The sequence below is a fragment of the Calonectris borealis genome, chromosome 1, assembly GCF_964195595.1.
Source record: "Calonectris borealis chromosome 1, bCalBor7.hap1.2, whole genome shotgun sequence".
NCBI classification, from domain to species: domain Eukaryota; kingdom Metazoa; phylum Chordata; class Aves; order Procellariiformes; family Procellariidae; genus Calonectris; species Calonectris borealis.
Genome location: NC_134312.1, coordinates 48,739,197 through 48,811,285, shown reverse-complemented (window position 1 = coordinate 48,811,285; position 72,089 = coordinate 48,739,197). Strand labels below are relative to the sequence as shown.

The 72,089-nt window shown below is 39.0% G+C and overlaps 1 protein-coding gene across 1 annotated transcript; it reads left to right on the top strand.

The window, feature by feature from the left end:
* The first annotated feature begins 17,797 nt into the window (after positions 1 to 17,797).
* On the top strand, positions 17,798 to 69,394 carry KITLG (KIT ligand). The gene is made up of 11 exons (XM_075140590.1): positions 17,798 to 17,885; positions 24,804 to 24,931; positions 39,036 to 39,149; positions 47,577 to 47,639; positions 52,259 to 52,438; positions 54,363 to 54,525; positions 55,416 to 55,511; positions 61,793 to 61,902; positions 62,407 to 62,483; positions 63,989 to 64,072; positions 65,290 to 69,394. The coding sequence occupies exons 1-10, from the start codon at positions 17,798 to 17,800 to the stop codon at positions 64,026 to 64,028; spliced, it is 1,059 nt and encodes a 352-aa protein (XP_074996691.1). The 3' UTR covers positions 64,029 to 64,072; positions 65,290 to 69,394.
* Positions 69,395 to 72,089: the final 2,695 nt, after the last annotated feature.

The window sequence follows — 72,089 nt, the reverse complement described above, 5'->3', positions numbered from 1 at the left end:
GCTTTAGGGCATTTGCAGTGCTACATGTGCCTCTACAGAGCAGAACAGATTCACTCTCAGGTTGTTCATGTCCAGCTAGTATTTTAGCATACTGCTGAAATTTTCCTGGGAAATACAAGTCCCAGAAAAGAAACTGCATTTTTTGCAGTTTCTAATTTAGGCAAACTCAAAGAGAGTTTCATGAGACAAAGGAAAACACGTTTTTCTAGGCTAAATTGTTGATTTGTAGCAGCCTTAGAGGAGGTATTAGAATATTTAACACAGATACAAGAAAAATGTATAATGAAAATGGAGCATATTAGGCAACCAGGCTGTTTTCAGCTCCCTGTATAATTATGATAAACCTGTTTCCACTCATCCTGTAGATGTTCTGTATGTCTGGAGACAGAGCGGAGCCTCCTTCCAGTTCGCAAGTTCCCCTTGTATATAATTCCTTTTCTGCCAAGTAAGAAACCTAAAGACCTAAAGTGGTTACTGGACGCTTATGTGGGCCCAGAATTCCAGAAGTGAATGCTGCCATTTGTCTCTTCCTAATTACCATGAATTCTTCCTTTGTGCATTCAATGGAGATTGGATTAACGGAGCTATTCTGTTTAAAAATCAAACCTCGGCATCGTCACTTGCAGTGCTCTAGTAGCTAAATTTATAGTATCTTATCTTGCTGAGGAATCTTTGCTGTGTTCCAGGACCATTTGTTAATGTCAGCGCAGCCATTGAAATGGCACAAGTTCATTATATTGTTATTGTACATACAGCATAACAAAAAACTAAACAGAAGGTCAAATTCTGATCATGTGACTATGTATATAAATCAAGAATATTTCCACTGAGTAAAATGAAATGGTTGGAATAGCTAGCCAAAGACCTAATTTATTATTGTGGCACCCACAGGAATAGCTATTAGAAATAAATACACGGACACACATACAGTGAATAGAATAGATAATATTATATAAATATAATATGTATATGTATACATAATATAATATGATATGTATAATATATACATTTATATTTCTCTTAAGCAAATGGGAAAAGATAAAGAATATGAAGGGATTTTCCATTAGTTTACTATACAAGAAAATCTAATATGGAGCCTAAACTGCTTGAAAAAGAACTTCAGTTGGCTAAAGGAATTTTTCAAAAGGATGAAAATATTTTGCTTTAACTTATTTAGTTTTGCAGCCTTTTTTCACTACTCCACTTACCCCAGGAAAACTGGCAATTATGAGAACAGATTTCTTAAAATTGAGTGCAATCCTTTTTAATCCCATGCTTTGGCCAAGAGTTAGTGCAGGTTTTGTAAAATGAACAGAGGTGAGACCCGTCCCATAACGTTTCCCCCCTGGGTCAGAGATAGGATCAGTTTCCAAGACCATTCTTCGTTCTTCTGTTTGTAGTACCCCTCCACCCTCTCAGGGCATTGAAATAGGCAGGCCTACTTGAAGATATCTGAACATGTTTGAAACATCCAAAGTCTGACACATGTCATATCTCCCCTAGACAAAAGGAAAGCACAGAGAGAAGGGTTTTAGACTGCTGAGGATCTAGCTTACTGTCACATCTCCAGCAAAGGATCAGTCTCTCTTATTACAAATGTATGGACACATTCACACACATTTTGAAAGATCACTTCTTGTTGGCATTATTGTCTTGTAAAAAGACAAATTTAAGATATTCCCAATCCTTCCAACATAATATATTCCATTTGTAGCTTACCTTTATGTAATTTTTACATAATTGTGTAATACTACCTTATGTAATGAGGCCTTTTTGCTGATTCACAGCATGGTAACATATGACTTATGAAGAACTTACAACACTTACTGATCCTTACAGTAATGAAGAGATGTGCCACTACTTTGTGCAGGCTAGGGAAAACTCTTTTCATCCTTATCTCCTTTGTATTGCCCACATACATAAAAATCACAGGCGGTTCTATTGCTGGAAGAACAAACAGGAGATTACAAAGGACATCGGTGATAATGTGTTGTGGTTTAATCCAGCAGGCAGCTAAACACCACATAGCCACTTGCTCACTCCCCGCCCCGCAGTGGGATGGGGGGGAGAATCGGGAGGAAAAAAAGTAAAAATCGTGGATTGAGATAAAGACAGTTTGATAGAACAGAAAAAGAAATAATAATAATAATAATAACAACAACAGAATACACAAAGTGAGTGATGCACAATGCAATTTTCACCACCCGCTGACCGATAACCAAGTAGAAATCGGTACTTCCTGGACCACGCCTCTTATTTATGTACTGAGCATGACGTCACGTGGTATGGAATACCCTGTTGGCCAGCTGGGCCGGCTGTCCTGGCTATGCTCCCTCCCAGCCTCTGAAGAGTCCTTCACTAGCAGCGTACTTAGCAACAACTGAAAACATCAGTGTGTTATCAACATTCTTCTCATACTAAATCCAAAACACAGCACTAGGATGAAATTTAAGTCTATTCCAGTCGAAACCAGAGCACAATGCTTGAGAGGGAAATGTTTCTCATTGTTGCAGAGAGGCATCACATACCTGCCTCTAGGGGCATACTTTGATATTCATTTGTTGGTAAAACAAGACATTAAAGAATTTCATGCACTAGCATTCACGAGACAGTTAGGATTACTATCCCCATCTCAAGGCAAGAGATGGCCTTGATCTCCAGCTCTTGTCATCTGCTATTCTCTCCTACAAGCACAACATGTCATCCCCTTCATACACTGACTAAACTCCATGTAGGTATGATTTCTTCCCCCTGCTCCTTTCGCAAGGCTGATCCAGAGTATCAGTCCTGTGCGGTTTGCTTGTTTCCAGGTTAAGCTGGCTATTGGCCAGTTTATATCTACACATCCTTGTGTGAATATTACTACGTTATTGTTCTTGCTTTACCTTTTTATTTCCTTGACCTCCACAGAAAAGTATGTCTTAGCCTTTGGCCTACCAGACCAAGCAAACCAAGATCTTTTTATCCTCTTCCACAAAACAGACTCTCCAGTCTCCAAAATAAGCCTTCTTTACTGGTGTTCAAAATGAATAACCTTTTCTCAAGCCAGAGATAACAGAACTCTTCATCCATTATTAAAGGCGAGAACTTAGGAGGGCCTCGTGCCTCGCCACTTCTCTATTGCTGCAGGGTGTATGGTGGACTAAGTACCATATCTTTTCCACAGCTACAAGTATCTCTGAAATACTAAAAAGCACAGTTGATCTTGCTTTATTTCATTTACAAGGCTTCTTTTCACTGAAAATGTGTTATTTCAAACACTAAAGAAAACCACTGTTTTCCACATTTGTGATTTCTGCCTTTTAGAACTGGATTTATTATTTCATTTTACAAAGAAAACGAATGTATTGAGAAAGTAAATGTGTTTGAGAAGATGAAGCAGGCAGCTCGAAGTTGCCTATTTGTCACTAGCTACAGTGTACAGCTGTAGAGCTCCAGGATCACGCGCTGCCAAGGGAACAGCAACCAATTTCAGGGTCTGGGCCAGGAGGCAAGAAGTTGGCAGGGATACGCTCCTCCTTCTCCTATACAGACCAACGGACGTACAGGGAATGGGGGATGGCTAGGGCTTAGTCTAAGAGAGGAGGAAGGGCCGTTTGAGCACAGAGAGCCAAAGCTCCTGGGGAAAGGCTGCCATTAGGGGCAGCAGAATTTGTTGATGGCAATTTTTAGCAGCTGGCTCCTGTCAGATTTAACCACATCATTTCCAGTACCGGCCTGAAGTGTGCTGGTCGCATCACTACCTAAGCTCGGCTCCGGTCCGTCAGAACAAACACGCCTTCTTTCAGCCTGTTTTTGACAGGGTAAGCTATGATAAAAGATAGAGAATGGAATTTATCTAAGTCATGGTATGATTTTCCTATAAAAAGGCACTAAAAAGGTTAAATTATTAATCTAGAGAAAAGATAAGCAGACATGTGTTAGATATGTAACAAATAATGAAGCACCAAAAACATACTAAATGCTCTTTTGTAAATTCTACAATAATTAAAGAACACAAGGTAACTAAATGATATTGAAAGGCAGTTTGTTTAAAATAAAAAAGTACTTATATTTTACAAGGTGCATAGTTAGCTTGTGAAATTGATAGCAATACAATAATTGAGGAATAACCAGAAAATTTCAATAAGACTAAAATTAAATGGATAACAAAAATATCTGCATTATATTTTCTTTCTCTTTCTCTCTCTCACTCGCTTTCCTAATGCTTTCTGAAATAACCACTCACTAAATCTAGGACTAAGAGAGAAAATATGGCAAATCATTTTTCTGAAACAGCTGAGGATGATGACTGTTAGACAGTATTGCATGATGCAGAGAAAAAGAAAGAAAATTAAAGTCATTAAGCACAGTCCTCCTCTGGGGAAAGAGTTGTCACATGAATCTGTCCTTCTAAAAACAAAACTTTGAATTCATATTACTTCATAAATGAAAGCAGACTGAACTACATTTCCTTTTTATAACTAATCTTTAAAATTAGTGAATGACTTAATAGATTGACTATATTAAGTGAAAATTGCTACTGTTTACAAAATCTTAAGAAAAAAGAACAGGAAAATACATCGTCCTTTCACCGTACACTATACCGTGGCACCTTTTTCATGTCTGGTAGAAGAGCAATGTAGTGGTTAACTCCACCTGAAACCGGTCTGAGGAATGACTCAGGCTTATGTATGTGTCACAGCTCTCCATTTTGGATTATGTCCAAAACTGGGAGGCAGGGGGGAATCTCATCTTCACATTTCTTGATTATCTATCCTGTCAGAGCTCAGGGCTTGTACATGGATTAGTACTGCTGTCTTAATGAAACTGAAAATCAAAGCAAAATAGTTTGATTCTGTATTTTCTTATGCAAGCAAACACATAGTAAAGTAAACTGAACAGTCAGTTTGGGGGATTTAAACTATCGCACAAAACTAATTTCAAAAATTTCTCAGCATTCTAACTGGGACTCCGGTTCTGAACAGGGCCTCTCTCTACAGTTGCACCGAAAACACCCTAGTCACAGCAAGTCCTTTTAAATGGGGAAAAATCATTAACTTTCTACCTTTCCTCTCTCTTTATCTTTAAAGGGATATTGAAAGCAAACCCATGGTCTCATGCAAAAGGTCTGGACTCACTGTCTGGTCTCCCCATCCTCCCTTCTTCAGCAATTTAAAAGCTTTAACTGAGTGTTTCCCTGCAGTAATACTTAGGGATAACAAAAGCAGACAGTTTCTCAGTGCACCATAACCTTTTGTTGGCACAGTGAGATCTCACTCCCTCGGTGAGCTCCAACGGCAGAGGACCTTCTAGTCAAGGAAAGAATACTTTAGCATGAGGTAATTTCTGCATTCTCACTTTTTTTTCATGTTAATAGAATGCTTTGATTGCATTTCCAAGCCTCAAAAGGGAGGAAATTCCAGAATTAAGGTTGACTTTTACTGCACAGGTGCTGCGGTTGGGCATTTCCTGAACACCTGTTTTACTAAACTTTTTTTTTCCCCAATGTAACTTGCAAATACTATTTTTAGTGCGTGCATTAAAAGAGGCAATCCAAACCACAGCTTTAGGCCTGGACCCATTCTCTGGCCCCGGGGTAAGTGGCAGAGGATGGCTTGCATCCACACAGCTCAACGCTCTTCCTTCCCCAGAACAGGGGAGAACTGCCTGCTGGAAATGGATCCTGGCTTGTACTCTTCCTCTGGCTGAGCTCAGATCTGGAGAACACCAGCTGGCTGGACCAAAACTGTGCCAAACCGAGTCCTAAAAATTAAACTCCAGAGACCACTGCATGCCAGTACTTGAGCCTATGCTTCGTCTCTGTTTTGTTTATTAGTGTACATATTGCCAGTAGGTTGGGCAGGAGGATCAAAAAGCAGTAGGGAAAGGAAAGAGCTATTTATGGTAAAGGGTAACTTTGGCCCAAGAACAAACATGTATAAATTAACAATAAACATATTAGGCTTCAAATTAAAAGAAGGTTTCCAACAGTGAGGTGAGTCAAATTCTAAAACAACATTCCCATAGAAGAGCAGGAGCAAGAAACCTAACTTATTTTATGCTGGAAATGGATAAACCTTCAAAGGGACTGAATGACACAGTTTCTCTTGATGGCAGGGGGCTCAGCCTCGGAAGTCCTTTTACTCCTGCCTACCTTTTAGTCCTTCCTACACTCCTAATGCAATCAGACTTCATCAAACAAAGAGAAAAATGATGACATAATATGGTTCTGAAGTCACTGTACCCAATACTGTACCTATTCCTTTCTTCAGACTAAATGCACTATACAAAAAAAAATTTCACCATTTTTCATTGAACAGGAATAGTCTCAGTTTCCCCTGTAAACAGTGAACTTTTATATCCAATCCCACTTACACAGCGTTTTGTTTTCAAATGAACCCATTTTATCATGAAACTCCCTAGGGTTGTAATTACTGTGAATAGGATGACAGAGACTAATGCAAATCGAGAGATGTAGGCAACAAATCTGGGAACAGAGATATTTATTTCTCATACATTTTTCACCTCTAAATTACTGGAATCAAAATATCAATATAACAAGGAGCTGCCTAAGTATGGTAAAAATGATAAACTATGTTATTTCCTTTGGAAATAGAATGGTACAAGCAAAATAACATGGGGTTTTGGAGCTTGTATAACTATAATTAATGCATTAGACTACACAGACTGATCTCATGACAGGCAAACAACTGAATTTTAGACATAATAAGCAGTGGTTGTCTTGTCCTGTAATAAACATCTACTTGCACTGTAGATGTCCAAGATGATGTATCAGCTTGAGTCTGCCTACTTCCAACACTGCCTGGCTTGGTGACTGTAGTGTATACTTGTCTTCTTTTTCTCCCAAAGTGGAAAACAGGGCAAAATGTGAGGGAAGTTAAAAATCATATCAACATTGGGGAAATAATGATTATTTAATACAGTTACTGTAATTCCTTGTAATGCTGTTAGGCAGTGTGTTTTACACTGTCCGTGAATATGCTCCTTGGAATCATGAGCTCCAGTACTTTTGAATAGTCATGCCAATGCCTCTGGTATTCCTGATTTGAGAAGTAATGACAAATCTCTCTGTTCCTTCGTGACTGGAAGCCTGTTGATACTGAAATATCCCCTAGTATAAATGTCGGGATAGAATTTCATCCCTAGAAGTCATATCAACTACAGCATATTGAAGAAATCAGTCTCTGTAGGACAAATGACTGCTCTTTTTTCATCCAGCATGTCAGGGGGCACTCCACAGTAGATGGCTGGTGGACTTCAGGAAAAGAGTATTCTTCAGAGTAAGGACGACTAACGGCATCTGCTGAACAGAGAGTTGAGCACTGCTCTCCAGTCCTCCAACCAAACCCAGTACAGAAACCTCTGCAAATAAAAGTAAATTGTCCTCGTGGGCTGGGTATTCCATCATTTCAGAATCAGGACAAAGGTGTTGTTTGGACTCTGGTAAATTGAGCCGTGCTGAACACTGTTGAACATAACCACTAGCAACTACCACAGCACGGTGTATTATGGTTACATGCAGACTCAAGGCTTGGAAAACAGCCGATTTGTCTGTCCCAATATATACTCTGGTCTCTTTCTGATCGAATGCCAAGACCAGAGTTGCATGGGCACCATTCATCCCTGCAACCTCCCTCACCATAGAAGGAAACGGAGGCATGCCATCAGAGTAATCACAGTGCACTCCAGCAGTTCTCCCTGATCTGGACAACTGAATCTCCCTGATCTGGACAACTGAATAACTTTCAAGATCACACATGTAAGTAATTCCTCAAAAGCAGACGTAGTGTTTTTGAGTGCAATCCCAGATGAATCAGACCCCTTTTAGCACACGTGAGTTAAGACCAAAAAAATCTTTGAACTGCTGCTGTCCTCTGATCTTCTTGGAATCTTAGTGGCTGCAAAACTTTACAAGAGTTTCAAGGAGCCTTACATTTCTATTAACGTCTGTTAACATCTGGAGGGTCATCAGAAGCCAAAGGCGGATTGCCAAGGATCACAGAACTCCAGCAGCATCAGTTTTTCCCAAGTTATGTTCTCCATGTACCAGTTTTTTCTAGCTGAGAATTCCCTCATGCCAGTGAGATCTTCAGATGCTCACTTTAGACAGCTTTAAAACTGTAGTATATTGAAAGAATAGTAGAAAGAAGCTTTCATGTAAGTCAAGAAACGGATATTTACTTTTTAGCAGCTACAGCTATATTTTTACAGGCTCTGATCAAGTTTTAACAGCATCAGTACAACTTCCTATTTTGGGCTTGCCTTCCTTGCTAAAAACTTTTTTTAGTAAAACAGAGTATCTTTTGCATGCTAACTATCCTGCTGTAAAATCCTAATGGAAATAAAACTGACATTTTACTGCAAAGTAAACCAGCAAAGACACTAATAGACAGAAGCAATTTTAGGCTTTCGGTAAAAACTTGTTATTTCTTCTCTCCATCAGTATTTCAGACCAGAATGGTAGTTCAGATGAACAAAGCCCATTTTCCTTCCAGTGAAAACAAAGACCGTGCTCTAGCTTTGTCCACCTGCTTGTCTCCGTACCTCCTTCTGGGCAAATGAATCTCACACACAACCATATAACTCCAGCCTCTTTCACTGGTACTTCTTGAACAGATTTCCAATAGTCTGAAGCCACCTGGCTCCACTCCTATGCTGCACTGCTTGCTTCTTCTTTTTCCTGTATCTAGATGGCTTTCGGAATGCACAGTTTTTAAAAAAAAAAAACATCATAATGAGGTACTGAGCTACTCATGCTGTCATTTCAATAAAGAATTGAATTTCAATTCAGTAAACATTTTTTTTAAATTTGGAGATATCTTTATTCATCCAGAATATTGCATTTACCCCCAGCTGGTCTGCCAATCAGTCTGCCAAATGAACTGGCCAGTTAGTTATTTTACCATATAATAACGTCATTAGCCCTAAAATCCCAGTCTGTACTAATATATTATGGAGAATCAAACAGTTACACGGAAACTGCTTTTCGCAAATTAATCTTTAGAGCCAGATCATGTGAATGAAAAAAATGCACCTGTATCCTGTGTTCTTATGGTGCTCAATGAAATAAAAGTGGCTCCATAGTGGAGTAGGTGTCCCCGTGGACCTAAGTCTTGAGTTGTTCGTTCGCTTACGTTGCTGATTAGTAATATTGAATAACCACAAAAGTTCTCCCTGTCATTTGTATAAAGCAGAGTTAAGCATAGAAGGCTCAATTAGAAAGTCAAAATATGTACTTTGATCCAATATTAAAGTATTAATACTCAGTTGTGGTTGTGCTCGGAGATTAGAATATATGAGTTCTCAATCACAGAATAACAACTAGTACATTTTGTGCTATCAAAGATAGGGAAGGTCTTTTAAGGATATAGTTATCTCAGTCTACTTCCTCAATATCCAAGTAATTAATATAATTTTCTGTAGATCTTGCAAGTTTGCAAGGTTTTTCTTTTCTGTAGAGAAATGATTCCTCTACGATCAAATACTTCTGTAAATAAAACCTAAAGAAGCTTACAGGCACCTTCTGAGTTTCTTGGCTCTCAATTTTCTCAATTTTAACTCTTATTTTTTATTTCTATATGCCTGAAGTAGGTTAAGAAAGCCTGTACCTATTACTCTATGTCCTTAAAAAAGACCAGGGGAAGAGGAGTTAACTGAGTTAACACTACAGACTGGGCTTCTGTGCCAGCAAAGGCCTCCACATGCTCAGAGTCTGTAACAGATTAGATGGGATTTGTGTGTTATCTTTCTGATACTTACACACTGGTGTTTGCCTTCACAGCTTAGATGGTTTCACAGGAGAAATTCTTCAATTTTCCAAGCTGGTGCAGAGCACTTTTTAACCTGGCAACCTCAGTGGCTCAGGCTGGATCTGATTCTGCATATTCCCAAATTCCGGCTGTTCCAGCCAGCAGCCAAGCTATCGACACACTGAGTGGGGTTGTTCTTCTCACGGCTAAAGCTATAGAAAGCACAGCAGATATTGCACAAAATTCGAGAATAAACAGCACTTAACAGCCATTTTTCACCTGCAGAAGATGGTGAGACTCTTCCATTCACACTAGACTGGAAAGGCATGTTTATGCTTCAATTGTTGCTATTTCCATATACACAGAACAGCATTCCTGGTGAAGGACAATCCTGTTGAGTGGGTGGAACCAAATCCTGTGAAGAGCTGGGATGACCAACACTATTTTCCATAGCTTCCCTGTGAAGAAACAGGTTTTCACAGAACTATGACAGGAGCCTGTGTTCACCCTCAAGCATTTAGAAATGCAAATGAAGCAGGCCATAAAAGACTGAATGCGGTTTGCAGTCATACTTTGGAAACCTGCCACTCAACGCGCTAACGGTCCATGGCTAACCAGTTCTCACCTGGTAAATCAAAAGTTGGTACTACTTTGGAAATGGGCAAGACTAATAAAAACATGCCTTCTTATGGGTTATGGACATGAGTTATTAATTAGTTTAAACTATTAAACTCTGAATTTCATAGAAAAGACTTCCCAAAACATGCTAAGGTCAACAACAGCAGCAATACACTTGCAAATTGCCAACGTAAAGGAAGAGATGAAAAGGGCATTATTCCACTATAGCTGGGCTTGGTTAAACACAAGGGCAGGTTCAAGAACTCAGAGCAGGGACGGAGAGAAAAGATGCATGATGCCAGGGTGGTAAAGAACCTTAATTAGACCCCAGAGTCTTACCCTCTCTGCACGACTATCAGTAAGGTAACTGGATGCAGGGCATCCAATAAAGCTTGCCTGTCATGACTAACGGTGGACTGTGACGGAGCTCAAGGCAGAGAAAGACCAGAAGTGTTTTCCATAAGGTAGGTAACTGCTATGACAGATTGCTCTTTCACACTTTCTAGGGCTTCTCCCCAGGAGACTAAACCTGTCATCTGTTCTAAGGAGGAAATATGCCGTAACATTTTAATTTCCTGGCCCTATTTGCTAAATGCGTAGACTGTGGAAGCAGTATTGGTTGATGCTAGGTGATATATAAAATATCCTTTCAGTGAGTGTGGTCCTTGATTTTTTTGTTGTCCCTTTCACTGCTTGTCTATTGCTTGAATCATAACGATATGATTATGATTCAATCTTAATATTGATATGCATATAAAGGTAGAAGTGCATATGATACTAGATATGCATATAAAGGTAGAAATGCGAAAAACTGTAATGAATTTATCAGCAGTGTCATGCTGTAAAAGAAAATTATCAGCCCATTTTTCTGGATTGGATGCAGAGGCACAAAGAGATTAGATGTTTATCTAGCCTGTACTGAAACCCAAATATATAGTGGAGTTGGGGATGTGTTCAAAATCTTTCTGTACCTGAACAGCTCATCTTTACTTCGGCAGAAACCTAGCCTTTTGAAAATTACCATTAATTCTAGGTGAAAACTAGACAAACTTTTCTAATGAAATATCTTACTGTGTACTCTGAGCATATCTAATCTCCCTTAGGAAATGGCCATTGACTTGGGCAGGCTATTCTTTCTTCATTCGGCATTAACGTGCTTTTTAATGATCACCAAGATTGCTGTCTCAGGAAGCGCTAGTTTCATAAATCGCTCTTCTTTCCATTTAATGCACGCTCAAGATTTAGTCTGTGTTAATCTGACAGCTGTCTTCTCTGAAGAGGACTCAAATTCCCTCGCTACTGCTGGGAAGGACTCCACGCAGTAAAAATCCAGTGTCATTTTTCCGTACCCAACACTAATACATTATTTACACAGTACGCAAATTGCAATAGCATGTTAAAAGACCTGCAAGATCACCTTTTCACAAGCATTAGGAGGCACTGCTCAACAACTTTTCTGTGGCTGGAGCAGGTAAAAGGAGTTTTCAAGCTCTAGTTGAAATGCTTATTCCAGTGCCTAACTTGTATTCGCCGATTATGGAACGGCAGCACTGAAATGGAAATCGCAAATCCGGAGCTAACTCCCGGGTGTGCACGCCGCTGCCGCAGCTAGGTGCTGCTCTGAAAACACCGGGCGCCCGCTGGGAGCTCTGCCCGCCCTCCGAGCCCGCTGCCTTCCCCGCCGCGGGCCGAGGCGGAGCCCCGGCGGCGGGCCGCGGCGGGAGGGAGCCCCCCTTCTCACCGGCGTGGGTGGGGGGACCCAACCCAAGAGCTCGGCTCAGCGCCGGCAGCCTAATCGACCTCGAGTGCCGCGGCGGCAGGAGGCTCCCCTGCAAGTTGCCGGAGCCCACCGCGGAGGAGGGCGGAGACCCCTGCCCCGCCCCGGTCGGCTGGGGTCTCCTCTTTCTCTCACGGCCGAGCCCCCGAGCATCGGGCGGGAGAAGCCCTCTGCCACCCTCCCAACCCCGGGGGCCGATACCAAGCACCCCCTGACCCGCAACCCCCCCGCACCCTCCCCCGCATCCCACCCATCCCCGCCTGCCGCTCTCCCGCGGCGGCTAGCCCGCGGCCCCGCCGGTCCCGCGGCGCTTCCCTCCTGCCCTGGGCAGGGGCAGGCTCGGCTTGTTCCTGCCTCCAACTTCCCCCAAGTTTACTCAGGTTTCCCCCTCCCCGCGGAGTCTGCCTGGGCTCCGGGTCCTCAAGGAGGGCGGGCGGGCGGCGCGGGGGGGGTGGGCGGGAGGGAGGGGAAAGGCGTGTCTTGCCTGGACCGCCGCTGCCGCCGCTGCCGGCGCCGCTGCTGGAGGCAGATCGGAGATATAAAAGACCTGGCTGGGCGCCGGCTGTGGCTCCAGTCAGTGCGGGCGCTCAGACCGTGGGGAGCGGGGCGCAGCGGGGCGCGCAGAGCGGCAGCGGCGGGCGCAGCGGGGCAGGCGGAGGCAGCGCGGGGCTCGCCGTGGGCAACCCCAATGCGTGGACTATCCGCTGCTGCATTATGCTGGAGCTACAGTTCCGCTGAAGGGAGTTTGCACACGGCCGGCTGGGCTGGACTGCAGCGCTGCCGTTCCTTATGAAGAAGGCACAAGTGAGTGAGGGCGAGGGGCGGCTGGGGCCGCCGGACCTACCTGCCGGGCAGGGATGGACCGCGGCTCCCCGGCGGAGAAGGTCCGCTGCGGACCGGGGGGCTGCTGGAGCGCAGTGGGGGTGTGCGGGTCGGGGCAGCCGCCGGGCGGGGAGTGCGCACCCGCGTCCGTGGGGGTGTCCGCGGGGGGCGGCGGCTCCCAGGAGACCCGAGAGATGAGGGGCACCGGGGATGGGAACTGCTGCCGTTGATGAGCGATTTGGGGGAGGGGGAGGAAAAAATTGCCGCCCGGTCTTGCCCTCGGCGCCCGCAGCCCGTGGAAAAGTTGCAGCAAGCGGCCGGCTTGGCGGCTGAGTCGTGGGAGATCTCAGAAGGCACTTGGAAAAAATGCCTTAATAAATCAGTTGCCTGTGTTACACTGACGAGCTGAGTGCGAAAACATGAAATAATCGGAGGCAGCCGTGCCGTGGCTGCTGTGCTCAGTGGCTCCATTCAAGCCGCTCCAGCGTGCGGCGCCGGGTCGGTGTTGCGGTAGGTCCCGGCATTCCGCCCCTCGCCCTCCCCCGCCCCGCCGTGAAGAGCGACTCTGTACCGTTGTGGGGGTCCCTCCTTTTATTTCTCCAAGTTTTGTAGAGATTGCAATCGCTGTGCTGTGCATTTTTTAAAAGTAAGGATGGGGACAGACACGAGTGGAAAAATCATCTCGTAACAAGAAGCAGCTCAGGGAAACTCTAAAGCGAAAAAGTTTAAGGCTTGACTTTGCAAGGTGCAGGTACCCTCCATCCTGGCTGACCAGTGAGAGCCAGGGCTACTGAGTGCCGAGACTGAGCTCTGAGAGAGAACAATGCATAGACACGCACACCACCGGTCCTGCGCTGGGGGCTTTTGCCTTCCCCTCCTCTTCTTGGTTAGAAGCAAGATACTTTTTGCCTTCCCCTATTTCTTGGTGATTGCTGGGTTGCCCATGCACTACTAGCCTGAAGACACTTCAGCATACAATCATTGGAAAAGACATAAAATATATTTTTTAAAAAAGGGAAGGACCTTACTGAACGCTTTTGGGCAGGTAAATAGTTTTTCAAGAGATGATGGGAATTAGAAATACATGCTTTCTGAAATATTTAAATCTCAGCTGGCCAAAGTACTGGAGAATGTACTCATGCTTAAGGAGTTATAACTTGGAGACTTAATTTTTGATGCTGAAGTATAGTGAGGTATTATCTTAAATGATCAGTTCTGAATTCTAACAGTGTATATCCATGGCTGTTATTCCCTTTAGACGACTAAAGATGCCTTGCACCTCAAAGCTGTTGTTTCAGACCTTACACACAAGCTTGCTCAAATATGCTGAATAGATGATTAGTTGGGAAGGGACCTTTAAAGTGTAAGAGCCATATTTATGTGTGCTTCATTATATGCATTCATTTAATATCGGAGTGGATAGCAATAAAGTCACAAGATGTTATCCTAGCCCATGGAAGCATACATGTAGGGCTGTTTCTTCAGAGAAGAAAAAGCTATTTAGCAAATAAATGAGTATTTATGAGGGCAAGCAGTCAAGCATTTTATTTCATACAAACTGTAAACTTCTAAAACCAGCCCAGTACTTTTGCAAATTCAGAGCAAAGCAGGAATAATCCCTCTCTCCCAATAAACTGGGAAAGACAGGCAGTCTTGGCATTCAGGACCATATGGCTTGACTCAGGGGCTCACGAGCTGTAGCCTGTGGAACAGCTTCTTGTCGTGGTGGTGAAGCATCTGTCAGCCTTCAAGCAGTTATGCTTCCTGCTTTTTGGAGACAGTGACAGACTCCTAGCTCTCCAAAGGATTGTTTCCTTCATTTTAAGGATTAGCAAACAAAGGTGATACCAAACCATTAATCATTCCAAGGGGATCAGAGCAGGAGATACTTCGAGAAAGACTTTCCACTGAAACTGTGAAGACCCTTGTGCAAAGAGAGAGCAAGTGAAGTGGATACAAGAAGGAGGACTTAAGCACATTAGGGCACTCGGCACATTAAAGTAAATTTTAATCGTTATGCTCTCCTGTGGCTACTTTTGCCATTGTCTAGGCTGGTAACTGACGTAGTGAAAAGAACAGGATTGGGAAGCCAGGAAAGAAGTTAACATTTCTTATAATAAAACATTCTGCAATAGACATAGTACAGAAAGTGAGAACCACTACATCACTGAGCCTTGAAAACACTTAGTAACACCTGGATAGTGCTTAAAATAAATCAGGGATTTTGATGTTTGAGGTAATGTTACACAGGGATAGTATATAACTAGTGCAGCTGAAGGAGTAGCTGAGTCATACGTCAGTGCAGTGAAAGTGCTGAAAGAGAAGAGTCGTGCTGAACGCTAGACTAGAAGTGAGCACATTGGTCAGTTTATTTAAATCAGTCTTAACCTGAGAAACCACAGGAACTGCAGAAGCATGTAGTGTCAGTCCTACAAGGATTGTTTCTGAAACTAGACAGTTTGATAAATATATAACCCCCTGTTTTAAATGTACCAATACCTCCCGGATATTTTTTTCTAAGTAGTAATGCCTTTAAAAATGTGATTAAACATTTAGGGTCCAGTCATACAAATCCATTTTCAGTGGGACTATTTCCATGAATTAATCTTATTGAAGGATTACTTCTATGAGAGGATTTGCAGGCTTATATACTTAGTAATTAAAACTGTTATCAGAAGTGAGTTTGTGTCATTTTGCATGCTAACATTACAACAAATAAAATATCACTGATGTCTGGACAGCCATTTATGTTTCGAATAAAACAGGATGAGTGGTGCCAGTGTGATACAATCTTGCAAAAACATGTAGCAGATTTCTGATTTGCTTGTTCTTTGTTTGATTTGAAGACTAAATAGGATTAAGTTACCAAGAAATATGCTGCAAGGAGGGGTCACCCACGGGGCTAGCTCAGAAGACTGCTGATGTTAAGGTACCACAGATAGTTGGTTCAGGCACTTTATCTTCAGCAGTGGGTTAGATGCACGACCTCTTAGAAACCTCAGTATTAGAAGGGTCTTAGATCTGAGCTCGGCTTTTTACCTCTGAATGTGTGTGCATTATTGCTGGTAGTTAAATGACCTTCTTAGGTTGTCCTATCCGTAGTACATTGTGTCACTGAAGTGGGAGCCTCTATAGAAATTATTATGGAATGGTACCTGGAAAAAAAATTAGTACACAAATTGCCCACTCCGGTATCATATCGGCAGGGTAAATCAGAAATGCGAAGCAGATACCTGATACCTTGATGTGAGCTTGCAGAGTCATTATTTTAGGGGAAATAGTGAGCTCTGATCTCCAATCTTTCTTGTTCATTCTGCAAAAAAATGAACATTAGGCACTGGAAGACATCTGGAGCTCACAGTAGGTATAGGTCTGCTGCTCATCAGATAGAAAAAGAGAACTTGCTGGAGCCAGAAAGATGTCGTGCTATTCACAGTGAGTAATGGACTAAGGTCTCTTTCCCTTTTCCCCTGGTTTTGACTCTGCTTAGGGGAGGCCAGTTTGCGAGTACTGCAGCTGGAAAGAACATCCTGGAATAAAGTGTCGTATGGATAATAAACAGCAGATGACCTGGAAGACTCTAGGGTGGGGGAGCATTTTGTAAGGCGTGTGTAGTGAACTTTTTTTTTTTTCTTTTTTTTTCCCCTCGCCTGCTTGTACCATGTGCCTGTAAGTTTTTATCTGCGTGAACTATGCGGAACTTGGCTTTGTAGTTTCAGCTGAGGCCACTAACCCAGTCTGCTTTTGACCCAGTTCTGCCGTCGCACTGAACTCTAGTTTCTCCTTCTGTGAACTGCATGTCAGGCGTTCAGGTACAGTTCTGCAAGCTGACAGTGCCATTCTCCAAGTTTTGTTATGCGACTTAATGGTATGCTGGCTCATGTAATCGCCATATTGTACGAAAGTTAAGAGTTGGCAAGATGCAGCCCTTGGCTTCGGGTGGGCAATGCTCAGTATGCAGTATGTAAACACAACACCCATTTATTTGAAGCAAGGCAGGAAAAATCTCCCTACGCAATTCCATTTGAGTGGTGTGGGAGCTGACAGATGAAAACGAAAGCGTTTGTTCTCGCCCTGGTGTTTGGTACGCCAAACCTGGGGTTAGCCTTCTAAACACACTGCAAATCCGCTTGGTTTTTGTTTTTTGTTTTTCCCCTGTGCACTTGTGGAAAAAGGAGATGGACGAATGTAAGGTGAGTGGAGAGGGGTAGCGCTCCTCTTTATTTTTGTTGATTGGCCTGTATTTGCATTGCGTACTGAGTCATACGTAAACCTGCAAAACCAATGTTTGTAAATATTACCGATGCTGAAATAACTGACTGCAGGGAGCACGTAAAATGTAGATTTCTTTGCTGGATGGTTTTAGTTATTGACAAATGTAAATAGTATCAGGCACTTATCAGTATGAGAATGAAAATTGGAAATACTTTACAGTTACAAAAAGAGAAAATAAAAATAGTGTTAAGTATTTTATTTGATTAAAGCTGTTAGCATGCATGATATCTGAGGTCAATGAAAGTAGATACACTAATGAAGACATTATTTCTACTGTATGTCTAAATAAAAGCCAGTTTAGGAGTTCAGATTAATGAACGCTTTGGATCACAATAACGTAGGAAATAAATTATCCTCTAATTTCCTATCATTATCTAATAACCACTGGGTGAATGATTGGTTGTTGTTTCTGTTTAAACAGTGTTTAAATTATACAAGGTAGATGGATGTGCTAACCATTTTAAATCTGATTAGGAATTTTCTGCTTTATAAGTATTTTTGCGTTATCGTTGCTGTGTGGAGCAAACTTAAGTTTAGGTGCATCAGGTCTAAGATGTCACTGCAGGTATTGCCTGAAGGAAGCCTTTGTGGTACTCACTGCTGTGAAGCCATGCTTTGGAGCACACGGTTTTGCAAAGTGGGTAAGTCCTGAGCCTCCAGCTATTCCATCACCGCTTGAACCAATGCTAGAAGTGAGACCAAGTGGTGTAGGCTGGGGGAGTCGAGTGCAGGCTCCCCCCTTGCACAGCCAACGGTGCTCATTGACGGTGATCAGGGCTCCTGGAAGGCTCTCTCAAGCAGGTCTGCTGTAGACCCACCTTTCAGATACCTGTAAGCCTCAAACCTTCACTGCTGTTAAAGAGCACTTGTAAACATGCAGGGACTGCAGCATTTGGTTATTTTTCTTTTTCTTCATTTTTGCTGCAAAACCTACTGGATGGAGAAGATCAGGCTCAGGAATGGCCCTCAAGGTCATGTTTAGCCCAAGCCTCAAGAGCTACGTCTTCTCCCATCTGTGATTTGGCGCCTGTTTATAACAGCCATTCGCATGGTATTTCTTAGTGTTCCAGTGAAGAGTTTCTGAGAATCAGGCTGGGTGTCTTGGTACCGCCTTCACTGGCTTCTCACTGATTTTGGGCAGCAGAGCTGGGAAGTCAGAGAGGGGTGTGTGCTGGTAGCCTTGGGGCTGGGGCAGTGGTGGGTTGCACACTTCAGCTCAGACTGCAGGTTTAGGCTGGGCTGTCACAAGAGGATGAGCGTATGGTCTACAGAGATTACCTCTGGGTTTGCAAACAACCTTGATTCAATCCAGACAGAAAAAGGCTAATCTAAAAGAATTTACCTGAGCATACTCACTGGAGTGAGAGAGACACAAGTTCACATCTTTTCATGAGTAGGAACTTAGGTCTCCAAGAAGGGTCTAACCATCCAGTCTGTCTTGTTGAAGCTGTTCTACTTTGTATAAGTAATTACGCATTGTGCCAGCGGGAAGAAAAGAAAAAAAAAATTAAGTCCAGACTCTTAATCTGAAGTGTCGCTTCGGTGTTTCTCCAAATCTGAACTGGGTCTACGCAGATTAACATTTTAACGCCCCTGAGTTAAGTCATACTTTAAGACCAAATCAACTGAGCTGCTAGGTTTATTTGTTCAGTCTTGAGGGTGGCTGACACATGAACTAGGAATGTAGGGGGGACTGTATTTCAGGCCACAAATCCAAATTCACAGATTGCGAATCATGCCAACCTCTGAACCTCCATTTAGAAAGATTTAGGCGTCTGAAAATGAAAACATCAGTCTGCCAGTCCTATCTGTTCATGTAGCTTAATATTTCCAAGCATGGCCATCCCATGTGACTGAACCTGACTTCAACGCAATTGTCTCAGTGACAATAAACCCTCATCCAGTATCTTATTCAGCTGGACTTCTGCCTTTCGTTTGTTCTGCTGCCATCAGCTCCAGGGACATCAGTTCCCTGACAGTTAAGGCCAAGGATAAGTGTAGTCCAGTTCGCTTTACCATCTCTTCTTTAGAAGTACCTTAAGAAGGTTTTAGAAGCACCCTAACTATAGCTTTAGGAATACATTATGTGTATGCAGTCTATGCAGTATGATAGCACCTACATTCTGCATTTGCTTTGGCTGGAATCTCTCTACTTGATGTAGGCAGGATCACTTGTACTGATAGCCTTCCAGTGTCTTTCCTCCTAAATGAACGACACTTTTTTTTTTTTTTCCTTGCAAGTAATGAAAGTTGGGAAGAAATCCAAATATCTCACCCCATTGAACCAGTGTCCACATACATACAGAGGAACATACACCATGCAAAACCAGTTGTTCATATCTAGTATTTTTTTTGGATGCCAACCTCTGTTTGTGCAGAAACTTGCGTGCAGTGAAGGTCCTAAGCGTGGTGAGCAAGCCTTCCGCCCGAGAGATTTGAAAATCTGTATGTAATGTGAGCACAGCTGAGCCCTGGGAATGTCCAGTTTCAGCCTAGAATAACACGTGTGCAGAAGTACCTGCCAACGGTGTGTATTTCCTTTACAGTAGAGACATAATCTGTGTGTGAATTCACACCATGCTTTATCATTAAAGGAGTAAGGCAGAGGATAGTACAATGGAACCTCCTCAGAATAAAGGTTTATCTGAGTCCTGTACAGGATAATCTTAAACCCTTCTTGTGAACTGGATCTGTAGCTTTTTCTTCGTGCGTATTTGTTCTTTATTGTGAAACTTGGAATTTGGTGACAGGTAAAGTTAATTCCTTGTTTTTTGAGGAAAAACTTAATAATGCTCAATTATTTTTTTGAAAGGAGTTTTATGATGATACGTGGTAGGTGTATACATTTTATTTTAATTTGAAAGTATAAGGAAAAAAAAAAATTTTCCTTGCTACCTTGTGCTTGCTAGATAGCAGCAGACCAATATATGTCTTCCGTTTATGTTTGCAGTATGATACATCACCACTGGATGGATTCTTTGGTCTGTTTAGTAACACATGACCTCTAATTACTTTTGGAAAAAAGTTATTCTGGCAATATAATTCGGACTGTAAAACTAAGTTGTGCATGTCCTGACAATCTATTTCCATTTAGAACAGAAAATGAACTCTGCAAATCATACAGCAACTCTTTTTGTAAGAGCTGCTCCTGGACAAAAGACTGAATTTAACGACATCTACAGCACATACTGAAAACTCGGAGTAATACACTGATGTACAGGGTTCATTATTTTAAAGTGTGATTTTGGACAGTGCCTGCAAATGTGGAGTTTTTAAAGTGTGTAGGGAAGTTTGTTCCTCCATTTCATGTTGATCCAAAAAATTCCTCTCTGTTTATGGAGATTTCATAATTGTATAAAATGGGAGTAGGATATCAAGGTGCTGACTTTTGTGGTCTAACTGCAGTAATAGACTGAAGTAAGGCAGTAAGGAGTCAGGCATGATACATTTAAATTAATAATATGCTGCATATATGCAAAATAATTCACTAAATGAAAAGAAGCGCTTAGAAATTTAGGGAGGCTGAAATTTAAGCATGCTAATGGTTTATTGTAAAGAAGTCCTAAGTTCCAGCCCTCTAATTTCCAGCCTCCATTTGCTCATTATTAAGTGAACTCAGCAAAATTTGTCTTTTGCATTGAATGGCAAGCAGACAATATTATGCATTATGTCTTTAAACTGATATGGATCTGAATGTCAGTTATTCTTGAGATTTGTTTTTCTTTTACTACTTTGAAGCATGCAGGAATAGGAACATTAGTCAGCCAAATGAATTTAGGAAGCTTGTATAACACTCTTTGGCACCCTCTTTCATTTGGATTAAAAAATATGTTCCTGAATAAACAGAGCTTTTTGGTGGTTATTTTAAAAAGGAGGGAAAAAAATATATCTCCAATATTCAAAATTGCTGTCTTTTTCAAATTACTGTGGTTCTGCAACGTGTGGATTGCATTTCTGTTCTAATAGCAAAAACTATCAGCGCTGTATTTGACACCAGTTTAAATGGTTCTGAGGGTATTGCGTTCTTTATTTTCAAGGAAATATGAACCTTATTTATAAAACCGTAAGTTTAAATACTGTCACTGAAGCTGCTTTGATCTTCTGTATTATAATCCCTGGCAAAGAATGTGCCCTAGATTTGCCATGCATTCTCTAAATCCATGTCCTTTAAAAATTCTGGCCATAATCATAGTCTGTTCCAAACTGTTTTGATAAATTTCTTCGGTATTTGTTCCTTTAATAGTGTAAAGCTGGGCAGTGAAAACCCTCTTTTCAGGCTACTAAATCCAGTGAAAATCTTGCTATTTTTCAAAATTAGACTCCATTCCCAAGCAGGGTGGTGTTCACAATCCCCCGTCAATTTTCTTCTGCCACGGATGCAGGAAGATTTTGTTTCCTCCCATGTCTGTGACCAACATTTCTGGATTTTTTGTTTTTTTCCCCTATCATCACATCTCAAGCCCGCATCTAAATGTGATTGTTCATCCTTCAAGTTTCTCTCTCCTCTCCCTATTCAGACAGAAAACTAATAGTGCTACCCTCATTTTTTTTGTGCACCTTTCCTGGCCTCTGCTGTGTTTAAGTCAGCATCCTCACCTCTGACAATAAAACTTCAGCACTTCTGGCATCCAAAATACCGAAGATGTCTCTGTCACCATCCTGTTTCCTTCCATGCAATCTAAGCTTCATTTCTGTTGAATGTTTTCTAGAATTTTTGTAGTAGTCTGTCCAGTGGCCATTTTTAATTCCCACAATCTTTCCGAGGCCCACTTCGAACATTAATCCTCTGAATAGCCTGTTTTTCCTGTATTTCATCTTGTCTGTAAAAAGTAAGCATCTCAGGATTAGAATGTATCTGCTGTTCTATGGAATATGTTGTTTATTCATATGATGACACTCGTAAGCTACTAATACAGTTATGAAGAGCCCTCTGAAATATTGGTCTGCCATTTCTAGAAGTAACAATACTTTTTCCTCCATAATTTCAGTAATTTTCTTAATATTTTAAGAAAATTCTTGCTCTTTTTCTTTTTTTTTTTTTGAAGAGTCAGGTACTTTTTGACACCAAAGGAAATCCTTTTAGAAGTAATTGTTACTGCTTTCTCCTGTATCTCTCAGCTTTGTTACCTAAACATGTTAGAAATATCTAGTTCAGTGTTTTCATTTGGCCTTTAAAAAATTCTGGCCTAAAACATTCTTTAAATCAACTGGAGTGAATTTCCTGTCATTCTTCTCTTTCTGCTCAGCACATTTTAAAAAAATCTCTTCTCACATACAGGTTTTTGGGATCAGCTAGACATTTGCCAGTAATAGTCAGATTGTCTACAGTGCTTTTGGTCATTTCCCACTGTAACAGAATGTTGTTGACCTCTACAAAAGGTCTGAGACATATGTGAAATTAATCTGATTTTAGCCTACTGGTTTATTTCTATTGAAACAAGTCCCTTTTGCTTTGCATCCAAGAACGTTATTTCAGTTACTGTTGAATTTGTACCTGTTTAAAGTGCTAATTGTCAAACTATGATGTGCTTCTTGGCTTTATTCACTATGATAGATTCTTCTTAACATACACACTCCATTACTTATTTCAGAGCAAATGGCACAATTCCTATGAAACTGGGAAGAATTTTTTTCCTGTACAATTTGACAAGTATCACTTAAGTAGACTTGCTAAGGAACTGCATCACTTATGAAAATACCTAACGTCTTACTGGAATTTTCGAGTGTAGACATTGAAAAGTATATACTCCAAGGGGATTTGCACTAATCTTCTTAATGATGGGATATATTTTCTGTGAGATTAATTGTAGAAGCCAAAGAAACTTCATGATAGGCCGGGCAATTTAATGTGTCCTCTTTAAGAAGAGCAATCCTAGGAAACTTGTGAGAACTAGGTGTATAAATCATCTAAGAAATCATATTATATTGTGTCAATATTTGTATTAGTTTCTTTATCAGCACATCTGTATCAAGGATGCTGTTGGACATGTATCAGAATAGTTTCACTACTGACAACTGTGGTTCTTTCTAATACACATGGATACTTTTGACCAAATGTAAAGCTCTATAAGTGAACGCACACAGTTTATAGCTGCATTTTTTATAAGTAACCCCCGTGAAAATCATCAGTAAAATTCAGGTAAAATAGCTGTTTTTCCAAAGGGTTGCATTCTGTCACATCGATGCAAATGTTGTGAGGATACCTAACATTTCTTATCAGTTATTTACTGAATTCAAAGTACTGTATTACTGGTGTCTTTAGAATTATATTTTATAAGCATCTGTATTTAATAGGCATTTATATTTCTCCAAAATTGTACAGACTTAGGGAGCTTTTTTCTCAGATTATTTTTCTTCCAGTTGTACTGCATCTCCATAGTCATACCCAGCCGCAAACTGACTGACTCAACTTCTTCTTTCGGTATGTTTACCCCACAATTTCTGCAATTTCTAAGGAAAGCCACAAGTGGAGCTTCAGGTTTAAGTTTAGATATTTACAATTCTCTCTAGTTAGCGTAACTCAAGAAAAAACATTGAGGCAGCATTTGAATGACATTCATACTAATTCTGCGGTCACAATTCTGTGACAATGAAGTTAGCTGGGATATATCCTGTGTCTCTTTGCTCTAAGCTGAGAGCACTTGCACATTGGTTTATATCATGGGAATGTGTGTCTTCTTCCTGGAAATGTAGGGGAATTGTGGGGCAGGATATAAATTATAACTCAGGTTAATTTTACAGTAAAGTCAAGGTGTTCATTAGTTGGTAAAAATAGGTGATCCTGGTGTTCCCTTCATTTTCTTAAATATATAGTAAGTCTTAACACATTAACTCTTAATTCTTGTCTTTAGAGTTAATGAATATGTCCAGAGTTTAAAAAAGAATTTTTCTTGACAGCTTGCCTCTATTGTGTTGTCAGCAGATCTTGCTGTATTTAAATCAGTCAGTAGAAGGAAGGTGGGAACTCTATATTAATAGAGTTCAATGAAAGGAGTAGAAAAGCCCAGCTCCCGTAAAAGAAATCCTTTGAACGTACTAAAATTCTCTGTGTTTCAAAATGGGTGAATAAAGAGAAAGCATTGAAATGGCTTATTTAGATTAAAAAAAAAAGTCTAAGAAGAAAACTAAGTAGCCCCATATTGTATCTCCCTTATCAAAACAGTTTGAGGAAAAAATTATTTAGGGACAGAAAACAAAGTGCAGGAATAAGTTATTAATTTGTAATATGGCAAAAACCTAAGAGGTAATGTTCTCTTAATTGTCAGCAACCTCATATAGTTCAATCTGGTAAGAGGGTTCACAGATTGATGACAACATGTGCAAGCTACATAAATTACTCAGGTTAATTGAAATTAAAAGAGATTCTGTGGAACTTTGTAAAGGTTTAGAGAAGATAGGAGAACAGATGGCATGATGGCAAGTGGAGTTCGTGGTGTTGAAGAGCAAGGGGGATGCATTTTGGAAGGAATGTTTTGAACTACAATTGTAACTACATTAATAACAGCAGTTTTCATTAGTTATAAAAACTACTTACAAGCTCTTTTTTAATGTTCTTGTAGCAATACTTGGTCAGGAAAAATGGATGAAAAATCCCTATGTTATACCTGTAGTAGAACAAATCAATCGACACATTGGGATGCAGTACGAGCAGAAAGAGAAACGTAAAAACTGTAGCGCTTTTATGAAGGTGATAGTCAGCCATCTTGAAAAAAGTCCTGGTTGCCCCATCAGAAAAAAGGATATAACAGAAATAGTGGTCCTAAAATAGGCAAAAGCAAGATATGGAAACAATATGCATGTGAAGGGGGACTGAAAACTGGGGGCAAGAAACTACTGAGTGATATGCAAGAAGTAGTGGAGAGAATGATTACTGGACATTACTGATCTTTTCTTGGTACAAAAGCAAAGAAATATTTAACACAGTTGAAAGTCAGAAGATGCTAAAACAGGCAATGCTACCTTCACACACAGTTACCAGTCTGGAAAGCTTTTTGACACTAGATATAATATGGCTTGAAATGCAGCTTGATAAATGTCAGAGTGAGCCCAAGAGGTCACTCCCACCGAAAGGATAGTCCTAGTCTTCTCATCCTTGCACATCTCTTCTCCTCCTCCACTCATTCCTCAGGGATTAGTTTTCTGTCTCTGAGCTGAATTGCTAGTCACTGTCTGTGAATTTATTGACTTGTGGAGGGGTCGGGTGAATGTCAGAGGGAAGGAAGCTGTGGAGAAGGAGATGCTAAGAGCCCTCTCTCAGCAGCAGGGAGCTGTTAGATTGCTTCAGACCATCTCATTAACCTCGACTGAAGAAAAAAGGATTATACACTTAAGTAGGGAAAAAGCCATGTTTACTTTAGTTTACACTCTGAGCATGAAAGGTTGCTTATCTTCTAATTCATGCAATTAAGAAATTTTCAAATAGGCAATATATTGTGTAAGTGTGAATGATAAGGTTCCTTCAGTTTTCTGTGGCTACCAGACTGATCATGTACCGATCTGACACTTCTTATTTTCCCAATCTTCATTGCCTTAATTGCACAAGTCAGATTTGGCCTAATTATAAACTCGGTTTCATTTACAACCATCTGCCAAAATTACCATCTGTAACAATTCAGCCTTTAGTTTTGAGAAAAGGAAAACCCTTTGAAATATATTGTAGCTGAACTCCAATTACATGTGAAAGCAGTGACAGCTGAGACATTTATATAAAAGATCTTTCTTTTAGCGCATAAGTATGAATGATTAGAACTCTCAAAATTTTATGCAATGCCGACATGTTGCATAGCTCTAGCCATTGAAGGAGTTTCCATGGACCATCCTTGAAAGATACTTTTGTCCAGTACTTCAGTATCAACAGGAAAAGGTGCTTAAAAGTGCCCCCTTTTAGGGGTGCATAGGAATTCAAAATATATTTGAGTTTCTGATGCAGTAATGCAGTCACTGGCTTTTTATGTTATAGGAAGCATTTCAATCAGTCCCATCCCATCCCATTTTTGCCATCTTCAACTTATATTGTCCTGGAACAACCTTACACATTGTTTCAAATTCCTAAAATGGCCGTTCTGGCAATTTGCTTTCTTTTAAAGAAAAAAATGCATACGTCTCATGAAAATAATTTCAGAAAGAACTTTTAAAATTAACAATGGCACGATGCATTTCAGTAAATTATGAAAAAGGAATTGATGTTCATTTTCTGTGGTAAAAAGATGTGCAGTTGGAATAATAATCACTTCGTTATTTTTGACATATGGAAATGTTTTCAATTTAGATTGAAAACTTTAAAAAAAAATAGTTTATTTGTTCCTACTAATATACCAACTTAATTGCTTTAAGACAAGTCATAATGTATTTGTAATTCCAGCTTGCTGAGGTAAATGGCTTATTGCCTGCCCAGTGCTTACGTTGTTTTGCAAGCATACTTAAATGTTTTGAAGATTAGTTTCTAATTTGATGTGTCAGTTACCTGATTTGTCTGCAGTCCCACAAGCTGTAACTTCAAGGTATTTGAGATTAATCTCATCCATCAGTCTATCACTTCAGCTAAATATTCTTTTCACAAAAAAATTTAGATTTGTTCTTAATGTTCTTATATTCTAATAACAGTGTAAATGTAAGATTGTGTTATTCTTTCACAGATCGTTACCTTAAAGCTAAATTGTTTACTTGGGTTTTGAGTATGTATAGGAAAGCACCCGATTCAAATTATGTAGGAAATAAAATGCTGTCTAAGAGCTTAGAGCATTTTTTGGAAGTAAAATTATTTACTGGGTACCTTTCATGAATAAATATGAGAGAATTGAGTTGAAATCAGGATCTGGAAAAGGTTGGGGTTTTTTTTCCAGTAAGAAAACAATTTAAATCTGGTTTTGTTTTACTCTGTGTTATTTGGAAACAGCTGAGGTAAACTTGCATGATTCTCACAAACATTTCTTGGTGCACTACTAATACGTACAGCTCAGCTTGCCAGGTGCAATAAGAAGAAGTACAAAATCAAGATCTACTGAAATCTTGAAAAGGAATACTTTTAAATAAGTCTAGGAAGAACGTAAGCCTAGCAATATTGCTTCTGAGGGGCTCATTGAAACTTCATTTGAGTATTGACAAATGTTCAGTCATATGCTCCAAGTTTTTGAATGGTAAGGTTTAAATTTACATATTTCCCAGGGTAATATCGCGACAGACCTTCTGGTTAGCTAACTACTGTATCAAGAAACACTATATAAATGAACAAAGAACAACAGGATTTTTATTGGGACAAATAAGTTCAACAAGCTCAAAGTCTTCAGTGTTTTTCCCGCATCTCCTGATAAAGGAAGATGAAAACTTAGCACCAAAGCAGGAGATGCAGGTTTCACTTTCAGTTCTGTTGGTTTTTTAGTATGCTGGCTTTTAAATGGCTTGCTTGTAGGTGCTTTTAATCTTTTCCCCTGAAAAATTCTTTTCCAGAAACCTCCTGCAGTTTTGTAAAAATTAACTATAGATTATTGTTAAAATGTCTGCAGTGGCTGTTTATGGGACCGGAAGCTGACTCCATTGCCTAACAACATGTGTTTTGTTGGAAACAGAACATGGTGTGGAAAGGGTTATGTATTTGTTTTAAAACTCAAACTGTTTCTAACAAACTAGGCACTGTTATGTTAATTTTTCCTCTGAATATTCACTTATGGCACATGCTAGGTTTTCTATTGACTTAGCATAGGATTTTGTATGCAAGATGCTTGTAAAACACTGTGTTAAATCTGTAAAGCCACATTTCTAAAACATAAATGGTATACAGGCTCATCATTAATAGACATTATGTCCAATATAGTAAATTTCTTGATGAAATGAAAAATAGTGAGAAGGCGCAGAAACTCAAGCTTCACTATGGAAGACCATGACCTGGTCCTGTTTCTGCAGCTGAGTCGTGTAATGGCACTCTTTCATCCTACAATAGAGCAGTGTGTGAAGAATATTTTTCATCCCTATTACATGCTCCAAGATAATGATGTAGGTTTAGAGTTGTGCTTGTGAAAGTATTTTTTGAATTCTGAAAGAATGAGTAACAGCTTTTATTACTTATGTTCAATATTTTAGGTGTCACCACTGATGATGGCAGGAAACCTATAATATCCCTTAAGGATCTCCCAAAAGATCCAAGATTTAAAGCAGCTGAAAAGCAGAATGACCTTCTTTCATCAATGTTGTAATGGGTGTTGAAAACTTTGACCACAGGCTTGGCTAAATATCCGGTCGTTTGGGGTTTTTTTAATGTCTTCAAAATACAAAATCACTTTCCTCACCAACATTTTACAAGAGAAAAATACATGTTACATTCTGACTAGGAAAGTTAACAACTGAGGTTTTGGGGGGTCAAAGTGAAAACTTCTCAGTTCTGGTGCATTGAGATTTCCTGTTCCAAGCCTTTTTAAGTTGATGCAGGTGCTACTGTCTGGAATATATCCAGAGAAGCCACCTTTTGTGTGCGTAAATTGGGAGTACCTTTTATGTTGGCTGTTATTTATCAACGGGAGAAACTGCTCTGACTAATGAGGAGCTATTCTTTTTAAAAGTTGCATGACTTAAAATCAACACTTTAAGTTATTCGCTTCTCTTGACTTCAGAAGCAACCACCTGGCTGGATACTGCATCCATTGTAATGGCCGCAACAATGCTCAGTAAGAGGTAGGGTAATCCTCTATTCACATTTGCTGGAGAGAAGAGCCTGTGAAACTAAGTTACTATAGAGAGTAAATAAATACAATTTGTAATCTGAGAGGAGGTAAGAGAAAGGGAATGCTTTGTTTATTTTCCATGAGTTTTTGGTTTTTTATGTTGCTTCTGTGTCATGGAGCACTGGAAGTCAGATGGGCTTTTTAATTAGGCATAACGAATACTCAGATAGTAGGGTTGATCTCCATAAATACATCAAGAGAACAAACCGGAAAGATGGGAATATAACTACATAAGCAAAGGAGCAGCGTTGCCATGAGAACACATTAATATAAACTGCTATCTGTACACTTAAACTGGACAGTACAAGAAGGCTTTTAACCATCGGAATAGTGAAGATCTGGAAAAATTTCCCAAGATTCACCTCGAATACTGTGTTCAGTTTTGGGCCCGTCACCACAAGAAACACATTGACATGCTGGATTACATCCAAAGAAGAGCAACGAAGCTGGTGAAGGGTCTAGAGAACAAGTCCTATGAGGAGCAGCTGAGGGAACTGGGGTTATTTATTGTGGAGAAAAGGAGGCTGAGGGGAGACCTTATCGCTCCTACAACTACCTGAAAGGAGGGTGTAGCCAGGTGAGTGTCAGTCTCTTCTCCCAAGTAGCAAGTGGTAGGACGAGAGGAAATGGCCTCAGGTTGTGCCAGGAGAGGTTTAGATTGGATATTAGGAAAGATTAGGAAACCTGAAAGGGTTGTCAAGCACTGGAACAGGCTGCCCAGGGAAGTGATTGAGTCACCATCCCCGGAGGTCTTTAAAAGACGTGTAGACATGGTGCTTAGGGACATGGTTTAGTGGTGGACTTGGCAGTGTTAAGTTTGTGGTTGGACTCGATGATTTTAGAGGTCTTTTCCAACCTAAATGATTCTATGATTCTATGATTATTCCCTCCACTCCCACGTGACTCCTCCACTCTTTCTATTTGGTTTTATCCAATCCTATTACAAATGTAAGCTGTCTGTGGCATCAAAGGAGTAGGATATAACAGAATTGTATCTGGAGCCTACCTATCCCAGGAGTTACCTGAAGCCCACAGTGACTTTGAAAACTGATACCTGCTGTTGAATGGGGCAAATAAAGTCAGTCAAGAAATTTATGCTCCAGGAATACCAGTTTTTTGATTGCCTGTTGAGGAGGACTGCCTAGACCTATCCCTGTGTGTTAGAATTCAGGTTACTGATCTCATTTGCCTTAGTAGCAGATGATGCCAGAGCTTTTCTGGATGGACTGCAGAGTACCACATTTGACTGATGTTGGTCATGACATCTTCACAATGGCAGAGGGACCGAGGAAAGCTGCTGGAGCTCAATCCCATGATCATGGTGCAAACCATATCATTTATGCAACCTCTGTTTCTCACTTTATCCTGAGTGCTTTTGTAGACCACCAATGTAGACAGCAGCTGTAAAAAGTCAGGAAATGAATAGTCTCAACGATATATACTACAATACTGATGTGAAAAAATATCATCCTTCAGTGCTGTCAAAGCTTATACTGGTGTTGGCATATCCGAGAGATCCAAACAGTGTTCTTTAATCACATCTAAGCTTGTAATTGTAAGGATGTAATACAATTAAGGTAGGTGGATGAAACACACTTAATCTGGACTGTACTGGCATCTAGTTTTAGTCTGTGTTCAGCAATTACCCTTTTCTAATGAGGTCTCTCATGTCGAGTAGGTCAGAGAAATTAGTTCTGAATTTATATCCCTATAAAGATACAGGGCCTATCAGGGATGTTATCAAAGAAAGTCAGAGTTCAGAAACAGAACAGTGTCTTTCTGAGGACATGTCTTTGGTTTAAGACCAAGCTGACCAGTTTGTGATTTGTATTTCAAAAATCATCCTCTACTTATACAAGAAAGTATAAAAGGATTGAAAACAAAAAGAAGATGCCTGAAAACCTTTTAATTTTATATAAGAATATTTTTTCCTGATGTTCTCTTTCCACAGGCTCAAGCATGAACTGAAAACTCTTCAGATTTATAATAGAGTTTACTTTCTAGCAAAGTTTATGCGTGTGAAAGAGTAAGAATACACTTAACCTGTTTTACTTCATACTGCGAATGAAATACTAGGGAGGACAAAGACATTTTCATCATGTACATGAGTTTCATCGTATGCCAAGTATCAAAATACCTGATATTTTTGCTGTTCTTGATTTTTTTTTTTTTTTAATTTTGTAGTGTAATAGTTGTCCCTACTCAAATTCCATGTACTTTGTAGCAGATGGTAAGAATTAAAGATCAGTACAGAATTTCTGTAACAACTCTTATTCCATTTCCTTTACTGGTGCTTGAAGGTCTAAGATTAAAAAGGGTGGCTCTGTATACACTCTCATTATAATTCAAAAGAATATTCAAAAGAGTTAATTTTTTTGCACAAACTTGGCAAACAAGCAAGACATCTGAAATAGTTCTTTAAAAACAATCTTTAATTAAGTATTTTAGTTAAGAGAATGTCTTTTCATTCCCTGAGGAAGTCAGATCATCCACCTCCATACAATGTGAGAATCTTGTCCTCCCTGCCAAGATAATCTTGTATCTTACTTTGCCTTTCCCCTTTCAATTACTTAAAAATGCCTTTGGATTTATGCTAGAAAACTCTTTTGTAAGTTCCCAGGAGCGGGGGAGGGGAAGACAACCTCCTCTTTGGAGTTTGTGGGAGGTTTTGTTGAGTCAGCTGAAGTCTGGTCTTCTGCTTATTTCTATTTTGATTGTGTAGGTATTTTGGATCTCAGTGTCTCTGTTAACAGAACAAATAAATATTGGTCTTTATCACTCTAAAGTGGGATAGAAAAATGTAACACTTCAGTACCAATCCTGGATGATTGTGATGGAACTTTACAAGGAGGGGAAAAAAAAAAATCCTTTGCCACTACATATGTCCTAAAAAGACTGTACTAAACACAGGACCTCTGAAAGTCCTCATAATCTCTGATTATGACTTAACAGGAAGATTTCTTTCAAAATATATGGGTGTTTTATTTTTAACCTTTCTTCCAATTGAAACATTTTTGTCCATAAAACTCCTGGTTCTTTACAGAACTAGAATGCCACCTGATGGATGATGATCAGTAAATATTTATTTGGACGCCGTTAACACAAGCTCCAGAGGCAACATCCATATATAATTACCTGTCTCTTGGTAACTTCACTTCCCAGTGTTTGGGAACTAAACAAACTGGCTGTCATCCAGGACAGATTTAGGATGCATGGAAACTGCCTGAATCCCTGATTATCAAGTGAGATTAAAGAATGGACAAAATTTATTATGGAACTTTTTTAAAGAGTCAAAGCCAACATTTTTAGGACAGCCAAATATTTTACGTTGGTAGCCTTACAGGGATGGAAAATAAATACATTAATTTACACATTAAAAACACTGTTTTGTAGTTGTAATTACAAAATACCTGGATTACATTGATTTGCAAAGCAAACTCTGTATCAATTTACACTTCCTTTTGCTTATCATGTCCGTGTTGGTTCCAGCTGAAACACACGAACCAAACACAGCAGGAGTTGGGTTGCACCTTACTAAGTGCAAGAGTAGCACATTGGTTGGAGGAGCCTGCTGCTTCTGCATCTGTCAAGGAGAGCTGGAAGGGGTAGAGGATGGTAGCAATTGGCCTCAGGTTGCATGAAATGAAGTTGGCATATAGTCTAAGCAGCTTCCTAGTTTTCCCAAGATCTGGATGGTGGGAAAGAATAGTGTGATTCATCATTTTCTCAGCACAGTAAGACCATGTATCTTAAATTTGTCTGTCTCAGGAAAAAGATGTGCATAACTTGGCAGAACTAGAGAATCGTTTCTCCTTCCAGCTGAAGAAAAAATAGTGAAGAAAAAGTAGTTCTGTATTGGCGTTTAACAGGTTTGGAACTATTTTTATCCATTGACCTGAATAGAGTTATTTTTGATTCATTAACAGTGTACCTTAGAACAAGGTCTGTAAGCATCTGGATACAGCAGTTGGCTTTTCCTTTGCACATGTGACTGGTGGAGTCCGGCAAGTGCCACTTTAGCATTCTGCCACCAAATGGACATTTAGCAGAAAAATCCTGCTCTTGTCAGTTGTCATTAGGCATTCCAGAAGTCCCTCACGGAAAAGCAAGTGAGCGTGCAAAGGTTAGGGGGAAGAGGTTTTATGGTTGGGAACATCATGGAAAGGCAAATACAGAATGTCACAAAAAGATTAAACAGCTGTGAAAGCAGGTTGCCTGTTGAACTCATTTGAATGTAGAGGGCAATGGCACCTTTCCCTGCTTATGTTTGTAACAATAACTCATTAATTTCCTTCCCCTTTACCCCATGAAGTACCCTCGTATTATATATTTTAGATATTATATGCAGAACTGGGTAGAAGAGTATTCTGCATTTTGTAAAAAACTGAATACATGTTCAAATATTTCACATCTAAAGCACTCCAAAACTTACTCTGAAAAAGAGTGACCAGCATTTCTGTAGTCTGTGTTTATATCAGAATCCAAATAAATCACTCTGATACTCCCTGATGAATTTTGTTTACTTTTATCATCATTCTCCCTACTACACATCATTGTATTGAAGAATAGTATCAGTCACTAGAAAAGTATGCATCTGCTTTTTGTAATCATAACAAAGTACGTAGGGTGTGATCCAGAGATTTTTAGGTGTTTCACCCCAGGAGGGTGACTCACTGAGCTGGAGTTGGCCTCCATTTTGTTCAGTGGACTGCCAAAAGGTTGTTCAAGAAAACTCGCATGTTGACTGGGGAGCTTCCCAGAAGTTAGGGTGCCCAGATGGAAGAGCATGTGCAAGACGAGGATACACATAAGCGTTCTGATGCCTGTGCAGCGAATATGTCTTTTTTTTCTACAGAATGGCTTGCCAGTGTAAAATGCATAAATGTTCTGAAAAATAAGGGTCAGGAATGTCAGTGTACTCCCATTTTGCCCCTTCTGGCTAGGAAGCCATCACAGGTGGGAAAGTGCCTCCAGTGGTAATTATGAGGTAGGTATCAGAGAAATATAGATATCCGTGAGTTGGAGTTACCTTGGTTAGAGGAAATTTAACCCAGGTCTGTCACTTGTTAGTGAGCACCCTAGTTGATAGGCTGTTATATTTGGTTAGACTGGTGCCAGTCTTTTGAACGACAATGATGGGTGGACTTAATGTGTTATTCAGGGATCATGCAGTGTTTCCTCCAACTACACTGAAGTCATCTCCAGGCTACCTGAGAGCGTCTAGGGACCTTTCTAGTTCCAAATGTGCTTGCCAAAATACTTCACTGCTTCCAGAACTAGGTGGTTGTGGGTGGGTGACTTTTTTTTCTACACCTAACAGTCTTTGGGGGCCTGAACAATATTTAGCATTTAAGCAGTATTTAGGCACAGCCGTTTAGAGTACTAAAGTTAGCGCTGTCATTTGCACAGGTGAAGGTGTCGCTGAATACCATGAAAATGGATTACATTCTGTATAAATGCTCTTATTTCACTTTAGATTTTTCCACGCTGACAGTAAATTTCTTAATTGGTTAAAGACAGTTCTTCCATTACTTTAATTATCTCTATTACAGCTAAATAACTAAATAGAATAGTAGACATATGAAATAATTATTGTGCTTTTATGCTTCTGAATCTTTGTGGTTAAAAAAAAAAATTCATTTTCGCTGAATCTTCTTACAAAAGGCTTTTTAAGGCATAAGTATGAACATTGTTAGCTATCTGTGACTGACCAACCAATGTTGTCTATGGCAGAAGTTCACAAGCTGCACCTCTGCAAAGCAGCATGCAAACACTGCTTGAGGAGCCAATATTGAGAGATGTTCCTACCCCAGCATTAGCAGAAATGAAAACTAAATTTGGGAAGCCTGGCCCAGGGTGAATATTGTTCCACATTGTCAGCTAACCCTACTGCAGCTGGGGCTTGGTTGTGGTTAACTGGATGATTTGCTCAAGAAACTGGGCTGAAAAATTCTGTGACTAACATGATTTGAATGCAAGAAATTTTATAATGAAGAACCCATTCATCTGTGTAGTTACTAACTCTCCCTGTGCTTAATGGTTTTTTGCATTTTATTATTTGCCTTTTTTTTTTGATGATGATTTCTCCATACTTATGATTAGAATTGTTATCAAACAAATCTAGAACAAACTAGATATTTGGAAATGTCCAGACTTTCCAATGTTTGGGTTATTTAGCAATGTGGTATTCCCCTTGCTGCTTTCCACTTAAGGAATTAGCTGAACATTAACCAGTGTGATTGAGTATCTTTGATAGCATACTGTGAAAAAGATGCTGAAGCACTCATTCAGCAGCCTTTGTCAACACTCCAGATCGTAAATGAGGAACATAAATGAAAAAGTTGTTGATTTACAGCTGAAAGGCTGGCCTTCAACACATCGGATTGCTAGCTAAGCCTCTAAAATGCTGTTAACTGAAATTATAGATTGTGGCTTATAAGCAATAATAATAATCATTTGCAGAATGATCAAAAGTGTATACTTGAAGTCTTTAATTTGAATTATTCTTTCCAGTCTAATAATTGTTTTTTCCGCTTTCACAAAAGCAACTTAAATATTCCGTATGTAAGAGTTTTCAGAGTATAAAAACAACTGAATAATTTTTGAGCCAAAAATAGGAAGAGGCCCTTTAGTATATAGGTCTGCCTCCTGTCTGCCATATATCTTCAATTTGATGCTGGTAGATGATGTGTGATTAAACACTGTGGCCAGCTTTGAAAATCCCATTTTAGCTTAGAAGTAATTATATATGGAAATCTGTTATGAGTACTGTGTGGGTAACTTTCATTTGTGCTTAGTAAAGTGTAAAACTGGAATCTCTATTTATAAAGCTGTTGTTTAAGCTTCCCTTTTGTTCTGTCCTTGATTGAATTCAGTCTATTCAAGTTTTGCTCAAACAGCAGGTTTGGTCATCAGTAAATAACACAAAAATAACTTAGCTCTTTGATCTATACAGTCCTTACATACAATGTGCCTGTAGGCATGTGTAATATAAATATTTTGTAAGTGCAAATAATTAAAAGATTTTGGATAATAGGCATGTTGAAACTACCACTATTTTGCAAATTTTCAGTTCCTGTTGAATGACACAGGGAACAAATAAGCAAGAAAAACCTCAGATCATCTCAAAATTTACAAAGCATTTGTTTTTAATAGCAGTTATAAAAATTACTATGCTTTTAAATCCCATTATTTACTTAGAAAAAAAGTGTATTTTTTTGCATAATTATAAAATGTGTAGTGATTTTAAGGTTCATGTATGGATTGTCTTTAGATCCAGAAGTATAAAAATTGACAAGATGCATCAGAGTTCTGGTTTTATTTGTAGAGTGCTGCTGCTTTATATTAATAGTACTCAGTTGATCTGGCAAAAAAGTATTTCCAGCTAAAGAGCTTTGTTACTTTTTTGATTATTAGACTGTTAGATTAAACATCATCCTATGACAGTGATACAAGTCAGTGAACAAATCCCATTTTCCTTTACATACTACTCAGTATTGAGGAACCCAATAAAGAAATCGGTGATTTCTGGCATGGACCCCATCTCCAAAGAACACATCAGGGAAACGTCCCTGAACCCCAGCGACCATAACTGCTGGTGTACTGTTTAACTCTGAAGGTAGAACTAATTTTTTTTTAATTCTTGAAAACAGTATAGTTAGTCCATTTTGGAGCTGGTTATCATTAATTTCTTGCCTTTTTTATAACAATTTTGTTCCAAAAAATTGTAGTGGGGAAGTAGTCTGATAACTTGAGGTCCCCTTTGGTTCCCCCTGTGATTCTGGAGCTTATGTGAGGAGAGGGAGATGTTTCTCTGACCGTTTAAAGCTAGCTCTTAAACAACTTTGAGCTCTTATACACTGCAAGGATCTCTCAAAGGTCCTTTCAGAGACTAGCAGCATCGCTGTCACTGCTATATGCAAAAGACAGAAGCAGAGGTACAAACACACCGAGGTTGGCCAAATTCCTTAAGAGGACGAACGTCAGCAGAACCAGGTTCCCACGTTCCAGGTCTCACTACCTTTTCATTGGAAAGCAGGGAACAGACGCAGGGTTGTTGTCTCTTGTGTCTCGAGTGTGGCTCTGAGCCTGACAACTTCGTTGCATCTCCCGAGAGCTTGCCTTGTTCATATAACTGCAAAGCTTTGTATAGCATAAGGTACAGGGGTTTTGTGAGAAAGACTTATTCTCATTTCTTCACATAGGTAATTCTTCTCAATAATTATTTGTGCAAATATTAAATTAAAAGTATTTCTAAATGCTAGTTACATTGAAGCAAGAGGCATTCTCAAAAGACACGCTGCATATTGAATGTGTGCTTTGCTTAGAATATTTTCGATTTCTTTGTGTAAGTCTACTCATTGTCATGATCCTGTGGTATCTGAAAGTATGGTTTAGGGAAAGCCAAGTGCAGGCTCCACCGAAATGGATCGTTCTGGCTTGTCCCATCTGTAACAGAGCATTTCTTCTGTCTCAGTTACTTGGATCAGGAAGCTGGTCTGCCTGAAAAATAGCACAGGAAAACAAAAATGGAAGATGTCTGCCTGGTACAGCTGGCTAAACCATCTCATCAATACCAGTGCAAGAGGCAGGGGAGGAGGCTAGGTTGTCTTTTTCAGCAGCAGCCCACACTGGTTTTGCCTAAATGAGTCAGGAAGCCATATTCTAAGAAAGCGAATGACCAGTTTTACTTGAGATGTAAGATGCATATAAGATTTAAGAGATATAAGATACAAGAGAGAGATTTACTTGTGATTTAACAGCTCTAGGGAAAGTGCCTGGCACTGTTCTGTCATGTTTATGTAGCTCCTGAGCGATCTTTATCATCATGCTTTCTTAGCCCCTCTAGGTTACTATAATGATACTTAATATTTTAAATTTGTGATTTTCTCTCTCTGCTTTCCTTGAGAGCTTTGTCTATGTTGTTTGATTTGCTTTGGTCTTAAATTGAAAGGTTGGATAGCATTTGAAGGCAAGGCTGGAGACGGGAGCTCTCTACCTGTCACAGGGGATAGACGGGCCTGAGATGCATCTTAGTTCGTGCAAAAGCAAATGCTGGTCTCAGTCCTGCCCTCGTGGAGGCTCCGGAGCCTGCACAGGCAAATTCCATACTTGCAGTAAATGTACACCATCATCGGCTCTTGCTGACAGCTTCAGTCAGCTGGCACAAGAAGCTTCACAACCCGAGGCAACTTTTGATTATCCATAACTTAAATGCTTTAACATTCTGGAAATAAAGATCTGCAGCTTAAACTTGGCACGGGGCTCTGTGGGAAACCAGCGAAGCACAAGGAACAACAGAAGGCGAGGAAGTTCAGGCAGTGTAGCCAAGGAGACACCCAGGTGCATCGCAGCTAGTTATCTGGTGCTTTTCTGGCTGAGTCTCACAAGCCTGCGTAAGTATATTGCATTGCTGTTCCTAATAGGATTTAGGAGGGGAATGTAGTGCCAAAGCCAAGCACCACTCCTGAGAGGCCAGGGCACGTCACCTACAGAAAATGGATTGTATTGCTGCTTGAGATCTCAGTATTTGGGCAGAGTCCAGTTGTGGTTTTGCTTGCAGTTTAAGTACCCAAATGTAATGGCTGTGATTATGAACTTTCTCCTTTTATCTTGCTGTGGTCTGGTATAATTTTGTTCCTTGTCAACCACTATCACATTAGAGGCACAGGTTTATCAAATACCTTATCAGGTGAATGACAAGTGTTTAGTTAGCTTTATGTTGATGACGAAGAATATTGCAAAGTTTGTCCCTTTCTCTTCTTTAGTGTCTGTAAACTTTGCAGAAACTCACCTAAGCAGGATCCTGTGCAAGTAATCTGATGGCTCAATACCAGGTTTTCCATTATTACTCTAAAGGTACTTGCTTCCAGAGAAGATCAATTAAGTGCATTTCTGTGGATCCCTGCCATGAAGATGATACTGTAGTGGTACGAGTATGTTCTCATGAAAGATGAAGAGTATTGTTGCATCTAGACTTTGTATATGAAAAACATTACTACAATCTCTTCTTACTTCACGTTTGGAGATTGCTTACTCAGGGTTTCTTGTTTCTTTTTTTTTTTTTTTACTAAATAGACTTGGATTATCACCTGCTTTTGTCTTCAACTACTCCTGCTTAATCCTCTTGTCAAAGCCCAGAGTTCCTGCGGGAATCCAGTGACAGATGATGTGAATGACATTGCAAAATTGGTGAGTAGCTTTTATTTTAAATTATTCTTTATGTTAAACAATAATCAGTGGCTAATGACACTTACATTTTAAGCAAAGTTAGCAAATCTATATTAGAACCACGGCAATATTAAAAAAAAAAAAATCCATCAATGTCTGTCACTTGATCAAAACCAAAACCTTTTGCAGAGACTAGATAATAGTTTCAGAGTTCATTGAAGAGACAACCTTCTTGACCAAGGTGTAGTGTATGTACCTATGTGTTTTCCTCCCTCCAAACTTCCATATAAATTGTCAAAAGTCTTGATTTCCTGAAACATTGTCTGGGATCAGATTGTTTCTCATGCAGATGAAAGAGTATTGTCTTTATGTTACTGATTTGCGTGGAGCAGACTGGTGGCAAACACAACTGAAATGAACCAGAATTCTTTACCTTAGGTACATGGGAAATTTGTGCCGTATATAAAAAGAGTATATTAGTCATCGTTGTAGCAATCAAGGCAATAACAACTGAACAGCTCTTACAGTCTTTAGGTGTGAGTGGGCTACACTCATTAACGTGTTTCTCTACTTGCTGTACCTAGTTTAAGTCTGAAGGACTCACGGCTTTGTATAAGAACTGAATTAATTTAAGTACATTTTAACTGTTACTTAATTGAACACTGCATTAACCTGGAAAACTGTACCTCCTTGTATGAAGTCAGTTGGTATTTAACGCCACTGAAGTCAGTGATTATGCTAACTTGCAGTAGCGCAGAATCTAACACCAAAGTTCTAAAGAAATAATATATACTGAACATTTAATGAGCATATCTTCGTCTACATTTGACTTCAGCTGAAAATTATGGCTTCATTATGGAAAAACGGTTGCAATACCAGCATTAATATTATCAAACACTTAATTTGGAGTCCCTTGCATTTGCTGCCTGAGCAGTGTTCTTAACTTGGTTTTTTTGGGCATTGTTATATACATTGGCACATAGTGTAAATCTCTGGGGGTGCTCTATAGTCCTACTCAAATGCTTAGTGCTTCACGTTAGTCCCTTTAGGCAGAATTCTGAAGTATTGGCATGTTTATTCAGGATAATATTTCATCTCTTGAAAGAGTATTAAGCTTTGATTTAAACCTGTTGAAAGCATGACAGAACAACAGAACTCCTGTGAGGGCTGGTGAAATTGTCTAGTACAGGGTTAGCAATAACTTTTTGTCAATTATGTATCCTCAGAACAAACACTTTAACTTTCCCTTTAGTACAATTTAAACTTCAAGAATGTATAAATACAGGTTACAAAAATTTGCATGCAGCTTGAGCAATCACACTTTGCTTTTGAGATAAATTATGAAAGAAACCTAATATCATAAAAATTAGGTTAGTCTTTAATTTGACTGTGACTTTCCGTACCGTGTTCCTACATCTTCCTCCAGACTGGTCCAGCAACTGCAGTTCTTGCACATATCCCTGCAGCGCTACATTTCCGTACCCCCACCCTCCTCCACATCGCCTCTTAGTTGTCTACATACAACATGGTTGCTAGTTCCCTCCCATGCCCCCTAGACGTGATGTCTACCTGAGCAACGTTTTGAGCGCTTGCCGGATTTATATCCCCTTTTGCTTGGGCTGCTGGCTGGGCAGGAAGGACTTCGTGTGGCGACTGATCTGGTGTATGTGCTGCTTGTCCTGGAAGAAAACCCCTGCCAATTGTCCAGGTTGCATTCCACTTCTGCTGCAAAGCCTGAGCAGAGTGGGGTAAGGCTGAGCTCCTCCGGCCACTCCTCAGTGAGGATGCTGTACAGTCCTTCTCCTGACTTACACCCATACCTTTCAGATCTCTCTACCAAATGCAAAATTTGGGTGAAGCTAACTAGCAAGTTCAAAGATATTTTGGGTTGGAGAAATAACAGAGAGATGCAGAAAATACAAAGCCCAGACACCTGGATTCTCTCTGTTTTTAGGTGTGCGTCTGAGAATGTTTTGAGGAAAGTCTGTATCCCTGTTTTGTCTGTCTGTGTTAATATTTGCATAGATTTTTCATGCGGAAATAATTTCTATAAAGCCACTTGAGAATTGAAAGGATAACATGGAAGTAAGTTTAGTATCTTAAATTTAGTGTAAGAACTCGTGGTTTCAATTAAACTGATTATATTGCAAGTTGGTCATTCTCTTTTGAAATGCTACACCATGACAACTTGACATTGAGAACAAAATGAAAAAAAAATACAAGGTTTAAAGTACTTTTAAAACAAAATATCATTAGCTGACAGTGTGAATACCAGAAGGGAGAAATTCACAGAGAATACTGACTGATCACATTACTTTGCTAAAAACTACAGGGTTTTTTTGCTATATGGAGTATATCCTTAGTACATATAATATGGACTCCAACATGATATTGCTTAAAAATATAGTTCAGGAGACCTTACAACTCTTGTAAATTGCTATAAATGTTTTTGTACCACTTCTGCTTTTTGAAACAAAATATATTTATTGAATTAAGGAATTATATTCTCATGACTTACATCTTCAAAATTAGACATAGCACCCATAGGTGTTTTAATAAATGTCCTCCCCTTTCACACTGAGAACAAATTGTAGCACCGAGGATTTCACAGAAGCTAATGTTATGTGTACAGTTATTGCCCATAGTTATTGTGATGTTATCCACAAGCTCTATGACACTTACTGAGAGTGGTATGACAGTTGTTTCTAAAGACTTTATTCTCACCCACACTGTCATGTTCTTTAAACCCTTTTGTCCACAGTCATGAGTACAGTCCCATATCTCTGTGCAATAAACTAGCTGTTCAACAGTAGTACACAAGTCCCATCATTTAGCTTAGGATATTGGCCTCTCTTCCTCCTCTCTGATCACAAATGCTCAGACATCAGCTTAGATTCAGTATGGCCTGAATCCTCCACTGAGGCAGACTATGATCTCTTCATCTCCCAAAAATGTTAGTCTTCTCTGGGCCTTTTCTCCTCACTGTAAAGGTATATCACCATCTCCCCCCAGCCATTCAGGTCTATAACAATGGTGTCCATTTTGGCTCTTGACACTTCACAGACCCTTTTAAGTTCACTTTTAAAACCTCTGTTGTTTTTCCTGTTATAATAGGAAAAAATGTTTTTGTAGCGCTCTGTCCATACAAATTCACTTCTCTTCCAAATTCTTGTGGATAAAAATCCAGTTTACTGAAAAGCCTTTTTCTGGCTTCGACTTCTATAATTTTGCCCTTCTGTCTATTAATTTGCTGCTCTGACCCTGTATCTTCTACTTATTTCTTTCAAGCTGTTCCTCCTTTTTTTCATTATCAATGGCAACCTTCTTGGTTTTGTCTTCAAAGGCACTAACTATTAACACTGCCTGTGATGTCTTAACACATGCTGAGTTTGCCCTCTTGTCCTAGCTTCTCCTCATTATTTCCATGGTATCTGTTACACTGTTCGTGGCCGCAGGTAGGATGCTTCTTGGTGAACTCCAGGCAGATTCTTATCCTCTTCCTATCTCATCTAAAATTCTTTGCAAGATGAATCCGTGTTCCTGTTCTTTTTTTTTCCTACATTGTTCTTCCCTATCTCTACTACAGTACACCTACAGCTTGCAAAACAGTGCCACAATTCCCTACCAAACTCTTTTGCCTGTAGCTTGATACAACCTAGTCTTCATTTATTTGGTTCTGGGCTTCTTGTCCAAGTACTGTAAGCCCCCTGTATCACTAGTAGAAAACCCCTGAGCATGGCTGCGGCTGTGTTCTGCTCGACTGCATTGTATTCTAGACATATGAGAAGAACATGCCTCAGTCAACACTTTCTGTGAATATAGACTAGGGATGTCTACTAAGCCTAAGCTATTGGAGAACAAGAATTTATAAGAATAAATAAGGCATGCTGTGTAGTGCCTGAAAACGTGGGTCATTTGCCTAATCAACTTTGTGTTGAATAAGAAATTGAGGTCAGATATATGGTGTAACTTGTTTTCAGTGGTGTTAATTTGGATTTTCACTAGCATCATGCTAGAATCGGAAAGAAAGAGCAGATTCAATAACAATAAGGCTTCTGAGCATTAATCAACCTAAGACCAAACTAGACTGGTATCTGTTCATACAAAAATGACTTGTATTTTATGTAAGATTGAATTTATTCAAATCTTTATAATATAATTTTGTCATATGAAGAATGTGTCCTAAGTAAAGTGATTTTAAGCAAAGAACAATTGAACAATCATTTTTTGTTTGTTTTTTAATAGTCAGAACTTTAAGAGAGCATAATTTCATACCTATAGAGAATGAAAGTATTTAGAGAGTATTCATTCTGCATTACTAATCACTTGAACTCCTGCTTCTTTTTTAATGAAAATGTCTGGAGGGAAACACATTACTTGATGAACAAATGTTCCGTATTATGAAACTGTAATTGCAGCACCTGTTAATAAAACCTGTCCCCATTGTTCTTTTCAGCACAAAAAGTCATCAGAAAGCTGTATTGCTGTAATTGTGACTCTGATTTTGCGTAAGAATTAGGAATCTGTTGTATATATGTTTGTTAAATATGAACATCAAACCTAAATATAAGTAGAATTTTCACTGAGCTGTGCAGTGTGTATAGAATGTATCTACATATTTTGGTTTCATCCATTAACAAAATCTTAGATATTCACTTTTTCTTCCATGATTTACTTCTCTAAAGCAATTTTTTTCTTTTTAATGTTGGAAGCCCAAACGATAGTCAGCATTTACTGACCAGGTTGCTTGTTCGAAACATGCTGTTTCAAACACTTTGCCTTCACATTGCATCTTTGCTGTAAATGTGTACTTTACACTCTCTGCAACATTTGATATTTATTTTTAAATGGATCTAACTCTCCTGAGTGAAGGGGTTATAAAAATGAGCAGTGTTGTTATCCTGCAAATAATCTGCCACTGTGGCTGTAAGAAGTGTGAATGGAACTCGTTAGCATGTTGTCTTAAGCCAAATGATGAGGATTTTATTAACTGCTTCATTAGCAGATGAGATAAAGTAGATTGCAGAGATGATGGACCAAAAGTGGAAGCTCCTGCAGGAAAAGAAGAGCCAAGGATGCAAAGAAGGAAGATGCAGAGATATTAAAAAGTAGGAAAAGGGGAATGATGAAGAGAGAAATGGGAGGTAGAAATGGTAGCCAAAAGGAAAGTATGGTTTTCCCATCATGTGCCTCAGAGTAAAAAAGAAATCACTGACAATGGTAAACAGTAATTTTTACTTTATTAACTTACTTTGTCTCTGATCTGTGTGTAAAAAAATAATAATATTTATGCTTGTCTCCTTAGACGTTTCAGAACAGTCACAATAAAGAGAATTTCCAAGAGCAGTAGCCCTCATTTCAAAGCACTTGACTGCAGAGATAGGTCATCTCTCTTATATTCTGCTGTTGCGATTAAAGAGTAGTTTATGGAACCCAAATTGCTTTTACAACATCCCTTTTTCATCTTGCGGTCTATGTGACCATGATCATATTTTAAAATTATATTTGGGTTATGCAATGTTAATAGTGCTTTATTAAATATTCAGACCTCTGTATGTCAAAAGGAATGTTACATTCCACAGTTTGAGATTTTGTTACAACTGGGAATATAGCACTTAATGTTGGTTTTATATGGATTTAAAGACAAAAATCTAGATTCCCTGTTCTTCAGCTCTTCTCAGAGCCTGATAGGATTTCTACAACTACACACACCCACTAAATCAGAGAAACTTTTTGTGGCGTTTTAATTGCAATGCAGGGTTCTTTTAGTTCTATACATTACTTTCCAAGGTTATCAGCTGATGTTCTCTATCTGTCTAAACCGAGGTAAATCATGCAGGCAAGTGTTTTGTTGCCCCCAAATTAGCCATTGTACTTAAGGAGTTGAGTAGAGGAACCAAAAAAGCCATTCCGGGACTCACGGCGTTTCAAGGGACAGTCTCTTTCCGTCCCCCTTTGCCCAGGCAGCTCAGAGCCCTCTTGTCCTCTGCTCCTTGTTGGGAGCCGCAGCAGTCAAACACCCCGCACAGAGCGGGTATGCAGAGTCCTTTCATTCCTTTCAGGATCATTTCAGCAGTTGAAAATCAAGTGGTTGGTTTTGGATCACAGTCTTCAATGAAATGTCAAGATTCATTTCAGGAAAGCAAGAGAGTACAAAATGCACAGATTTAGTACAAACATATCCTTCACTCTTACATCATGGGCTCTACCCTATTTTCTGTGCGTGAGTTGGGAAGTCCAGCTGGGACACCAATATAACTCCCTCACTTTGACTGAGCTCCGTCATTTACCATCAGCAGAGCATCTGGCATGTGGAGTTTAATCAATAAAACTTTAACAAGTTGTTTCGTCTTGAGGCAGGGCGTATATTTTGTGTTTGACACCCTCCCCCCCAGTGATCTTCATTTTTGGTAGTAAATTCAAAAATATCTTTTCTGATTCACAGTCTGTCAAGGAGAAAAATATCTGAGGCTGAGCTGTATTCGCCGTCTTTGTTTGAGAAGCTGTAAGAGCTCTTGGGCTTTTTTTTAACCGTGCATGAAAAGTGCTTGACAGGCTCTGATGCCAGTAAAGTGGATTGTATACATAATGCATATCAATTCTTGTAGTGTTCGTTGATTTGGAACAAATTTAATCTTCCAGTGACCTTTCTTAAAGAACGGTGCTTTTGCTGACATTGCTAAGTATTGAATCCCTCTAGAGTGAGTATGGGAAACTTTGCACATACAGTAGCATCTTCAGTATCTTTGCTACTTGAAGTGCTTCTAATCCTACCTCTCTAGGCATGCAAAGGAAGCTGGAAAAGGAACTGGATTACCTATTAATGTGTCATGATGTCAGGCTGGTTTTAGAGGAAGGAAAAATATACAAAAACTTGTGGATGAGGATTTAGAATAAATCAGATGGTCTAAAGAAAGTACAAATGTATTGCAATATTTTTCAGTATTTATAGCATCTTGAATCAACTCCCCAAAATGCCACAGAAATAGAAATCGATATGGAGAATTTTAGTGGCACTTCTGCAACTGCTGCTTTGGGAATGTGTAGGTATAAAAATAAAAAAGAAAAAAGAAAATTGATCTATGGAAAGGAATTTACCAGGATCATTTATACAAAATTTGTTTTTTAAAGCTGTAGGACAAAACTAGATGTCATTGAACTGAAAGATTGTGGCTCAGCCCACGTTGTAAATAAAAAAATGTTTGGAATTCACTAGTGACTGACTGTGCATAAGAACCATAACATTTTGAAATTGCTGCTTTAATTTTTAATTGAAACTAAATTTTAATTAACAAATAAAACATTCTGTTGTGTCAAACAAAATACTACCTAAAAACTGCATAGAAAAAAAAATAATCCCTTTGCTGGTTGCTATAGCAGCAGAATCAAAAGCAGCCATAACAGAATGATCTTTAACCCGAAGAAGTAGAAGTGCTTTGCTGAACAAAGTACAGATTCTGGTTCACCAAACGAATTATGTATGTGCTTATTGTCTTTTGATTAAATGGATTTCAAACCAGGATGAGAAATATCAATTGAATCTTCCACTGATAGAAAAGAAAATAGATTTGCTGTATCACTAAGCATCATGGTATTGGTAAACCTTTTGAAAAAAGTACTTCAAGAGATTGTGGATCATGGCAGCGTCTCCCTCCTCATTTCGCCACTCAGCACGTTCCCCAGATGATCAGCCATGTCTCACGGTAGTGTTGGATCCCATCTGTGGCAGATTGCATTGTATAATTCCGTGAGAACCCTTCTTCCACTCCTTGTCCTTGCTTCAGCACTGCCCGTACTCACCCACATCTGCAAAGCTGCGCTTAGCTTACGTGTGTGGAAGCTCTCCTTTGCCCCAGGAATTGCTATGATATAATTATATTGCTCATCATTAGTAAGAGGCACAGCTTCAAAGTTAAAGTTGTGCTCAAATGTTTTTCTGACCTGGTACATAACTAAGCACAAGGCAGGCAAGTATTTCTTTAGATTCAGATGCTTGCTGAAGTTGGAAATTTTTTGAAGGAAAAAGGCTTAGAGACTACTGGGTCCTCTACTGTTTGGAGTGGTTGGGGTTAAATAGAAATTGTCACGTAAACACTTCAAGACATGCCATTAAAATATGAAAATGCAGTGGAGTTTCTGAAGTAATGAATAACCTCAGATCACTTTTCCTCACTACATTACTGACTTTAATTCTGCTGGGAAGTGGTAGCAATGAACATGATCAGATTGGATCTGGGAATGTTACAGAGGTGTGGAAAGATGCTTCACTTGTGGGCAAATAAGAGTCAGTAGCAGTTCCACAGGAAACTGAGTATGTAAGCTTTTGCACCTGGTAGGTTACTGAAAATTTGTGTTGAATATTTGATAGATTGTGTTGAATACAGTGATGGAAATTAAGTCTTACTTTGTGTAGTGAGTAATAACTTTTTTATTATCTGTTTATTGTAGGTCGGAAATCTCCCAAATGATTATATGATAACCCTTAAATATGTCCCGAAGATGGATAGTCTGGTATGTACAACCACTTCAAGTTAATTCCAATAAAATAGCCCACTTGAACCACTGATGGCCGAAACATTTTGTACCTAGTCCTATGGCTTAGTAAGTTACAGTTAAATAATGGTTATTTCACTTTTCGTATGCTTCGCAAGTATTCATTTAAAAGAAATGTAGAGGGATTCCTGCAGGCACTTAAAACCTTTTTAATTACAGAAAAACATGTCTTCATATTAAATTTTTTAACATTTTCTCTGGAAAAAGTCAAACTACGGTATTATTTCATGATATCAGTTGAAAATTGTTGCTTTCTTAAAGAAGTAGTTTCTTTCTAATTGTACTTTGGAATATACTGTAGAATGTCCTTCTCATTTCAGCCAGTGGAAATGCCATTAAAGTACAACAGATACTGAGTAGCCAATAAAGAGAACCGTAAGTTCAGCAAATGGTAGCATCAATAACTAAACAAACCAGTAGAAAGTGAGGACATAATTTCATTCAAACATGCTTCTTTCTATATAATCTCATAGTTAATACATAGTGATACTTTCAAATAAGCATCATCTACATTCTTTAAAATTTTATAACATTTTGTATTAAAAACTTCTTCATATTATCTTATTGCTTATTCCTAAATATTTTTGGTGTTTTCCCTTAATTTTAAAAAAATGTTTTTAGAATGATGCATTGAAAATGCTGTCTTGGTTGCTGCATACAGTGCAACAAAAAGGAGAGAAAGAAACAAGGTGAAAGTAGAAATTATGCTGAATGCTATACTATACTATATTGTTTTAAGGAAAGAAAAAAAGTAAGAAAAGGACTAGTTTGTCAGTTAAACAGAATATTGTGCCTGTCTTAAGAATGAATCATTGTACACATACATCGATAATTGGAAATCACCTGGTAGATGTAAGAAGCTGTTTTTCTGTCTGTACAAAGTTTTCATTATGAAAATCCAATTTGTGTGCGATACACATATAAAAATGCATCCTATCCTACAAAATTGTAGCAATTGTAGCAATATTCCCTATAGATATTGGAGAACGATGCCAGAAGCAACATTCTCTCAGTCCTGAATAACAAGAAGATGGCTGGAGGAGAAGGAGGCTGTGGGATAGTGAAAGGCCCTGAGCTGTGAGGTTATGAGATATTATGGCAGATCTGGCAGTGTTCTTATGAGTTTTTTTGGAAGCTCAAGGCTTTTACTGAAACTTAGAGTACTTTAGAAAACCCAGTTTAAACTTGATTCCTTAGACAGAAAAACTCTGCAGAACAAATGCTATGGAAGTCGGGTACTAGATCCTATATAATATAATTTAATGGAAGAATTTCCAGTTCTGAAAATAGCCACCATCCAGAGAAAAAGGAAGTAAGACTGGCTGCCACCATCCCCTGGCTGCGGTGCTTTTTGAAATTCGGTGATTTTAGTGCCGAATGTGATGAGATTCACGTCTATGGAGGACAGCCGTAGCCCGAGCGCTGCTCCCCAGCCTCCGGGCTGAACGTGGCAGCTGATGGGCGAGAGCCGGGCTGGATCGGGGCTGTTCCTGGGGAGGTTGGCACTGTGGAGGAAGAAGGCCAGGAAGTGTGCTTCAGTGACGAGTCCGGGTCGTTCTCACTGCTTAACTCTTACCTTGCTCCGTGGTTCAGTTTTGGCTGCCAGTACACAGTTTCTTTTCTGTAGTTTAAATTCCATGTCATCTTGCTGCATCATATCCAGAAACTTAGGTCCAGTTTACATTTACAATGAGCGGCCAAGAAATAAATAGGACGAAGAGAAGTTCAGGGTCGGCATTTCTGTATTCCCTTTGCTCGTACACCACTTTCGGTCGTGGCAGTGGAAGGTGCAGCTCTTGGCCACATGCCTTTGCAGGAGGAAGTATTCAGCGGTATTCACATCCCACTTTGCCAAATTCCTCTCTGGGGTTTTCAGGTTGTGTTACACATACCACAGCAAAGGCAGGCTGAATAAGTTGGTTTTGCTCTGGGTTCTGCAAGGTCCCTGCAAGCTGGGAAACCCACGGCTTTGCATAAGGCAAATGCCCTTTGTTCAGCTCTGAAAGGATTGAAACCGTGCTCTGCAATTTTTTTCAAGATTTCAATCTTCAGTGTGTGCATAAAGTGGGAAGTGTACCCAAGGTAGCAAGTCTCAAATGTACATGACTAAAGGTAGGAAGGCAGGGTGAATGCAAAGCAGATGGGAAACCAGTGTAGTGCATGTAACAGGAACAGACTGACCCGATCCATTAAACAGAAGGGTTGTTGCATTATGCACTAGCTCAAGGCATCTGAATGGCTTTAAAAGTAGTCTCGCATAGAGTGAACTGTGTAGCCTAACCTGAAGGTTAAAAGGCAAAGATAACAGCAGCAGGGGCTGAACTCAGAAGAGGAGATAAACTTCAAACTTTTAGATAGGTGTAGAAAGAAAAGGCTAAATGAGGACTACCTGGAAGTACAAGGGAAGTCAGGTTTGCAATTGCCCTAAAATGTAAATCTTGGTCAAAGTTTACACAAAAAAGCAGAGTTAAACCTCCATTTCTCCTTGCAAACAACGTCATATTTCTCAATTTCAGCGGTTTCATCCCTGTGTTTGGTAAGTATTGAGATAGCAAGTGATGGCACAGCTTGATATTACTGAAAAGGAAACTTAAAGCTCTCATGAAATACAGCTTTGTAGGTCAGAACGGTTCAGTCAGAGGAGACTCCCACGCACATGCTAAACCACGGGAGCAACAAAATAGATTCCCTGCTGGAATTGCCAAATGCTCACTAGGAGAAGCGGCAAGCTTTTCCTAGTCCCTGCCAGAGGAGAATGCACACCCACAATACTTCAGAGGAAAAAGGTTTCCAGGTTTGCAGTTCAGGGAAGCACAGAAGTTCTGTGTCTGTGTTCCTACACCAAAGCAGAGGAAAATTCATTGTCTGTCTCGTGAGGGCAATAGGACACGGCACAACGCATGTTGCTTGAATGGAGTACGTTTCAACAAGCTTTCTCTGATTTATTTGCTTCTGCCTCTTCCCTCCCGTTGTTGTGCTTGAAGGAAAAAAGGGAAGCAGAATCAATCCAAATCATCATCCATTTCACATTTTGTTTCATTCTTTTTTAAGTCATTGAGACAATTACAGATAATACTGACTTGCCACTTGTTGTCAGTGTGTGGGAGAGTTGTACACAAAAGTGAAAAGGCAGGTGGAGCTGAACAATGTATTTACATTTGGTTCCCTAAGCCTGGAAGCCTGATAGTCTGGTTAGTCTTCAAAAGCATGAAGTGTATTTTTCCTCATCAAAAACATTTACGCATCAAGGCAGAACACCACCTGTGTCACTGAGAAAGTAATTTGTCGCCCACTGATGATATTGATAGTACTGGATAAATTTTTTTGAATAAAGAATCTGTATGCAGGTTTAGTGCAGAAATTGAGTAAAATGAGATCAAGTCTAGAAGTGGATACATCGCTGAACATTTACTGTGCGTTGCAGAAGGTGGAGTGTATGGATTCAGTGGATGCTGCCCATCCACTGGGCAGCAACTGGACACAGGTTTAGTGATACTGAGAGTACTTAGGGGTTGCCAGGCCAAGATCTTCATATCTGGCAGGCTTTAATGATCCTGAGACATTTTCAACCATTGAAAAAATAGCTTCACATATGGAATAAATTCCCATACCATTTACCATTAAAAATTCAGCATTTATGGGGAAGGGATTTTCAGGTACATGTTGCAGTTACACATGCATTACCTGTATTTTTGCTGACCATATTGAATTAGGGTTCTTCCTGGGCTGGGTGGCTTTTTTATTTACTTGACTACTCTTATGTAAATCTAAGTAAAAGAAGTTAATTACTCGCTCTAAGCAGCAAGATGAATGACCAGGTTTCAATCACATGAACAGCTGTACAAACTTTATCTGCATAGATGTCAGTGAAAGGATTTGAACTCTATTCCAGTGGCACAGATGTGGCAGATACTGCGACAGGCTGTTCAGAACCCTTTTGTCGGTGAAAACTCAGGAAAAGAAAGACTTTTAGATCTAGAAACTGTTCTCAGGAATGGCATTTAGTGAAAAAGCTGAACAGAAGGAGTTAACTAAGCTAACTAGTTTAAAGGTGGATAAAAGCACACATGGATTTCATGCAAAATGTTTATGGACACCTTCATCAGAAGAGATTTAAATCAAGGATTTTTGGGGTTAACTGAGTCATGTAGGGTAACAATAATCAAATGAAAACTCAGACTGGTTTAAAGAAAGTCTGGAGAAAATTGTTAAAGCAGTAGTTATTTAAAAAAAATAAATAGGTTAATGAAAGCATGGAAGAGCGTTCATAGTAGTATGTCCCAAGGCTCAAATTCTCAACAGGCTGATGCTTAGCATTCATTAAGAATTTAATGAAGGGATGACATTTAACAGACAACCATAAATATGTCAGTATCAGTGAGAATAGAAATTTTACCAAAAGGACTGAAGAGAAAGTTGGCCACTCTAAAGACAACGCATTTTAATTTAGACTTTCAAGATAATTTAAATTGGAAAGAACAGTCTAATCTACTTTTGCACATTGAGCTGCTTAACCACTTTTTGCGAAAGTCTGATATTTAATCTACCTCTCTGTTTCTCTTTTTATCCTCTGACAGCCTAATCACTGTTGGTTGCATTTGACGGTGCCTGAATTTTCAAGGAGTCTACATAACCTTCTGCAGAAATTTTCAGATATTTCAGATATGGCTGATGTTTTAAGCAACTATTCAATCATCAATAATCTCACAAGGATAATTAATGATCTTATGGCATGCCTAGCTTTTGATAAAAATAAGGTAATCTTACACAGAGTTTCTACTTTTAGGCTGAATATTTTTATTTGAACTTTCTGTTGCACAGTAATCGGTAATAGTTTAAAAATGTCCAAAGCTTCATTAGATTTGTTCTCATTTCTATTCCTGTACATCTTAAATCCTACTTTGTTTAGAAATGCACTGAGTACACTATGCTGACGTTGGCTAGTCGTTATCTCCTATTTCAAAGGAAAATGGCTTACAAGGAATTACAGTATATACAATGACCTGTATACAGTTATTTAGGCAGTCAAAAATGTAACCGTCATCTTTAAGATAATTAATTCATTCTGGTCTCTTTGAAACTGGCAGAAATCTTCCTTGTGCATCCCGCTTAAATTATTCATTTTGCTAGTGATCCTAATGTAAATTTAAAGATGGTGTGGTTGAAGCTATTAATATACTCTTAGTATGTATTACAGTGTGTGAAGCTCTGAAAACTTCACCATGGTTTAATGAACTTTTTTATACAAAGACACAGCAAAGACTAGAGGATATCAGGCCATTTCCATGTGTTTCTGGATTCCAACAGCAGCTGGAAGGAGATTCCAGGAGTCTCACTCAAGAGACGTCTGATTCGCTCCTGTGAAAATGACGGGGGGAAAAAAATTAACTTTCTAATCCCTTACCCAGCTCTAACCAGTCTATGAGTAATTAAAAACAAGTTCTATAGTCGAAGGTTTTGTCCCACTGAATAAAATAGGCAAAATCCATCATGTTCTTTAGGGCAAGGATTTCATCTTCCATATACGTTTATTTTTGTCAAGTAAGTCCTTAGCTCTTGTAATTGCACCTTTTTAACATCCAGAAAGAATCAAATGGACTAAAAACATTCAATCTCATTTAGAGTGGCATAACCTTATAGCCTTGTCATATATTGGCATTATATTGCTAAGAGTATTTAGACATTCCCTACCTTTCTGTTTCAAACTGAATTCTGTCCAATCTTCAATGTATCTTTTTTTTTTTTTTTCCCCTATTCTTGTCCTGGTGATTCAAAGCACTCTGCTGGGATGTGGTTGGGGAAGAGGAATTTTATTTTGTAGAATGAAGAAATAAATATCGTGTAATTCAGAGAAACAACTAGCTATAGATTTCCTCAGAGAAGAATGATCTTAGGTCTGGTACTTTCAGCACTAAATATAGAATAATTTTGGAGCCAAAGCTAGGAAGTTTTCCTTAGTACATATTTAACCCATGTTCTTACCACTGTCCTCCTTCTTGGGAGTACAGAGTAACCCCAGGCCAAATTAAACCTGCTGGCATAAGAAACACTTGTTATGAAAGCCAGAGTCAAGTAAAAAGAAAAAAAGAAGATAACCATCAACGATCTTAACATGGACCTCAATCTTGTTGTTTAGTCTGGCATAACACACTTGTCTGTTAGACCTGAGAGTGATTTGGCTTCCTTGTTTATAGTCCTGCTTTTATTTTTAGGTACATTATCAGGGATCTCAGCCTGCTTCTGTGCAGTAGTGTATCCCAGCTATTGTATTCTGTTCCCTGTACTCTTATGACAATAGCTATGATTGTGTTGTGTTCCTGTGTTCAGACTAAAAGGCTCATGTGGAACATTGCAAAGTAATGTGAAATCAAAGTAATTTTTTTAATGAGGGAAATAAAAAAAAAGTCTCTTCATTTTCAGCATAGGATGGGAGACTGCCTTTCATTCCTTGGCAATTTTACACTGGATTAATAATTTATTTCTATTTGCAAAGCTAATTTGAAATCCTCAGATCAGAGGGCTTGTATGTTTTATGAAGATTGTATACAGCAAATTTGATCTTCTGCGGGTTAAAAATTTAAACTATTTTGTGTCATCTTTGGATATTTTTATCATCTGTTGAGGTGCTGAAGAGCATCTCTCTTGACCTTCTTTCAAGCTGAATTCTGTATTTTACCCTAGGATTTTGTAAAAGAAAACGGTCACCTTTATGAAGAAGGTCACTTCATTCCTGAGGATTTTTTTAGGCACTTTAATAGTACCATTGAGGTCTACAAGGAGTTTGCAGACACGTTGGATAAGAATGACTGCATTCTGCCTTCAACAGTAGAAACACCAGAGAATGGTAAGATGGCTCTCATTTGGGGGAACAGAATCTAAGTAGATATAAATGGGTGATTTCCCTTTGATTTCAGAGATGCTAAGGATCTGATGTTGTACCTCCATGTCTCCTTTTTACTGCCAGTTAAAATTACTACCAACACCGAAGCTTGTATTTCTGTTCTAAATTGAGTTCTGTCTGGCAGTAAAACTAGTGCCATCGTTCCTATTGACATCGTTCCTTAATATAATCCAAATAACCTCACAACACTCTGCTCTGTTTCCTTTCATCCCAAATATATCCTGGATCGTCTGTTTACATTGTTCTTCTTATCTTCTATTAATGCACTATTTAATTTTTATAAGGCAGTAAAGGAGCCTAAGATTGCACTACTGAAAGGATATGAAGCTAGGACAAGTTGTAAATTGCAGCAGCCTCGAGTCACCTCCATATTTATCCCACCCCTCCTGAAAAAGGCCATGCTTACTTCATTTAAAAATTTTAACAAGTTCAAGTCAAGCAGTTCATTCTCATCCTTCCAGTAAATGGAGGTTTTGTATTCTCTTTTCTTTTACTCTCTCTAGTGACAGCTATTAACTTTTTAATTAGGGCAACATATCCAGTTGCACAATTACACCAGTAGTAACTAGAAGCAGATCAGTGCCATAACCTAAGAATTTGTTTAAAGCAATTGCTTTTCCAGAATAGCTATTCAGCAGCAGCTCAGTGTGTAGACACATCTGCCTCTTAATAAGACTGCCTTTTTTGGCTTAATCCACTTTATAAACAGCCCTGTAGGCAGATTTTTAAAACAGCCCTATAGCCACATCAGAGTAGCTTTATAGTCCATCATCTTATATAGAGGGAACTGTATTTTAAGTTACATAATGCTGACACACTCATTTTCTATTTAGATTCCAGAGTCGCTGTCACAAAAACATTTTTGTTTCCTCCTGTTGCTGCCAGCTCCCTTAGGAATGACAGCATTGGCAGTAACACTAGCAGTAACAGTAAGTACAAGTGATTGAATTGATATATATGTCTCCATTTTGTACTGGTAGCTGGTTGTTATGAGAGCTCAGAGGAAAAGAATGTCATTAATTGTGCAAATTAATGGGAAGTTACTTGTGCCTGATGGTGTGCCATGTGTTTCTCAGCTGTCATACCGAAATGCAATGAACTTATCTAATCAAAATTTAGAGATGCTATCAAGTTACAATTATGTGACAGCTCTCTACAACTTGGAGAGGGCAGGTCTCTTCGTTTTGGCTGTCGTGAGGTCTCACTAGTCAGATGGCCTCAGCAAACTTGGCTGTCCCAGACTCCTCATTTTAACTCTCAGAAAAGGAAGTTCCTCCAAACGAACAGAATAGCTGTCCTAAATCGAGCCCAGGGTACTCACATGGACAAAGAGGTTGCCTGTACATTGCATTTTGACAGTATGTCAATCCCAAGCTTGACACCAAACCTGAAGACAGTCCCCATGTTTGCTTGCCGTAGTCACAGTAGGGCCAGCTCCACAGTCAGTGTGCTTTCAGTTGAGGTCAAGGACAAAGTCAGTACACTTTTGGCAGGCTGTAATCTTCTCTCTGGCATGGCCGTCTCCGTGTTTCTCATCTGTCTTGGTCAGTGTATTATATGACCGGTCACTGACAGATAAGAGAGCCCAGAATTTTGCTGTAAGAGCCTCAACATTACCCGTCACAAGGTCAGAAGGGGTATAGGAATCTGAGGTGAAGAGAAACAGCAAGGTTTCAGTGGCTTTTATTGAGACCATGTACAACAAGGTGAATACTCTCTTGAGCTTTCCATGTGAACAAAAGAAAGGGATTTTCCTTAGGGGTTCCTGAAGTGGTGTTTAAAGTTTCAACATGTTGTTGTTTCCCTTGTTCCTGTTTCCCAAGCGCATCAGGATGGCAATGTGTATCTCTCTTACAATTTCCCCCGTTCACTTCACAAGCATCTATGTTATCTAAATGTGTGATGATGAAGCGTGTGGCTGGTACTCCTTGTGCTTAAGAAAACATGGGCAAGGAGGCAGCCTGGTGGGCACAATGGTAACTCCTGATGGTGGGACAGATACTACCAAGATTAAGTTTCTTTTCATGCTCCTTCTTTTGGGAATATGTAATCCAGTTGTTCTCTGTGGTTTTATCACCGTGCATGCTACCTCTTAATTGGCTCACAGCTGCTGTCAGATTTGAAGCCCTTCCTGATTGCTTTCTAATTAAAAGAAGGTCTTAAGTCATCATTCCCCAGAAGCCTTTGAGTAGAAGGTTGAAACAAAAACCACCTTTGACTACTGGCTGCCAGCCTGCCTCTCTGGAAAGGAGAAGTCTCGCTGCCATAAATTCCTCGCCAAGAGGTCACAGAGCTGGCTGCAAATAACCTGATGAGCCCAGGGCCAATTATGAGGCACCAGGAGAGGGCTAAAGAGCGCATACCTGTCTCTCTCAGGTCTGAACATGTGATAATTTTTGTTGTCACTGCTAGAGGAAGAATATTCAGCTGCAGCCTGAAGCAATGGGAATGGATCAAGGAGCCAAACGAAAGACAGATAGATTACAGGGGCAGTTCAGGGGAGAGGAGTTTGACCCAGTACAGTAACAGGAGGGATGCCGGGCAGCACAGCGGAGCGTGGCCCCTCTGTCTGTACTGTGGAGGGGAGTACAGAAGCAGGTTTATTAATCTTGTTTTATAACTAGAACTGATAATCAAGTAGGAAAAAAGCCTAATTAAAATAGTGCAGTAAGTCAAAGAAATCGCTTGGCTGGCCATATGCTGTACAGGTGTGTTTTAACTGATTATCATTCTCTTAAGCAATTTATTGGAAAATTGGATATCTGTTAACAGCCTTATGTAGAAATGACATGAGGACTGCATGTCTGGGGCTGGGGACAGTTTGAACTCGTAATCAGATTAAATTACATTATCTTGGACATCATTGGATGCTGACTGGTTACACTTTAGTTATTTGTTTGGAGTTTTTTGCAGGGAGGGACCTGTAGCATCTTTATTGACATCTCTGCCTTACTCCCTGAAAATGGTCTTCAGTACTAATTTTAGTTTTGTCTTGGCTTTATTGCTGAGTAAGTTTTCTTTTTTACTTAATCCCTACCTTCTTGGAAGGAACAACAATGAATAAACCTTATTACTTCCCACGTGAAAGCTCCCCAGCACAGGGGACCCTGTCTGCTGGCTTCAGTACTGTTCTCAGAACAGCACCACTAGATTCAAATTTCAAAAAGGAAAACATTTGGAGAAGAGGAGAAACCTGAAAAAAGCATCTCCAGACACAAACTACTCCAATTTTTTTTTTTAAATGACCCTCTCTAATTTTAAACAGTTTTAAATTGAGTTATTTAAAATTAATGGTTTCTAGACCATTTAGAAGCATTCACTGTTTGCAAAAGAACCCCTCCAGATTAATAATAAATTTTGAATCTATTAATAAAGTCTGTGTAGTCAGATAACTTGAACTGCTCTTAATTCTAAATTGATCTTAGACAAACCTGAAGTGCATCATCTAATAAAACCCTTTGTGAAATAATTATCATAGAAATTGTATATAATATAAATTAGGCTAAGTTGCGTTTTTTTTCATGTTGTTGCTACATTTGTTGAAAGAGTGATATTTCATTACTTCATTGCTACTACACAACAATAAAATTAAGCTATTATAATAGAGTAGAATCTTGACTAAATCTACACCAAAAATCTTACCCCAGCTATGTGTAAAATGGAACAATTATCCTGTTCTAACTTTTTTTGAATGGCAATAGTGCTGTTTTCATCCTTGTAATATTGAATGTAGATCTGTGGCGTGTTCTTACTCCATCTTTTCCCCTGTAAAATTCTCAAAACAACCCCCCCAATTTATTTAGGCCGGTTTGTTTTCTTCTCTTTGTGTTACATGACTGTAGTCCAATTTAAATTCCAATTAACTGTTTAAGTCCCAGTCTCACTGATATTTCTCTGGATCATTATACCGTGCATAGTCTAGAGAATACAGATGAGATGGTTCCTATGTAAAGAACAAGTGTCAGGATAAGAAGTCTTGAGGCCTGATCTCTTCTTTCAGTAGTTGAACCAAACAATAAATAGTAGTCTTTTTTTTTACCATCAGAGGAATCTCATGTTGCTCTGATTAAAGCTTGAACTTACTGGCTGTTACTAACACTTCTCACTCAATTTAGTGCCATGGTATTATTTATGGAAATAATTAATTATTTTCATAGAAAATTCAGTGTTGCTTTCTTCCATTTTTGCCTATAATTTCCTCACAATAATTTAGCTCTATTATTCAATACTGAACAGCTCAAAGAACATGTAAACACAGAGATCTCTATGACTGTTTTTAGGAAGAAGATCTACTTTTATAATTAAGCAAAGAATACCATAGTTTAATTCAGTAATTGCACAACAATTTGAAAATGTTCACCCATGGCTTAATGCAATTGGTGTTGCCTTCTGTGCCTTTGTTCCTTTGTTCCAACTTTATAGTTAATGGAAAACCCTAATGAACAGGTGAGAGCTGCTCTGCATTTTTATAGATAAGATCTTGTGGTAATTGTGTTGGAGCTGAGCAGAGCTAAACTGAAAATTCCTTTGAGACATATATGGCAAAAAAATCGAGCCAGTGCTTTGAATCATAATTGGTTGCTAAACCTACACACATGGCTCAAGGTGGAGAGCAGCTCAATAACTTCATTGTGTAACTGAGTGGCTTTTAATGTAAATATATTTTGTTCACAGCTTAATATCCCAATGCCTGTGAAGACTATACATAAACCTTCATCAGATGAGCTCACTTCCTAAGGGTTTCTTCCATAACAGAGTGAGAGCTCTGAGAGGTGCTGGCCTGCTTCCACTCCTCTTTTGCACCTTGCTGGATAGAGTCTATTTTAAGTGAAAAATATACTAACTGCAAAGCCATCAGTTCCTCTGGCATTGTCCAAGCAGTTCACAGAGTTACCGATACACCTGATCCCTCCTATTCCTTCTCCTACTCTGCCTTTACAACTGCTGGGAGTGGGAATCTTTCTGTGTAGAGCTCTAGAGTTTCTAACAGAGGAAAAGGTCCTTATGGAAGGAATAAAAACCTATTGGCAGCCGGCTTGCTTTCCTTATGTCCCTTTTCTTCATTAGGACATAGGTCCCTGGGAAGTTCTCCAGACTGAAAATTCTCCAACCTGTTCTGTTTTACATGCTACTATAAATAAAAGGCACGTGAAGAAACCTGCCATGACTCATGTCATTCTCTCCAGATCTTTCAAGAGACTGGACTTGAAAGTGAAATTAAATAATCTATTGTTGTTTGCTTTTTAAGGTAGATATGGGTTACTTAACTTTCAAATTAATTCATACACTATCAAGTTATGAAAAAAAATCTGTTGTCATTTTTCAAAGGTAGGCTGGAGAGGGTGTCACAATTTGACTGTATTTAGGCTCTGTCCCTGGGTTGCAGGTCCCCACATGAAAGCTAATTTTGAATTCCTTTCAGTTTTCCACAGATGCTGAAGAAAGCATCTGCATCGGAGATATCTTCTCAGAAATCAGATTTTTCCACTTTTAGATACCTCATTGTAAAGGGTTGTCTTCTGTTGTCTAAGACTCTCTAAAGTTTGTGAAAAATAATGGTAAAAATGAGATCTTCAGGCTGGCTCTACCCCACTTGATTTTGTCCAGATTTCTTGCAAGTCAGTTCTGCAAGCAAACCTCCTCTATGCCTAGTCTGGGACGGACAGTTTGAGAAAAGATACGCCCCTCCAGTTAATTTCTGCTCTTGGTTTAAATGTCCAAGCAGACAGAGGCTGACTAAGCTGATGTTCACCTCTGTAGAACTTTGTGTGCTATCTTTCCCTTCTCCTCTGTAGACAGATTTCTTTCACGGTAAGCTAGCATTGGTTCTGCTTGACCGATGTTTCCTTTTAGTGTGCTGAGTCTACCTTATGTAAGTAAAATTCAAGCCCCTATAGTCAGAACCTAGAGTTTGTAAACAGTGTGTGAGATACAGGGATATAGGTAATATATAAGTATATGAGATACAGACTTTTTGTTATCTTACCTTTTATTTCTGTCTAGAAAACACAGCTGAATTTCAGAGATAAAAAGAACATTTGTGTAAAAACTTGCAAAATGTCAACCAGAAAATCTCAGAGAGTTAAAAATAAGTTGCTAGTTAATTATGAGAATGCTCCTTTCTAAACTAAAGTGTTTTCTTAGAGGCTGTTTAATAATGTACTAAATGCACATTGCTTGACCCAGTATATCATACCGTACGTGTTAGACATTTGCTGTTTGCATGAGTCACACAAATTTCTAGAGCTATCAGTCCATTTTCATTTCTGTATCTAATCATCTACACTTTTCCAGTGCTTACAGTTTGGTTCTTTTCCTGTAATCTGACAATACACCCACCATTCGAGCTGCAAACACCAAATCTTGAAATGAACCAAAACGGGGTGGATGGTGCCTAAGTTAGCAGTCCCCTGTGGCTCGCTTTGCATTTCAGAAGGTGGATCCCAGGGTGACTCCATAGGACTTTTCACATCCTGCTCTTGATTAAATAACTGGAGGGCCACATTTTAGTCTCAGCATGCCTACAGCTCCCTGTGAAGGGAATGGAATTGCTTGTGTACATAAAAGACTAGGATTGGGGCTCTCCCGTATAAAATGTAAAAAACTATCAAGAAATGGTAGCAACAAAATAATACACAGCTAGACTTCAAGGTACAAGGGTTTGATCTTACTGAAGTCAGCGGACCTTTCTAGACAGACATTGGAAGTGAAGTCAGGCTTATTTTGTTAAATTAACCTCCCTCGAGAGGCCTCATGTTGGTCGTTGATTAGTGGCAAGGCAAAGTGTCTATCTGCAGTCTGTGGGACGTGTCTTATGGAACTTGAGCAAATGCACAAAGTGACAGATACATTCTCTTCCAAAGAATTATTTTGTGTTACAAAGACAGACCTTTAAAAATTGATGATAAACCCGAAACTTTGAAGTGCGGGAAAGAGAATATTCTCTACAAATGACAAAAAGAGAATTAGTGTTGGAACTAATCAACACAGCTGTTTCAGAAATGAGAGGAGCGTCCTTGTGGTCAAAAATTTCCTGTGAGATTTTGTATGAAGTGCACCTCATGTACATAGCACTTTGAAGTATGTGTTCTGCTATTTAAGATGCTGTTATGTAGGTGGTGCATAAAAGTCCTCTTGCTAATAGAGTTGCCCTGAAGACAGTTTTCTGCTATAAATCTGTCTTCACTAATGAGAACATCTGTAATTACAGAAGAGGCACTTGGCTTCATTAGCAGCTCCAGCCTGCAAGGGATCAGCATAGCACTGACGTCGTTGCTGTCTCTTCTTATTGGCTTTATTTTGGGAGCCATATACTGGAAGGTAAGGAGTATTATGTTTAATTGTTTACATAGTGATACGACATTTCTTAGCTATGGGGAGGCAGGAAGAACAGAACCATTCTGCATTTGAAAGCAAGAGACATCTCTTTTGATCTTTACTGAACTGTGACATGCAAATGTAAATCTACGTTGTCAAATTCTTGAATTCCACCACCAAAGTGCAAATCCTGTCTTATCAGCGTGATAGCTGTCTAATTGGAAATTAAAAACACGGGATTCCCCCAATTTCCCAGCTGTTCTATTATATCTTGAGAAGAGGATTCTTTTGCTTTTGCCCCTTGTGCCCCTGCCTACGATACAAAGGCTTTGATAGTAAAATTATACCAGTAGCAGATGTATGTTAGAGGACAAGATTTGACCTACATTTTGCAAGATTACTTTGATATTGAAAATCTGAAGCAAACTGAAACATACAACAACAATTGTTTAGGGAGTTGTTAAAGAAAGCTTTAGAACATTTATATTTAATGCATTTTTTTCCTAGAAAACACATCCCAAATCCAGACCAGAAAGTGATGAAACTACACAGTGTCATGACTGTCAAGAGGAAAATGAGATAAGGTATATTGTTTTACTTTATATGCATACATACAAATGTAAGTTGATCTTTGAGACTACTTCCTGAAGGTTTCTCTCTAGCTCTAAGACAAACACAAAAAAACCCAAACATAGGGTCTTGCTATAGAGGCAAAATGTGTGCTTAGGGTGTGTCCTTTAAAGAAGCTCCTAGTTTAAATATAAAAATTGACATGGAGGAGATTTCTGTACACAAAATTTTATTAACAGGACATTACCTTTACTTTATCTGCCCTTATTCCCACTGTGAGAAAGGATTGCTGAGACCTATAGGGGAAGCAACAAAAAAAAGTGAATTTTGTCATTTGCTGTGTGGTGTAAAGCTAGGTTGATATTATGTAAAGAAATAGAAAACAGTATCTTCTTGGCTGTGCTTCTAAATCCTTTTAAATATTTTTTACATTAACATTTTTTATGTTCTTTCAGTTTTTTACATTCCCCGGGGTATGTGTATATAAGCATCTATGTTTTGGGGGGTTTTTTAATGTTCATGGAAAGCTACTGAGAACTCATTCAAATCATAACAACTTCATAAGGTCATCCTGAAATGATTCACGGCTCTATTCACACTTAAACACTGCTTTATCTGATTTTTAAACAGAAAAAATTCTGTGTAACTCAATCAATCAAATATACCTTGGAAATAACAGTTGAAGACATTCAAAGTGGCTTAGACATGACTTGGGCAAAGAAATCGGTGAAATTCAGAAAAGGAGTTAGGGATATTTTAAGTTAGAATAGATCACGCTAAAGCATTTTGAGAGTATTATTTAACCTCATATTTCAGGGTGTTTGGTCAAATTTTAACCATGAGGGATTAAGGGAAAAAACTGATGCAGATGGCAGAAGGACACATCTTACCCTGTAGGCTTCTCACACTGTGTGAAATGCCTGGTGCTGCCCGCTGTTGAAGGCAGGAATGGGCGAGGTTCTGATCTAGCCTTTTTGGTCACAGGAGCAGAAATTTTCAGTGTTTGAACTTTCTAGAATAATACATTTTTATAACGAATTTTCTTCAGGTACAGTACGTAGAATGGAAGACTGTGTATTCACCAAGTATATTAGCTGCCACAAATAACTCGTCCTGCACCTCATCCTCACAGGTATTAAAACTTGTGAAATGAAACGTGCATCTTCCTTTTAACTTCACAGGAAATATAAAACATTGCTTTATAGGTGGAAAGGAGGAATGAGGAAACAGAACAATTAGTTAAATGCAAGAAATGGCCTTAGCAGGAAATTTAAATAGGTTACATTCTCCATCAGATGTCTTCTTAAATCTATGGCATATGGTTTTTTCCGCCCTCTTCCCTGAGAAACCTGTAATATTCCTCTGTATCTAGGAAGACCTATTAGCAAACATAAATTCTAATACTTTGGGTTCCCTTCTATTACATGTAAATGTTTTTATTGTAACTAACTGATAAAACCTTCGTTCTATTTCCTTGAAACACTAGCATTGTAGTAATAAAGTACCTTTCTTTTTTCAGTATGTTGCAGCAAAAAGAAAAAGAACATCTACAAGTGTAGCTGTTGCTTTTTCTCCCTCAACACTGTTACTGTTTCGTGTACTGGTAAGTTGTCACGGTTGAGAGTCTTACCATAGGCTTAATAACTTTTGGCTGCTGAAATGTAAAGTGATTCAGAGTGCATTTTGGGAAAAAAATAAAATAAAACAAAACTTGTTATCACTAGGCTTCGTTTGTACCTAAGATCTTTATCTGCTAATGTAATTAATCCTGTATCATTAATTTAGTCATTTGACTTTTAACCTGAATGTTACAAAATGAAATATGCCGGAATTCCAAAATTAAGGACAGCTACTGCTTCTCCTTTTTGGCATGAGAGCCAATACGGAGAAGTCTTCAGCTGTTGTTCTACATCTTTTCAAAGCAGCGTGACCTAAAAAACACAATCCTTAAACTAGCGGGTGAGTGTAGGAGAACAGGCCAAGCAGAGCAGAGCTTCTATTAATTGTTGTTTATTCAGCACAGTTTGCAGGCTCTATAGCCTTATCAGAGACATCATTCTTGCTTTAGTATGTAAGAGTGAGCAGCAAAGGTGAGTGAACTTTCTCGGCCCCAGCTGTCCTCTGCAGAACGGTGCATGTCTCTGGCAAGGGGCTTCTTACTGCAGGAGTTGTGCTGTACTTAACCCACGGCATCTCTGGCAAGGGTCTGGAAGATTCAGGCAGCGCTGAATGCTTCATTTTATTGCGTGGGTGGAAGGAGCAGTGTAAGAGTATTACAGGCAATCCAGGTTTTACAGTTTATCCTGTAGCAGTCACTCTCAGGTGTATTCCAGAGTGTTCGTGGTGTTCTAGTTAGCTACAACTTGAGAGATTTCCTGTCTCTTTAACTGCTTTGTTCTAACATCTGCTCACTGAGAAGGGAAATCATCACTGCATTGGACAAGTCATTTGAGTTTTCAGCAAATGTAAACTCAGTTTGATATTGGCTTGTCCAGATGACTTCAAAAGGAAGTTTGCTGCCAGAGATTGCCAGATACCAAAATGAACAAACATAACAGTTCTGTAAAACTATGAGAGTTGTTTCATCACTGTAGATGACATCAATGAGCTTTTGCAGGCAAGTGTGTTCTTGGACCAGGAAAGTACATCTTATAACAGTTTCAGAATAAAGGAATGTCTATGCAAGTGTTGTTGAATTTATCTATTTCCAAAATTATAAGAAAAAATGCCTATGCTATATGTCTGTGGGAAGCTCTACTGTATAGTAGTACAGGGAGGAAAACTAAATAGCAAAATTATAATTTCTGTTTTTCTCCTCAGGCAGGTAACAGTTCCATGTTCGCTTCATAAATGAAGCAGCTTTAAGCACATTCGTATTCCTTCTGGAGTGACAGACTGAGTCTGCATCTGTTGTTGCTGCCCATGACTCCATAGACATGATATAGAAATGAGGACAATTTGTGTTTGTTACTGTGAAACCAACACTGAATTGAACAACGACAAGAAGAGTGTGCACTTAGCAGGACTATATCTCATGTGAATATCTACCTTGTGTGGCGTTTGGGGATTTTTAATTGCATTAATACTTGCAGCTGACTCTGGCAAACAAAGTACATGTCCTGAACAAAACACATCTTTCAAATGCCTCCAACTATGTGTAATCATTGAAAGTCATAAATACCTTTGCATCCTTAATTTAAGTTCTGTGTCCTCTACCTTACCTTGGTGTCTTCAGATGGAGTCCTCTGAACTGACAGAAAATGCAGAAGTGGATACAGATAACATACTCTTCAATATTGTATATAAAACTTGAAAGCAAAGTCATGCTATGGACCCATGTTCTAGCCTTTTACTTACAAGGAGCTGTGTTTATGCCTGGCAAAGGTCATGCGTACAGCAACATGTGGTCTCTGTTGGGTGCCAGGTGGCTGGCTGGCCACCCCAGAAGGCCTCAAGAATTCATCAGCATTGGTGGTTTCTGTTCAGGAGAAGGAAATCCTGGATGAAGACAAAGTAAAAAGGAGGTGAAGGTACCTCATGGAGCTTCGAAGCATTAAGAGTAACTGCTGGGTATGTGAACACTAGTGAATTTCCAGCCATGCCAAGGGAAGGGAAAGTAAAGAGTCTGAATTGCGTTCAAACATCAGAATAAAGACAAACCCATGAAATGCATTTTAAATGCTGAAGATGCATGCCGTTGATACATTGTCTTTAAATGTATAGCATAGAAAATCTGAAAGATCCTGAGAGTGTATGTAGCTTTTACTTACATCAGCTGTAATTAATGTTTCCATTGTGTTTTAAATGATTAGTAAGCTTTAATATCCTGGCATTCTCCACTCTTAAAGTTAATTCTCTCTAAACAAAAGAGGAAGGCTTTATTTCCCAGTTGTCTTCTGCATCTGTTGTTGTTATAGCATCCATGGAATCTGTACAGGACTGATGTATGGACATGCATTTTCAAGTAAATGCTAAAAATACCATGGTAAAAGTTACAAGTGTAGTTGTATATCTTTTCATCCCGGCTCTTTCAAGATAATGGGTATGAATTATTTATCTGTATTAGGGGTTTGTACTTCAGAAGGTAAAGGTGGCTCACTTCAGATAACAAACTGTCGTCTGTCATCAAACTGACTAGGTCAGCAAGAGTTTTAGTTTAAGTAACTTGAAAAGTTTAAAAAAAAAACCAACCACCCTTTTAATGTTTTGCATAAGTTTGGTGTTCTCTTTAAAGTATATTGTTACTTAATTTTTTAAGAATTCTTGTGGAAATTTTAATCACCTGCTGAATTTTCTGAGAACCATGCATAAAAAGAATATGACATACATATAATATATACGTGTGTGTGCGTGTGTGTGTGTGTGTGTATTATTGGTAAAACTGATTCATCTTTCATACTTACCAAAAAGAAAAAACCTCAAAACCTTACTATGTTTGATGACAGAGATTATGTGTGCATATAGTCACTCTGCATGGAATTTTGACCCTACTGAGATCAATGTAAAATTTTCTCATGAATTCACCGATACAAGATTTTGATCATAGGGAACTACTTTTTATTTATACTGAGGCCTTTTTGCACTTCCTGGATGTCAGAAAAGGGTCCTCAAGTCCTTCCCAGCTGATATAAATTAGCATAGTTCCATTAACATTAACAGAGCTTTGGGCTTTCCATCATCTGAGGAACTTCTCTTAGGTTAGATCAAAAGAAGCTTAATGTGAGAATTAGGCCTTCATTTTTGTTCAGAAGATGCTGGAGCACTCACCACTTAATAAGAAATAACCAAGGTTGCTCATCGCTTCTAAAAAGCAAGTGCATTGCAAATTTTAGCTCTGGAAAAATCAAACAACAGAATTCCCCATCTGCAGCTCAGTCTCATTTGACATTGTGTAATTCTTTACCCACAAGGCGCTCAGATTTTGTGTTTCAAACTTATTTAAGAGTTACCCTGAGAGAAATATCAGCATGACCTAATTGATGGGAAATTTGCACCTTATTGGTAATGCGGAAAACAACTGCATATTGATTTTGACAGAGCAGAACAGTATCCACAGTAAATGGAAGCAATTATCCTTAGGCATTTTACAAAAACCTTGAATACTTCATGTTGCTGTACAATACATTCTCAAAGCAAGCTTATGCATTTGAAGTTTTACAGTCTTTTTCTTAGATTCAGTTAAATAAAAATCTTGTATTTATTAATGTTCTTTGTTCATAGGAATGTTAGTTTTCCTAAATGCATTTTTTCCAGAAAATCAAATACACAATAATGCTGCACATTGGTGTGCCCCAAATTATATACTTTGATATTCAAAATGCATGATGTTTTAGGCTCCTTAGTCTACTGTTCAATACTAAAGAAAATATCAGTTGTAAATTGAAACATACATTAAACCCAGATAGACTGCTGCAAAATGTTCACCTTCCAAGAGTAACATCTTAAAATAGTAGCTAAGTCACTTTCAAATAATGTCAGATACTTTAATCTCTTCCGTGGAGCAAGGCAAATTTAAGGCTACATGAGAACAGAAAGAAAATTCATGTATAAACCTTCCAACTTCACATCACAAACCTTGTTCTTTGAATATGCACCAAAGTAGTACGACACATGGAGTAGCAGAACTGTTGTTGGAGCTCATGGTTTTCCTGTTCTTCCCACGCCCTTTTGAGAGATCTGAACAAAACATTGGGTGTTCTCAATCATTTTGCAAAGCAGAAGGACACTTCTAGACATTCGTGGATACAGCGGATGGCATGGCACTTGGAAATTTGGTTGTGAAATTATTTGAAAATTTCTGTGCCCAGTTTGTTTACCCATTGAGGAGGCCCTTACTTCAGATATAGTGAAATTTTGAAAGACTACTGACTTGTGAGACATCTTTGAAATGAATGGAAAGAGTAAGTTACTGTTCAGTGGGAGTAGTAATGGCAGAAATAGTCCTTTAATTGCTTCTTTATCCAGTTGTAAGCTATCTAACTTTTGAAGAGTTATCAGTTTTCCAGTCTTCTTTTTGGGTAGACACAGCCCATGCATTAACACAGTTAGAAAATGAACGCCCTTTCTCTTAAAATGAAATTGGAGAAAAGCGAGTGTTGTATTTTTTATATAAAAGTCAACCAAATTTCGTTTTTAGTTATCTGTGGTTTTGTGAGAAACTAACATTTTTAGATTTCCTTTGGAGTAGTTGAACTTTGCATGCAATTAATAGTGGCCTTGTGAGCATAAAAAGCAGGTAGTGATATACTGAGTAACTCAATGTGTTACTTTAGATGTGTGTTTACTTGAATAAATTAATGGTACTTATTTCATCACAAGGTCATTTTATAAGTAAGCTTATAAGTAAGCTTATAAAATGTGCTATACTATGGAGTATGTGTACAACCTGCACATTTTTTAGATTCTGATCCTCACCAGCTGTTTTCTCTGTTGCTCTCTCTTTGTAAAACACTAAAACTGTTCAGTACACACAATTCAACTATTAAATTGAAAAGCTAACAGTATACATAAAACACAGATATTTTGAGTTAGATTTACATTTAAGAATTATCAACATTCTTCAATTCAGGAATCTGATTCAACTGTCTATTAGATGCAGATCTACAGTAATGGTGGCATGTTGCTATTATGTTATGAAATTGATGGAACGCGGAAACTTCAGACTCTTTAGTGATAGAGACACAGATGTTTGCTGGTTGTATCATGGGCAAATTCATTTATTTCAATGTAAATGTCAGCACAGTCTTGCATAGTAACATTCTGACTGAAGGTAATCAACAAAGTTTATAAAATGTGATGTGTATGTATATATGTGTCCTCTTAAAGATAGATGTTTTCCCTGATCCTTTTTTATACCAGTTCAAATTTGGAATTTACATTATATACATATACTTTATTGTTCTAAATAAAGATATTATGCACTGCCAACTAATTAGTATATTGCTTTCTGTCAGTCCCATTTAAGACCTTTTTTTAAGTCCTGTCATCTCCTGGAAGAATTTTCTGCCAGAATGTATGCTACTAGGTGTAAACTCCTTCATAATACATTTCATTTCTTAATCATGCATTTTAACATGTCCTCATTATCAGCCTCTGGTGCTGATCCATACAGTATCTGTGATTATGAAAATTATCCCAACTTCAGAATTAACTAACTCCTTCATGAGCTTAAATTTTTTTTGTGACCTGCTTTAGACAGTTTTTCACATCCCATTCTTATTAACCAGATAATGGGATTTTATTTTAATTTACCATTAAAAAGTCTGAATGTTGTTGATGCACTTCTTTTGCGGTAAGTGGCATTTACCAATTCAAAAATTTATTACAAATAACAGGGTTTTCCAGCTGAGACCAGAGCTTATCCCGTAAGGATGGCATCCCGCCTTTCAGGTTTCAGCAGTTTATTGTGGCTTTTCAGTAAGAAGCCAAGGACAGGGGATGAGGTTGGAAGGAAAAACTGAGCTGCTCAGGGAGCTGTGGCACCTCTCCCCTCTTGAGAGCCCATGAAAGGACTCCAGCCTAAGAAGAAGAGAGAAACCTGCTGAGGCTTTCAACCTACCTCAGGGAGAGGTAAGGAGCCTTGGAAGAAAGAGAAGTGAAGCTGCAGTAGGCAGATATAGGGGGTTTACGAATAGGAGTGAGGTATAAACAGGACTGATGAGAAAGAGCAGAGAGCAGGGTAAATGGGCTGGGAGACAGTGGAACAGGATTTGGGGATGGCAGAATTTGGGCGCAGACAAGAATGAGAGCTGTGGCTGTTGGTCTGGATACAGCAAGAAGTGCAGAGCTGATGGGCTTGAAGAAGGCCATGGAGCAGCCGGGCTCTGCACTGATGGTGTAGCAGAAGTCATGGCCATGGAGCAGCACTGGTGGCTCAGGAGGGTCTCGGGTACGATGGGCACTCAGTCCTGCTAGGGCTAGGTGAGCACCATGAAGCTGCAGAGGCTGGAGATAAGCGTACTTCATGAGAAAAGCAGCATTAATGTAACAAAAAGGAGGCAGACTTGACCTGGAAGTTCAGGAAGGCAGAATTAACAGGAGAGTACCTGGGAATGAGAAGTGAGAGCTCTCAGCTAACAAAACAGCTCTCGCTGAAGTCAGGAGCTGGTAATTGTAACATACGTAGATGGAGTAAAGGGTAAGAGTGAAAGTCTGGGAAAACAGATGTAACTCTTCAGCCAAAGAGACACCAACATAACGTTTTTGGTAGTCTGACTTACAGTTTTTGGTGCCTTATGCAATGCTGGCTAACTACTCCCCCCCCACCACCACCACTTAATCTGAACCCTGGAGACTTAAATGTGTAAAGGGATCAATAGAAATATTTACCTTCAGTTTTCCAATTTCAGTGTCTCCAAAACAAGGAATACAAACATCTCGTTCAGTGGACAAAACCAAAGGCAGTCTTTGTCCAAAGCATGGAGAGCATTAATCATGGCATTTTCCTACTTCTGTCAAGCAGAAAAACAATGCTTATTATAATAAGTTACTATTTCTTGATAGCAACACATCTGAACAGCCTAACACTTCCATGAGATGACAGTATTTTAAATCAGCTGGATATGTGCCCACTCCATATACACTCCATGTTACACTCCAGTGTAGTTTTATTCCACGGTAACAAATGTGCGTTACTAAACATATTTTTGCCCAAAGTTTCTGAATGGTAATACGTAAGATTTTTTTGGTTTTAATGAGACGGGTTGTTTCAGGATTTCACACTACATTAACAACTTATAGAACCACTTCGTTACTACTCTTCGTGTAGCCCTTGATGATAGACTTTCTTCCAAAGTTCAAACTTTTCTAAAAGCGATTAAGTTTCCCAATAACTACACTGAAGCATGTGCTAACACAATCAAGTTTCATGTTGTTATATGCTTAAAGGGAATCATTATGTGCTGGTGTGCAGTAGAAAATAAGGCTAAATTAAAGCAGACTGCCAAAATTGTGAAGAGTGAGAGAATGGAAGTTTAGCTCTCTTTTTCCTCCACCATATCCTGAGGAAAGTTATTTCAACACGTAACAGGAAAAATCCCAAACGCGATTACAGTTCCCCTGACTTGTGGCCCTTTCTGCAAGATCCCACGATAAGCAAGCAAGAACTAAAAATACAGATTAGACTTTTTCCAGACGTAAGCCTTGGGCTTCTGGCCAGTCACAAAATACAGGGACAATTTTCATTCTTTTTTGGCAAAGAAGATATTTTCTTGAGCTCATGGAAAAATATTCGACTGAGATCACAAAAGCCTCTTTGTTTGTCACCAGTTCTGCTGTGCAGGATAATAGCATGATAGTAAAATTGGCCCAATTAAAGTAAAGAAGCTGCAGAGCAGAATGTATAGCTTTTGTCAGTTTAAGTGACTACCCCAAGTGACAAAATGTCATCTTAGAAATTTCACCTTGTCATCTCCTACATTGTGATTGATAATTATTAGGACCCCACAGGTTATTTAATCTGTCATGTTCTTAAAGTTAAATATTTTAGACCTTCCTTTTTCTCGGCAATGCTGTCATCATTAACAAAACACAGAACAGCCTTCACCTTTAGAAATGACAAAATGGGGATGTGTCTTAAAACCAATTAATAGCATCAGCGAAGGCAGAGACAGCATCTAAAT

Coding starts and splice junctions, on each gene's coding strand:
- KITLG (XM_075140590.1), top strand. CDS start 17,798: ATGTCACTGCAGGTATTGCCTGAAGGAAGCCTTTGTGGTACTCACTGC. Junction 52,439..54,362: donor TAGCTTTTGATAAAAATAAG/GTAATCTTACAC, acceptor ATTTTACCCTAG/GATTTTGTAAAAGAAAACGG. Junction 62,484..63,988: donor CAAGAGGAAAATGAGATAAG/GTATATTGTTTT, acceptor TTCTTTTTTCAG/TATGTTGCAGCAAAAAGAAA.